We start from the raw sequence: 72,089 nt of genomic DNA, 5'->3' as shown, positions 1-72,089 counted from the left end.
TTGAGAAAATTCCAAGGGTTCTATTCTAGAAAATATGGGGAAGACCAAACACATTTTTTTTTGTTATCCAAGATTTTGCTTTAATTTTTTATAAAAGTCATAAGAACAAAATAATATACTCAGAACAAGTCAATGGATCTTAACTATAATCTCAATTTCAATCAGACTAAATGAAAGTTCAGTACGTGTTTTTGAACAGCATGTTAGAGTTAGCACATTAATAGGAAGGTAGCATTATAATTCATAAGGATGTCAATAACTTTTAACTTAGGAAATCCTCTTATACTGTGGTCTAATTGAGCATGGTCAAAAGAGTAAATTAATCTGATTCACTACAGCCCATTTTCATAACCCTCTGACCGTGAGGGAGTCACAAATAGCATTCTCATTATAGAATCGTGTTTGGAAGAAGAGAAACTTCAGCTTCTATAATCCCTGTCTCATCCTAAAATTTAATCATCCACATGATATTCAGAAAAACTTTTATATGCTGCCTTTTGACCCCAAATTTATCAATATTATTTGAATAGAGATAAATTACTTAAGTTCTAACTTAGTTTCTCATCTAAAATTGAAGAAAGAGATTGGCTTACATAATCTAAAATAAGTTTTCTATGTTACCTATTATTAAGTTTTTAAACATGAATATACACAAATAATTGTTGAGTATCTCTTTCTATCTTATAAGGAAATCACTAGACAGTGAAGATTTCTGACCTAGTTTTTAGGTCCATTCTCCTTTCTCCCTGCCTCTGCAAATCATGATATCACTGTACAAAAGATACTCAGTTAGTAGTTTTTAATTAGTAATTATAATAGTGAAAAAATTTAGGTTTAATTTGTCATATACCATAAGTACCTAAAATTGATAAATTATATTTATCCCATTGATTTGCAGTCATTCTATTATTTTATATGAGAATATTTCAAATCATAATAAATGTCAAGCCAGAAATTCAAACGCGGTACATTAGCTTTAAATATTTAATATGTTATTATCACTTGTATATACACGCAAGAAAAATCAAAATCACACATGAAAGGTTACTTTTAAGTTTAAGTTGTTATTATTCCAAATGTATACATAAAAAGGCTGAACAGCAATAGGTGGTAAATAAAATTATTTCTTTTCAATTTTGAAGGTAATGTTTGTCTTTCAGAATGTCAATCTTGAGGTTGAATGTATATGAGAAAATATGTATTACTTTCTGTTCTCCATGTGGCTTATCTGTTCATTTTATATATTGAAACTAGTAATATTTTTGAATTGCTACAATTCTTCTAAGGTAACAAATAAATGTAACCTCAAAAATAGCAATGGCATTTTGAGGACAATTTAGGGAAAATGATTTCACAATGTTCTATATTTCTTTCAGAGGTTATATACTACTCTAGCCTACACAGCTTGTCACTTGGAAACCACCCAACAAATTCATATTTCTCTGAGAGGACCAGTGGTCACAGCATGTTTCCCTCCAAGACACAGGCGTGAACAAGTAACAGGTCGACCAGAAAAAGCATACTCTCTCTTCATGATGGCAATTCACATAAGGGAGAGAAGGAGGGAGCATGATCCTGATTTTCTAACACTCCCCCCTACACCTGAAAAACAGGTAGATACTATCTTCTTTTCTCCACCCACCATGCACTTCTTCTTTTTTTCTTCTTTTTTTAGTCAGACAATGTAAGTCAGACTTGGAAAATTTACATCTCACAACCCTTTCAGATATTCTATATGAAGAACAAGAATATGAAATCCGTATGCAAAAAAAAAGAAAAGACTGAAATAAGATAAAGAAAATCAAATTCTCTAATGATAGTGTTGAGCACTTACATACAGCTTATCTGAAAATAGTTCAACAATCTTCAGAGTTATTAATAGGAACAAATACATTTTTTGGAGCCATAAGTACTGCTGTCATTGGATCTTAGTTTATAAGTACTAGTTATGACTAACAACCATTATGGAAGTACTGAAAATACCTGGAACAAAAGCCCCAGGACAGCCTTAGGTTATAGATTACCTAAGCAACATTTTGAACATTGTATGTACAGAAGTATGCTAAAATGACGATCATAGTATATTGTAACTGCTTGCTCTATTTCAGGCAATATTCAAAGCATTTTATATTTTTAGCACAATTCTCATGACAATTAGAGGAAAGTGGCATTATTATGTATTTTGATAACTAAGGAAATTAAGGAGAAGAGAGGCTACTTGCTCAATTAACACAGTTATCAAGGAAGAAAACGAGGAGTGGATGTTGGTATTTTTATAGCAATTTCAAGCTACTCATGTCAAAGTACCACGCCAGCAGAGACTTTGGGAAGTTTCTTTGGGCCTGAGAAAAGTTCCATCCTCTTAAAATGATACTAAATTCTGAATGTTTGCCTCACTGTTCTCTGAATAGCAAAGAAAATGTTTGTTTAAATGATTATGCTCATGCGAGGAAAGGACCTGATCTTTGGAGTAAAATCTGGTAAATATTTCTTACATTTTCTACAAGAAAATTATGAACATCAGAAACTAAATAGTTTAAAACAGTTTTTTGTAATGAAAAAAATTGGGCAATTTTCAAAGAGTAAGTAGTTAAATAAAATATCATTAAGGCTAATTTTTAAATTATGTTTTAAATTTATACATCATTATGTGTTTTGTTTTGTGCATATTTACATTCATTTTATTATGCTCCATTTTTCATAATCTTTTCATTAAGAAGCATTTAAAAATTAACTGTTAAAGCATAGAACACTCTGAAAAGCTTACTAATTTAGTTTTCAAACAAATGCATAAATATATAACACGGTTTAAAATTAGAAATAAAATTATAGAATGAAATAATCTTTAACAAGACTATAAAAGCTTCAAGTTCTATTTGCAGTCTAGTACATAAGGAGATTGGAGTTTATCATTTCTATCTTCACAGCAAATAAAACAATGAACAAGCTGAAAATCACCAAGTCTCCTACATCCATCAAAGGATTTGGGTTAGAGGGCAAACTTTATAACCCCAAATTTGAAGTCAGTTACAGAGAATTTACAGCTTACATGAGCAGAAGCACAAGAGCAGAAATTGATTCTGGATCCAGAATCAGGGCAAGAGAACTTAAAGTACAAATGATGAATCATTATCAGCTCAGTTTAGACAATTTTTAGAGTAAAATATGACAGAGGTTTCACAATTTCATGAGTTTGTACAGTTCTGAGATCTGCCAGATACACAGGGAATATTGGAGAAAACCCTTTCATGCTTTTAGCAAAAAAGGGAAGATATAGCTATTCTGAAATACATACAGAACATTCTATTAGTAAGAATTAAACAAAATGTTTACTATTTTGAAAGAACTTAACTGACCTACATGAAATGACTTAACTGATTTAAAATATTTTGTATTAGTAGAAGATTTTAAGTTCAGTAAGGTGGTGATATAATAGTTTATAACTCACATTTTAAAACAATAGAGCATACTGAGACACGGTGGTGCATGCCTGTAATACCAGTGACTGAGGAGACTGAGGCAGGAGGATAGCAAGTTCAAGACCAGCCTCAGCAACTTAGGAAGGCTCTAAGCAATGTAGAGAGGCCCTGTCTCAAAGTAAAAAGGCAAGGGCTGTGGATATGGCTCAGGAGTTAAGGACCCCTGGATTCAATTTCCAGTACCAACATAAATGAATAAATAAATAAAAGAGCATGCTGTATTGTACGGGTCCACAAAGGAAAGCATAGAGTCAGTAAGTTGATGGGAGAAATTCTGGGAAAGAGCCTTATTGTGGTTTATTTGAGAAGGAATCAGCAAGTTATGGTAGGCATGCTTAGAATTGTCTGCATTGAATATCTCTGCAGATTCTGGAGCATTTTATTTGGTATTAGTCTTAGGTGACTGGGGCAAGGAGGGTCTACTGTCTGGAAGTTTAATAAAAAAGGTGGTTGGTGTGGGATCTGGGTTGATGCATTTTTATTTGATAAGCCTTCTCATGGGCAGGATGTTTACTCTCCTAGGAATTGTCAGGCCCTGGGGAGGGTCAGCCCCTTTGATGTTGGCAGAGGCCCAAGTGTCAGAGCATTTAAATATAAAAAAAAATAAAGACATGGTTAATGCAGTACTCACTCCCTATCTACTTCTTAACTAATAACTATGGAAAGGTAGAAATAAGCCAAATGTTAAACACCTAATACAAAATAAACAAAATAAGGCATATTTTCTATTATTTGACAATTAAAAACATGAACTAATGGTCCATGCTACATGAGAAAACCTTAAAATTTATTACTAAGTGAAAGAAACTAGTCACACATGGCTATATAGTGATGATTGTACAAGTGTGTGAACATACTAACAACCACAGAATTCCATAAAAACAACTTTATCTGAATGAAACTATGAAAAGTAAAGTATATTAAATAAAACTTTAAAATAATGAACAAAATTCAAATTACTACTTTAAGAAAAATAAAAACATCAATAGCAATCTTATATTCTGGTAATAATACTCACCTAGAAATGGTGGTGGAAGTAGTGTGGCATTTACCATAAATTTCAAAAAATTGTTCTGAGATATTAACACCAGAATGAGAAATAATGATTCAGTGAGGAAAATTATGAAACTAAGGCCCATAAAACAATTTATGCTGAAAATTAAGACAAAATCTATTCCAATGATATTAAATAGTCCATATCATAAAAATACATTTTCCTTAAAGTAATGTATAAGTCTACTTCTATCAAAAATGTATTAATGGCTTTTGGAGGCATAAGTGTTAAAATTATTTTAAGTATCACATGAATAGCTTTATATTAAAGTCTAGAAAAAATTTTAACACTGTATTCTGGGATCTGAATATACTAATGAACATAATATATGTTTCAAATATAAAATATCTTGTTAAAATATTTATAATAATAATGAATTGCCCATATTTTGTGAGAAAACAGAAGTTTTAGTCAGTTTTCATCACTAAGCAAGAGAACTGACAAGAACAATTTCAAAGGAGGGAAAGTTTGTTTGGTGCTTATGGTTTTAGAGGTCTCAGTCCCTAGATGACTGGCTCTGTTGCTCTGGGTCCAAGATGAAACAAAGCATCAAATACAGAAGAATGTGAAGAAGGAAAGAACTCAGAACTAACAATCAGGAAGCAGAGAGAGGCTTCCACTCACCATGGATAAAATATAAACCCCATAGGCACATCGCCGCTGACATACATCTCCGGGCTACACACTCCCTGCCTACAGTCTGTTGCTCTGGGTCCAAGGTGAAACAATTAATTAATTAATTAATCCATGCAAGCGTATTTAATGCACTGATCAGGTTAAAGATCTTATTATTACCCAATCATTTTACTTCTAACCTTTCTTGAATTATCTTACACATTAGTTTTGGAAAGACAACTCATATTTAAACCATAGGAACAGAATTATTGAACAAATGATCTTGGGAAAGCTTACTAATAATTTTTAAAACACAAAAGACTATGTTAATATTCTATATCAATTCTATAAGAACTTAAGTCTTAAATAGAACATGGCAAATTTGAGAAATACTTGAAGTCATGATTTTATAGTCTGCATAAAGAATTTTTATTTTTAACTTTCAGTGAGTTATAACGTATATAAAAATAATGCACATATAATATATACATCTTGATGAGTTTGGACGTATGCCATATAGTCATGAAATCATCATTCCAATCAAAAACCTAAACCTACTCATCACCTCAAAAATTTTTCTTCTTTTCTTTCATGTGTTTGTGTAAGAATACTTCATGAATTCTGTCCTTGAAACATATTTTAAATTCTACAATACTATATAATTGAGTATAAGTAAAATACAGTATAGCCAGTCTCTAGAACTTGTACATCTTGAATAATTGAGGATTTAAACTCGTTTAGCAACAGTTTCCCATTCCACACAAACTCAGACTCTAGCAAACTCCATTTTGTTCTGTTTCTATTGGTTTGATAGTTTTGGACCCCTTATATAAATGAGTTATACACCAATTATTTTGTGACTGACTTATTTCACTTAGTATAATCTCCTCTAGGTCTGTTTGTGTTGTCATAAATGACAGGATATATTTATTTTTTAGTGCTGAATAATATTTCATTTTAAATATCTATCACATTTTCTTTAGTCATCTATCAATGTATATACAGTTTTTATTGTATCTTAAGTACTATGAATAATGCTGCAGATCAGTTATTATACTAGTCCTTGTTTGTTTGGGGCACTTTCCTCCCTTGTTTTTCTATGTTGTCTATATGTCTTCCTTTCTTGCAGTGTGGATCTGAGATATTATAATTTTTACCCTATATTCTTGTAGTACCCATGCAGATTATCTGTACCTCACCTTGATGTTGGGCTTCCAGACCCTGCTGGTTTCCCTCATTATATGCTACTGCTACTAAAGGTGGTGGTGGTAATAGCCAAGGTATCTCAAGATAATACTTGAGGTGCCCCAAGATGGATGCAATGACTTACAGAGATGGGGCTGAAAGGGTGGGCCTCACACTCTCTTTGGGATGCCTGGTCTAAGTAACAGCTGCTTCTAGGCTCTGTCTGTTGTCAAAAATGAAGGGGCTACTGCATGGAGAAAGCTGTGGCGATGACTGCAGTGTTCCAAGATGGAAGTGGGTTAGGCTTAGGCTCCCAGGTGGGGTACGGTCGAACTCAAGACCTACCCTGAACCTGAGTTCTGCCCAAGTCTGTGTGGGTGGATCTGGGCGGGGCCTGACCACCCTTGGTAGTCTGCTGATTGGAAGGGGTGGTTCTATGCTGGAGGCTGGGCTCTGGCAGGTGCCTGCCAGTGGAGAGATATATCTGGTCCTACTGTTCAACTAGGTCCTATGCAGCCCATGTGGGTGGATCTGTTGTTTTTATTCTTAATGACTGCCACTCTAGCTGATATGACATGAAATCTGAAGTAGTTTTGATTCATATTTCCCTAATTACTAGTGATGATGAACATGTTTTTATATATTTGTTATTTATTTATATTTCTAATTTTGAGAAGTGTCTGTTTTATTTATTTATTTATTTAAAGAGAGAGAGAATTTTTTTAATATTTATTTTTTAGTTTTCGGCAGACACAACATCTTTGTTTTTATGTGGGGCTGAGGATCGAACCCTGGCCTCACGCATGCCAGGCTAGCATGCTACCACTTGAGCCACATCCCCAGCCCCATGTCTTTGTTTTATTTATTTGCCCATTTATTAATTAATTTATTTGCCTTTTGGGTATTAAATTTTTGAGTTCTTTAAAAATATTTTGAATATTAATTCTATTGGAAGAGTAGCTAACAAAGATTTTCTCCCATTCTTTAGGCTCTTTCTTCACATTCTTAATTATTATTATTTTTTGTTGTGTAAAACCTTTTTAATATGATTCCATCCATTTATTAACACTTATCGTTATTTCCTGAGATTTAGCAACCCTATTGAGAAAATTATTGCTTGTGGCTATATGTTTGAGTATTGAATTGACATCTTCTTCTAGGAGATGCATAGTTTTGGGCCTAATTCCTAAGTATTTGACACACTTTGAGTTGAGTTTTGTGTAAGGTAAGACATAAGGGTCTATTATTATTCTTCTACATATGGGTAACTGGTTTTCCAGCACCCTGTTAAAAAGACTTTTTCTCTAATGTCTGTTTTTTGCACCTTTGTTGAGGATCAAATAATTGTAAATATGTGGGTTTGATTATATGTCTTCTATTCTGTACCATTTGTCTATGTGTCTGTTTTTATGTCAGAATCATGCAGTTCTTATTAATATATCTCTATATTATTATTTGAAATCAGATATTGTGATATCTCCAGCATTTCTTTTTTTTGGCTCTGAATATTTTGACTATTTATGGTTTTTATTCTTCCATATGAACTTTAGGACTGTTTTCTCTGGTTCTGTGAAGACTGTCATAGGTATTTTGATGAAGATTGTATTTATTTTGTACTTTGTTTTTAATAATATGGACATCTTAAAAATATTACTTATGTCTATCTAAGAACATGGGAGATATTTCCATCTTTTGATGTCTTATTCAATTTTTTTTTCTTTAATTTTCTGTACTTCAGTTTGTAGAAGTATTTCATCTTCTTGGTTAGATTTACTTTCAGTATTATTTTAGGCTATTTTGAATGGAATTATCTTCCTCATTTCTTTCTCAGCAGATCTATTATTTGTTTAGGAAAATCTACAGGAAATCGGTTGATTTTTCATGTGGAATTTTTTAAGCTGCTACTTTGCTGAATTTGTTTGTTTATTAGCTCTAGTAATCTTTTGGTGGAGATTTTGGGATCTTCTAAACATAATATCATCATTTGCAAACAGTGATAATTCAACTCTTCCTTTCCTCTTGTTAGCCCTTTTTTATTTCTTTCTCAAGATGGTTGCTAACTTGCTCTCAGCATCCAGTTTAAAAAAAAAAAACATTATTCAATCATCAGTTCACATAATTACCTCTGGATCAACTAAGTGTAGACTACTTTTGTGATCTTAGATTATTCTGTACAAAATTTATTCATGGTAATTTTCTGTGTGTTATCCCTCCCTTCTGTGGTGAACCAGTATCACTGCTGCTGCTGCAGCTGCATTAACTTGCTCCAGTATATTCTTTCTTCTTTGTTCAATGTTCCCATATTTCTGAGTCTCTGAGATCCTCTGACTCTTCAATATAGAATTTTAGTGAAAACATTTTATTTACCTACCTCATTGAAAACATTACTCCTTTTGCTTGAATCCTGAGCCATGGAACAACTAGAAATGCATCCTTTCTCTAATCCACCATCTCAAATCTTTTTAGTCACTTGATTCTTGATAAAGATGTCAGAAACATACATTGGGGAAGAGGCAGTTTCTTCAACAATGTTGCTGGAAGAATACAATACCCACATGTAGAATTAAACTTTAAAATCCCTATTTCACACTCCACACCAAAGTCAGCTCCAACTGAAATATCTGGTTATAAAATCAGAAAATTTACAACTGTTAAAGAAAAACAAGGAGACATACTTTAATATATAGACACAAGCAATGGCTTACTAAATAAAACTACTATTGCTCAGGAAACAGAAACAAAAACCAGTAATTTGAATTATATTATATTAAAAAAATTTCTGCACAGCAAAGAAAACAATTAGCAGCCTGAAGTCATAGCCTACAGAATGAGAGAGAATCTTTGTCATTTATGTGGAGTGGTGATTGAGCAATTATGTATGCTAGGCAAGTGTTCTACCACTGAAATACACGTGAACCATTTGGGAGACACTATTCCAAATCATAGCTGCGTATGACTACATGAAATTTTCCATTGTTGATGAGGTAATAAAAAATAGGTAATCTAACAGTGCAATGGAGAGCTGAGCATAATATTTCTGGAGGTACCTGGTAAATATGCATGTAATTAGATAAATTATGCATTAGAGAAGAAAAAAAAATTGACTTAGGCGATTGTCTCCCAAAGAAAGATATTTTAATGACCTCATACTTATGCAATGATAGTAATAGCAACATTTTTATATGGGCAGAACGGAAATTTTAAGACACTAATTATGAAATAAATATATTTATATTTATTAAATGGGAAATTGAAATAGATCAATTTGACCTGGAAATATTTACAAGAAAAACTTTATGTAAAAGTATTTCACATAGAAATATGGACAAGCAAATTTTACATAAATTTTTTTATATAATACAAATTAATCTTACTTTAAGTGTATAGGTATAAAAGTTGACTTCTATAAACATTTATGCATATTGCAAATACAACTAATTAGGAAAATACTGTGCATACTAGGTGGTATCAGAAATTATCTCTGCATGGTTATATAAAGATATATTTTAAAATTTTTATTTTTGTATATTCTTGAAATTTTTTAACAATTAAAAGGGTTTATTCTCATAATAAAACAATCACACAATTTTCACTTTGGAAGGTAAACTATCATGAGCAATGATTTCACTGATTCTGGAAAAACCAAGAATAGGAACATATCCTGAAACAATAATTATGAGAGTTTAAAATAATAAAAATATTTACTTTAAATAATAATCTCTTTTCTTCACCTGTGTGGACTGTTGCTTTTCTTTTGTGTCATTCCTTTCTTTTTTTAAATATGATAATTGTCTTTAACTTTTTTTAATTGCCATTAACATCCACTGTTCTTGCTTTTTTTTAGAATAATTTCCACTGCATTTCCTATAAATTGCTGATGCTCATTTCTAATTTTCATTCTGAATTATTACCAAAAGGACATTTTTTCATTTCCTTAAAAACATTATTTGATCCTGTCATTGTTATTCTTCTCATTTTGTTCAAATCAGTTTTATATAACCAGAAGATCTAGAAAGGCAAAAAGATGAATTTTTCTTTATTTTGCCCAAAATCAAAAGTAAAATTGAGGCAGGAGAATTACACTTTCAGGCTTACCTGTGCAACTTAGCAAGACTCTCAAAATAAAATAAATAAATAAATAAATAAATAGGCTGGAATGTATGTAGCGCACTCATAGAATGCCTTTAGATACAATACACAGTAAAAAACATAATTAATAATAATAATAAAAGTAGGATGGGTTTGCAGTTTTATGTCCCTGAGGGTATAAATATATAGTATTTATATATATATATATATATATATATATATATATATATATATATATATTACTGTATACTGTAACTGGTCAATTCTGAGACCTTTGCTTTATTTAAATTTAAAATTCAGGATTGAATTATTGAAAAATCACAAATCTGATGTAGTGTATTTGTATTATTAATTTCTCTTTAGAGTATAAAATTATGTCTTCCGTTTTGAACATAACACTCAGAAAATAAATCACAATTTAATTTAAACAAAGGCATGAACATTACATATTAAAAGAAACAAAGCACATAAGAATTCTCATTTCTTGTCACCCAACACAACAATAACAACAACAAAGGCTATATCATTCTAATAATGAATAGAACAGAGATTCAATTTATGGTACAATCTCACACTTAAGCTGTCTGGCCCAGGGTGTACAAATGCATCACAATATGTGGTCAAATAAAAAAAATGTATTTGTCCCAATTCCATTAGATATTAAATGGTATAAGTATTCTGTAGCAGTCTAAACATCTACAAGTTTGTTTTTACAATTAGAGAAAATGTTACTGTATTTCAGCTCATAGTGACTACGTCATGAACTCTCATAGGAATGTCCTCTCAGGGACACTTTCTTATGATAAATTAAACTGCTCCAAGTGAATTTCTTAAGGACTTCACTCAAAATGAAAATCCATAGATCTGGGTCTCATGTTATAGCACCCTCCACTTCTAGTCACATGTATATTTTATTCCAATTTAACTATCTTTTAAATTTAAAGCTTCTTTCATCATATACTAAGTCCATCTGTGCAGAAAAAGTTAATGATCTTATTACGGAAACTAAAATTTTAGCATCAAAAGTATATTTAACATGCACTTTAAAAATATCTTGCCTCTACTTCCTGGAAAGAAAAAAAAATGATGTGTTGATTCATTCATGATCCATTCCTCTTCTTCAAGACTACTTTGCAAAGCCCCTTTAATGTCTGTGGTCAAACAAGTAATGCACTAAAGAAAAAAACAAGCATAAACCATAATTTGAACATCTGGAATATAGCACAGTAATGAGTTGATAAACACAAAATTAAAAGTAAAGAATTACCAGGGAGGGGCTGGGGATGTGGCTCAAGCGGTATCGCACTGGCCTTGCATGCGTGCGGCCCAGGTTAGATCCTCAGCACCACATACAAACAAAGATGTTGTGTCCACTGAAAACTAAGAAATAAATATTAAAAAATTCTCTCTCTCTCTCTCTCTCTCTCTCTCTCTCTCTCTCTCTCTCTCTTAAAAAAAAAGAATTACCAGGGAAATAATCTAGAAACAATATAACCATAGCATGGACTGCAACATTATATATTTTACATGAAATTCATTGCTACTGTATATTGCATGTTTGAACTTTATTAGTCCAAAATAACCAAATATACAGTAAATTTATATCACATTCAGTATGCTGTTCACTATCAGTGGCTTTTGAATTATTAATGCAAATGGGGTCAGTCTTCCATATCTGTTTATACATTCAACCAGTGATAAATAGAAAAAAAAAGTTTTGTCTGAATTGAACATGTAGAGCGTTTTCCTTTTTCATTCTTCCCTAAATAATACAACATAGCAACTATTTATGTTGCATTTATATTGTATTTGGTATTGAATAATACTGAGAACTCTGTTGGCAATATATATAAATATATGCAATTCTTATTAATATATCTCAGTAGTATAATTTTAAATCAGATATTGGGATATCTCCAGCATTTCTTTTTTAGCTTAGGATTGTTTTGACTATTATGGGTCTTTTATTCTTCAAAATGAATTTTAGGACTGTTTTCTCTGGTTCTCTAAAGAATGTTATAGGTATTTTGATGAAAATGCATTTAATTTGTATATTGTTTTGGTAATAAGAATTTTTTTAAATACTAAAAATACTCCTTATGTCTATCTAAAAACATGGGAGATGTTTCCATCTTCTGTGAGAATACACAAGAATATAAAAAAAAAATTGTCATTTATGTATGAATCCTAGAAAAATCCTGTAAACACTTAGGCATGACTGAAAAGTGAGGAGTGTGATAAAGTGATTTTATATTTTATATGGTGCTTCTAGCTTTTACTATGTACTATATTGCAAATTATGGTACAATTAAAGAGAATAAAGAAGGTGTCCAAAAAAAATAAAGTAAATAAACAAACAAATAAATAAATTTCTTTCAGTGTTGGGAACAAAACCCAGCACTGTGCATACTAGGCAAGGGTTCTACCACTCTGCTACTTAACAGATATCAAACTTTCCATGGTTAAGAAAAAAGTGATTAATTAACCTAAGCATCCATACATTAATTTTCTCCTATCACAACAAAAATTTAAAGTTTCAATAATGATTACCATAGTATTATATTTATAAAAAGCTATTAAATCTTTATTTGTTTGTCAAACTATGTCCTGCTGAAGAGGTATTAGAAGTCATATAGAAAGGTGTTATCTGAATGTGTGCATTAATGATGTATTTTTGGAAATTCTTATTTAAGTAAAATAAAATTTACAAAAGTAAAAGTTTCATATTTATTTGGGAATCTTAGAAGCTTCGATATTTTAATTGGTCTTGTTACAAATCCATTTTTTTATGTAATAGGATTCAGAAATGCTTAATTACTGAGTTACATCCCTAGTATTTTTAACTTTTTTTTTTAACCTGGGATATGCTAAGTATCTGAGGTTCTTGTTAAGTTGCTGAGAATGGCACCAAACTTGAAATTCTCCTGCTTCAACCTCCAAAATTGCTATGATTATAGGCATGTGCCACTCTTCCCAGCCTTACTGGTATTACATTATCTAAAACAATATTTTATAGTTATGGAATTCACTCAATCAGATATCTTACCACAAGTCGCTGAAAATTTTTCTCTTATATTCCAGGAAATATAAGAATTCTATTCTTATAAGATTTTAATTTGCCTTCTGTCTCTTAAACAGATGCTGTACATTATAAATGACTTGGGTAATATCTTAAGATAAATTTACAATCTTAGATTTTTTTTCAAGATACACATTAATGAAAACTAATTGTAATTCAAAAATTCAATTTTAGGTAGTTGTCATTCAACTGGACATCATGTACTTAAAATCACAGCTATAAAATGTACATTTACCTTTATTTATTTATTTATTTTTGGTTTGTAGATGAAAAAACTAAAAAGCAAAAAGTTAAATTCTACTAAACATTTAAAATTTGATTATAAAGAGGAGAGAGTTAGATATCTGTCCCTTGATCAATTTTTTTAAACATCCTTTAAAAGTCTGTTATTTGATTAGACTATGTCTTGATGAAGTTTGTCTTAAAACTTTTGGAATTTTGAATGCTAAAAAGAAATTAAAATCAATTTTGTAAAATTTATCAAGCTTGAGTCCTTATTAGAATTAGTAATTATCTTTATCATTTGATTGAGAAGACATATGATTCTGAGCACAGTGAGGGGTATATAAAACCATTAACCATCTCTCCCTCCAGATAGAGCAAGTGATGTGTAGACACAAACTCAGCAGGGACCATCTTTATAACCATACCCTGAAGGGAAGTGTAACATGCTTGAATGAAATACTGTTAAATGAGCCTAATATGACCCTACTCTGTCTCCTCCTCCATGCACTTTTTCTCTGTAGGCTTTCATTTTCAAAATGCTAGCATCACCTCCTTCTCATTCATGCAACACATATCAAACGATAAATAAATAAATAAAGTAACAGTGGTAAATATTTAATAACAAACTATATCAACAATGTGACTCAGTTAACTTTTGGATTTCATAAAGAGCTCTGATATTGTGAAGAGTTATTTTGCAGCACAAAATATGATTTTAGTAGAAATACAGGTTTAGGCTACCCTAGAGAGCAATATGATTATTTGTTCAGTGGCTTCTCTCATAACATGCCCCTATATCAATCATCTCAGAGTTAGCAAGGAAGCTAAGTTGGCCCTCAACCCTAGGAGGTCTGCCTGTTAACATGAAATCATGAAAAAGATCCTGAACTACTCAGTGGAAGTTCTAAAACCTTGAGCAATTAATATTCTTTCATGCTAAAACATAAATCCTATTCCTGTTCTCACTTTATACCTCTACAGTTATAATGTGAGAAATCAAAAGGGACTTTTGAATTCTTTTTGTTCTCAAAAGGTAATTTTCGTTAGAAAAAAAAAAAACATCTTCTATATCTGTAACGATTCTAGGTAAAATTTTTTAGCTCTATTGATAGATTCAGCAGAAAGAAAAAAAAATAATAGTCAAGTAATAACAAATGATCACAACCTTGTGACAATGGCTATTTTGTGAAAACTATCCAGTGAATGTTTCTTTTCATTTCTGAGGTCAAAGAATAAAAACAAATGTTTGGCTCAGAAAATTATCTGGGAGAAAATCATTTCAAGCATAGGTTGTTCAGTAAGAAGTCCAGTGAAGCTGAAATAGAGTGTAGCAAATGTATTAGGTAACTAATAAAGGGCAGAATCTGACACCCATTATATGTCATATTAAAGATGTTAGATTTAGGCAATTATTTAGAATAAGATGAAAAGTAACAGGTTGGCATTTATTAGAGTGATAACATAATGTGACATACTTTGTACAAGGGCTCTATACGGAGAATTGTGAGTGAAAAATGAAAGTAGAAATACTAATAATAAGTCTTCTGTAATTGTCCAGATGAGATGTGATAACTGTTGGTATTTGGATCATACTGGTAGCACAATAAATAAGTAGTGGTTGATCCAAGCTGCTTATTGAATAGAAGGCACATTGCCTTCTGGAGAAGGGTTGGATACAGTATGTGAAAGAATGATGGTAAATGACGATGTCTGAGAGTGTGCATCTTAAGCAAGAGGTAGAAAGACAATGACAAAAAATAACATGGGGAAAATTCTGCAGTATACAAAAGTATTTTATTAAAAATATTGATATTGCTATTTATTTATTTATTTATTTATTTATTGCCTTGCTAAGGATTGAACTCCAGGTCTCCGCACACCAGGTTAGTGCCCTACCTCGAAGCTATATCAGCTGCTCTATTAAATTTTAAATGCCCTTTGGATGTTCAAAGGAATAATCAATTTAGGCAGTTAGCTGTACAAGTCAAATGTTTAAGCAAGCTATTAAATTAAAGATACAAATTAGGGGGCCATTAGCACTGAGACGATATTTAAAGGCATAGAACAAGATGAGATCCTTTAAGAAGACAATAATTAAACAGAGAAAAAAAATGTCAGAAATTGAGATCTGAGTAAGGGTGAACAAAGTGATCAGGAATATCATGAATGGGTGGCAAACATGCTAAGTAACTAGGGTGAATGGAAAGGTGGGACCCAGTGGATAATTGTAAGAAGATGAGAAAAATCCTCAGGATTCAATAGTGGGAACTGAAGATAATTAAACTGATTCTGGATTATGCTAAAAGAATTTTTTGTTAACTAAACTCTGAGAAAACAAACTTCTTTGCAATTGTGGTCACAGAAATTTCAACTAAAGTGAAGTCAATAAAAATTGAAGAAGAGAAATTTTAGAGACAGTGAATATAGACATTTTTTTCTATAAACAGGACCAAAATAATTGCATGTGGTTGTAGGTCAAGGAAGGATTTTTTATTTTAAAATACAAGAGCAGATGGTGAACATAAGTTGTTCTATATGACACAATTATTGACTAGAAATTGAAAGCATGCAATTTAGTTTCACTCATTAAAATAAGTCGGAGCAAATTTCTTTGATATTTTAAGAACCTGCATATGATTTGACCATGGCCTATATAAGTCTATATAAGCCTGAACACAGACAGCTGAAAGACCATTTTTAAAAAGATGTGATTATTCTTTTCTGGTATTAAAATGGCAGTTTTTCTCTGATAAAAATATAGGCTTTATAAATACTATTTACCCACTAATTATAAACTTTTGCCATGTATGCCAACAGTGAAAATTATGTTTCCATTCCACAATGTGGCTACGTTTCTTAAAATATAAATAAAATAAATGCTTAAGACATATATGTTAAAAAATCAAGAGAATAAAAAATATGATATGTAACAGGGACAGAGAAAGAGACAGTAGGAACCAAATTTCAATAAGTAGTATAATGAGTTCATAATCTATAATATAATTCTAATTCTAAGATTTTGCATTCTCAAATATAATTATCAAGTAGAACTATGTTTTCAAGAAACAGAGTTTATATTTTAAAACATAGTTTAGCCCTCACCAAGAGAACAAAATTTAATCAAGAAAAATCTAGTATTATTTATTAGGGCAGATTCACTTCAAAAACTCCAACACATTTGCAAAACCTGAACTAAAACCTGCTACATAGTTCTAAAGTTAACTATAAAATGGAAAAATATTTTATTGTTTTACATCTTGGTAGATATGTTTCTCTTTCTAAATTTAACAATTTACTTTGCACTGGATAATATATAAATTCTCATTATTTCTTTCATAGAGAAGTTTAAAGATCTTTAAAGCAAACTCAGAATTCTGTTTCAAAAGAGGAGCAAAGGTAATAGTATTTTCAATGAATTTATGAAGGATTTCTTGCCTTGAGAACTGTTATTACAGAGATGAAACTGCATTGAATGTAATCAATAAAATATTATTAAAAATATAATCAGGAAAAATGAACTGTCACCAGACAATCTGCCATAGCATTTTTCAATGAACAGGATTTAGTTAAACTAATTAAAATAATATGCTATTAAACTGATGGTGTAAAGCTGTTATACATAATCATGTGTTTAATGTACCACAATAAATATAATGCTTGCTTTATTCAAGTTTGAGAAGGAATTCCAAGTGTTTGTTTTGTTTTGTTTTCAAGTTCTCAAAGAAATGCTTTTATATGTTGAAAGTTTAAGTAGTAAAAAAGTATCCCATTGTATGGAAGTAAGTTGGAAGTTGATCTAGAGTAATTAGCTGAACCACTAATTTCCTTTAAAAAGATATGGAACTAGCTTGATAACAAAAAACAACAAGAATTCAACTGATACTCATTTTAGAATTCACATCAGGGGAAATGATAATATTTTCAGAAGAAAAAGGGGAAAATGAAGTATTTATATGGCATGAGAGAGCTATATTGCATCAGAGTAAATGCATAAAAAAAGAGATTATAAGATTAGGGCTGGGGTTGTGGCTCAGCAGTAGAGTGCTTGCCTAGCAAGTCTGAGGCCCTTCAATCTTCAGCACTGTATAAAAATAAATAAAATACATGTATTGTGTCCAACTACAACTAAAAATAAATATTAAAAAAATATTATAAGATTAAAATCCCATTCAATAGAATGTAAAAGTATTTAACCATTAACTATCTCAGTCACATTGAACTTGAGTAGTTGGTCAAAAAGTAAAATATATATTTAAACCGTTATTTTATAATTATTTATGATACTTCATTTATTAATGATTACATTTATCTAAATATCTATTTTAGCATATATGATCTCAAATTAGTTTCATTTTTTATACTATTTAGCTTTAAAATTAAACCCAAGTTACACATGATGTTGCATTTTTGTAGTCCCAGCTACTGGGAGGCTGAGACAGAAAAAATTACTTTAGTTCTCTTATTTAAGACTAGCATAGAAAAATATAGTGAGAAACTATCTTAAATAAGCAAACATATAAATAAAATCAGAAACTATATTAGTAGTAAATTTTAAGCTACTAAAATATATGTTTCTATAGTTCATCAAATTTTGTCTCTTCTGGGCCTTAATTTTTTTAATTTTTTATTTAGGTCCTAATGATTAGCTTATCTTACTCAGGACCCATTGGTCCTAATCTTGGTCTGTGCACAACTAAGGAATTCCATTTCAGTGGTCAGACTGCCCATGAGATAATTCCTTATATTCAGGCAGGCTTCGATGTATTTTTCTACTTAAAATTATAGGATATTTATCCAATTCCTCAAACATATGTCTTGCCCTATAATCTAATAGAATTGGCTAAATCTAAATTCTGTATTCTGTGCCTGACTTTCCCTCTAACAGTAGATTGCCAGTACCCTCTTTCATGTGAGCCCAGAAGCCTGTAATCCTGTGATATCATCTTGATGAACTGGAGTTATCCTAGTTGCTCTTTGCCCATTACCATAAAGCAGATTTCCATAATGTCAACCAAGTATCTACCTAGTTGTATAAGTTTGTAAATATATTTATGATTTATAAGCCCTATGAGTACCTCCTACATTTTTCTTTCTGGTTGTTGTTAAATTCTATGATACCTATTACTATCTGGGGCTACTGGCTATATTCCATTAGAGGTTTTGGTTATTTATACTTTAAATGCTGAGCTACTCTTTCCTACTTTCAGAAGTATCATCTACTTATACGTTCCTTACCCAATTCTCTATTTCATATAACTTGAAAAGTAACTTGTTACCAATTTGGAAGAGAGCTATGCAAGATGGTCCACTCCTAAAAGGATTAAATCAATGCCTTTGTGAATACAGTATTAATAGTTTATTTCAAAAGTTGCATTGCACTCATAATGTTTCAGATATTTTATCTTTATGCATATATTTTTATGTCTATTTATTCTTTTTAATAGAATCACTTCCCACCTTTGAGATTTTTAGGTCAGAATAAGAAAAAAAATTAAGTCCATTTTAATTAATAAGATGTGTGTTTTAATTGTAGTTTTGTTTTGTTTTGTTTTGTTTTCAGTACTGGGGATTGAACTCAGGGCCTCACACATGCTAAACAAGTGCTTTACCACTGAGCTATACCCTAGTCCAAATTAATTGTAGTTTTTAATACTTATTCTTCTCATATATACAAAATAAAATGCAAAACAGTTGCAAAAATGATACTGTCATTTGGTGTTAAATGACATTGACATAACAAAGATTAGGAAAAAATGTTTAGTAACATAAATAGACACATTAAGGTATAACATGAAGCAAATTCCTGAGTGGTGGCATATTAAATATTTAATGAAGATAATGATGATAACTATTGCAATGTTGCAGAGTAAGCCAAATAATGTCTGATTAAATTTCTAGCTAAATGTTTGTTTCTCCTGATTCTTTCAATAACATCCATATCTATTCATATATAACGTAGAAAAGCATGAGGTAATGATATAAATGCTTTCAGTAACTGAGCTATAATATGGTAATTTAATTACATATTGAGGTACAAACAAAAAAACCTCATTTTTTTATGGATGTATCTACACTTTCCATAGAATATTCATACCTTTTAACTACATCTCATATATATAGAATTTAAACACTGAAATGAATTGTTGCAGTCTGCATGTGAGGCATCACTCAAAAGCTCATGTGTGAGACAATGCAAGAAGGTTTAGAAGAGAAATGATTGAGTTACAAGAGCCTTAACCCAATCAGTGAATTAATCACCTGATGGGATTAATTGAGTGGCAGGTGGTGTGTGGCTAGAGGAGTTCGGACATTGGAGGCATCATTTTGAGGTAAGTATTTTTATTTGGAAAGTGAAATGTCTCTCTGTTGCCTGATCACCATGTGAGCTGATTTCCTCTGCACACTATACTCCTGTGATGTTCAGTCTTAAGTCCAAAGGAATGAATCTGCTCTCTATGGTTGAGACCTCTAAAACTCTTAGCTCCCAAATAAACTAGTCCTCCTCTACAATTGTTCTTGTCAGGTCTTTCAGTCACAGTAGCAAAAAAGCTGACTAAAACATGAAATATGAATGAAATAATTTCTAAAATATTCAATTAGTAAAGATCTATGCATCTACAAAAACATTGTGAAAAAGACCCAAAAAAGCAAAATAATAGATATTTGCCACCAATATTATCTCAGTTTTATTATAATCAATGTTATACTCCAAGTCTCAGTTTTTGTCTGGCATTCCTAAAATAAAAAGGCCAAATTAAGCATACATATTACCCTTTAAGAAAGAAATAAAGTTCATCTTATGTTGATAATAAAAAGTATTTTTTAAAAAAAGGCCAAATAAAACTATAGAATTAAATAATTATAAATATCATTAAATTTATCATTCAGTACATGATCATCAGTGTATGCAAAAATATATATATGTGAAGAATTACTGTGTATTAGGTAGTTGCAAGCTGTCAAAATTAAAATTCATTGATTTATTTCTAATTACTGAACATGTTAAACATTTATAATAGAGAAATATGGTTTGTTATCATACAAAAATGAAGAACAAAACTAGCTTTATATATTTGGGGCCAATCTGATTTTTGGTGTCAAATGATGGATTAACATAAATTATATAGCATCCCCTATTTCATGGATGACACTGGCTATGTCTATTTATTCTTTTTAATAGAATCACTATTATTAGTTTGCCAAAAAATACTTAATCTGAAATCTATCAGGACTTTAGATCTAGTTGATAGTTTAGAGGAAATACAGAATTTAGGGGAAAGGTTAAATAAAATCATGAATAAACAATTAGGTAAATTTAGTATGAAGGTTATTCTATGTGAAAAAGACTATTGTCTTCAAATTATTTTTGAATAATTAAAAAAGTAAGCATTGAATATAGATTTTAAAGACTACATGGTTGAGAATAAGATAGTTTAAAAGATATATTGGCAAACAATTGGGGGATTTTAAATATGGACAGTGTATTAGATAACAGAAAAATACTTTTATAGGTAGAATTTCAGTATTGTAGTTATATAGTGGTATGCCTAGATTAGGAAATGCACACTAATTTATATATGGGTAAAATATTATTGATGTGTATCCATCAAAATGTTTAGAAAATAAATATATATGAATGACATAGTGTAAAATTTTGTACATGTTTTGAATTATATATACATTGTCAAATGAGTGAATCAAGCTAGTTAACATATGCACTATCTCACATACTTACTTTTTGAGTTGAGGCTACTTAGAATTTATTATCATTGATTTTCAAGAATATATTGTTAACTATAGTCATCACATTGTATAGTATTGAGTATTTTCAATCTGGTTAATATGACATGTTAGTTTGTTCTCTTTTTAATTTTTATGCATATTATAATAGTTAAAATAATGTCATTAAAATGAAAGATAACAGTATTTAGAATAAGCAAAGTATTAGACATGAATTATGCTTATTTTCTACATGATATATGTACTTTCTTTAATTTTAAAGTCACATATTAAAAAAAAATCTTTAAATCTTACCTTCAACCCAAAGCACAAATTCTGAAAGAAGGTCTAAGTGTATGAATGGAATATTACTTAACTACTTATTAGATTAGTTTGACCTCCTTGATTCCTTTAGCTTTTTCAACTTTGTATTACACTTTTATAATTTATAAAACTGCCAAGGCCAGTTTAATTCTGAGGTTTACAGATAAACTTTGATTCATCAAGTTCAATAAGGATTTTTTCCTGGGGCTTAAAGAAAATTTACTTCTGTTTTGCATTTACTTCTCTGTTGCCTAAAAAATCTCATTGAAAATCATCCTGTGGGCTGTTGATACAAACTTTGGTAGATAATAAATAAGTAAAAGATTTAAAAAATTAAACAAATGAAAATCATGAATTATTGAAGGTGCTTTTGTGCACAACAATAAGCACCTCATTGCTGTATGAAACCAAAGGACAACTCTTTGTATTAGTCACATCCATTTTGTATAGTATGTTGTGGCAATATATATGTTGAAAATAAAATATCTTTCACCAAAAATCAACAGGGTTTCTGAAAGCATTTACAGTTATTTAAAAATAACCACTTTATGCTTATGAAAAATTAATGGATTCATACTTCTTCAAATTTCTACTGATTTATATGACATTGGGAGTAAATATTGTGATGTGTATAACATGGAAAGAGGGGCTGGGAGTTAAGCTTACTGGTAGAGCTCTTGTAGCTTGTATGAGGCTTTGGGTTCAGTTCCCTACACAATAAAAAAAGATGGAAAAGATGTAGGGAAATGCCAAGTGACATGACCTCACATAGCCTTAAATATCTTATCACATAATGGTTCATTCAAATTCAGGAGAGAAAAGTTCTGAGGAAGCCATTTTGAGTGAAGTTATACCACCATTCCTGCTTTTTAAAGACCTGAATATTAGCATGCCAGTCAGAATTGCTAGATATAATGGAATAGGAGTATTGTAGGGACAGACTAGACAAGGCATCAAAGATACAGGAAACAGTTTTATTTGGCTGCAGCCAGATTTAGAGGGCACAGCTTTTGGTGTAATCAATCAATCCCCTGAACCCTGAGTTCAGATAGTTTCAGTATTTTATATCCAACATGTAAAGGGAGGGGCTCAGAAGTTCACAATCTGTAGAAGTTCACATAAAAGCAGTTTTTTTTTTTTTTTTCTTTTACTGTTCTGGGCACTTTAACCCTTCAAGGGCAACACCTGAGAAGGGAAGAGCTTCTTCTCCTCTTTCTTTCCTCACCCTGTTACCATGGAGCCCAATTGGTAAATTTTCTTATCTTAGAAATATAAGCCCTAGCTCAAGGCCAGAGACCTTGTTTGCACATTTCTACAAACAACTAGACTGGATACATGTTTGTGAAAAACTAGTAAGGGGGTGTCTAGCACCTGGAGTGCTGAGTTCTTCCCAGCCATGACCATGTAAAACAGGGTAACACAAAAATAGGAAGTTTATCTACATTGAACTCTTTGGTAGAGACTCTTTTGCTGACAGTCCTAAAATCGGCCATGGTGAAAATTTGGAGAAATCCAGTGAAGAATTTTCTGTGGAGAAACTGGGTACCACTTACAAGAGGGGGCTCTTGATTCAAAATATTCAGGTTCAGATTTTCTAATAAGTTAAATAAAGTTTCATAAACATAGAAGTATTAGCTTTTAGAGCTATTTATGGTTATAATGCATTAAATAGAAAACTGACCCAAATTATTATGATTCCAATAATTATGATTTATAAATTACACAAAAGCTAAACACAAAAATTAAAGGTATTATAGTCCTTCATTACATGAGTAAATTTATGTTTAGGTACATTACTACTAAACTTATCAAGTATATTGATGCTTATTAATAATCATTTGGATATTTTCTAATGTTATATAAAAAAGTAATCAATAATTTCTGTTATCTAGAAAAAGTAATTAATAAATGTTTCAAACTAATCTCAATTTTTTGGGTACAATTCAAATTTTCTAGAAAATTCACAGCAATTTAAGCTAGGAAATCAAACTTTTCATGATACCATAACTCTATTACAGATTTAATATGTCGCGGAATAATTTTTCTGAACTGCAAATGAAACTTTACAGTCATACAAAAATCAAAATTATCTTCTGTTTTTTATTTTTTTTTAAAGAGAGAGAGAGAGAGAGAGAGAGAGAGAGAGAGAGAGAGAGAGAGAGAGAGAATTTTTTAATACTTATTTTTTAGTTCTCGGCGGACACAACATCTTTGTTGGTATGTGGTGCTGAGGATCGAACCCGGGTCGCACACATGCCAGGCGAGCACGCTACCGCTTGAGCCACATCCCCAGCCCTTATCTTCTGTTTAAATGGTAATTTAGAGGGAAATATTGAACAAATTTGAAATGGATATCTACATTTCTGAGTGTCAAATGTCCTACTTATTTAGAACAAACACAAAAATAAAATTATAGGTAAGCTATTGGAGTCTGTTTCTAATGATTTCAATTAAAACATAAAAGCCTGACTGAAAATTGTATTTTGTACTCTCTTCCCAGTCCTCACAGACAGTAATCCAAATAAATCCCAAAGTGAAAAAGGCCTTTACCCTTACTCCACTATTTTCTCAGTAAGGTCTGTAACATATTATATTTAAATAATTAATTTTCACATATGGCTACCTGTGGAAAATATGATCTCTTTACATGATAAATCATGTCTTACTCATTTTTGATTGCCTAAACCTTAGAACAGGACCTGACACATACCTGATTTTCCATATATTTGTGCTGAAACCCATTTCAAAAACCAAAGAGAAAGGAAAAATTGTCTGCTTGGCTTTGTTTTTGGAGAGAAGCTGTTTTGAGAACTAGCTCACCTGCCTTACCAAATAAAATCTCTGCACATGAGAAGTTGATATTACCAGTTCTCAATTTTGTTATAATTAAGTTTTACATGCTATATTTAAACATTGAAACATTTGTTTATATTTAAATAACTTGGTATTGAAAATTATCAGTTTTGTTATATTGAAATCAATAAGATGGCTACTCATGGGCTGTCATGAGCATTGATCATGATGGAAGTAACAAGAGGTAGTGTTGACTGAGTACCATTACTGTGTGTCTATTAAGTAATATAACACACCTGGCACCAAGTTCTTTGTGCCTGAAAAAAAATCTTCTAGAAACATTACATACAGGATTTTATTTAATTCTCAATAACCCATGAATTACCTATTATTTTTTTCATAATTTTATAGATTAAGAATATGAAGAAACTGAAGTTAAATGATTTGCTCAAGATCAAGTAAAAAATGGATTGAGAAAAGAGCATTCCCCCCCGCCCCAGGGTCTCATAATATGTAAAGGGCCTGGGTATAATGCATGATCAATAAATTTAGATTAAGAAAAACAAGAGAAAAACATTTCAATTACAATTCATATTTCATGTGGTCCCTTTTCAGGGTACAAAAAAATGCCAAGCTTTCTTTGGTCTCTAATGAATGTGTCATTTTTATGAACGTATGAATATACTTAAGCCTTCAAAGGCTCTCACTTGGGCAAGCTGTTGAATGCTAAATGGATGTTAATAGCTACAGGGAAATATTCTGCATAATAGGAATGACTTCTCTATTAAAGGAAACCACGTGTAACTTAGGGTATGGTGTGGCACTTCTGGTATAAGATTTACAACAATAGATCTATTCCTTTAACTCCTCCCAGCATTTTCAAGCCAACATACACATGTTCTAACCTAATTTACCTTTGCCTTTTAGAGTACATTTGACATTAGAAAATATGAAATAACAAGTCTTATTTCCATTTAATTCCTCAAAAATTGGCTTCTCTCTAGACAGGCACCTGATTTGGAGGAAAGCGGAGGCTCTTGGCCAGCTGGAAAGAACAAGAAAGTAAAAGAGTCAAGGTTTCCAAATATATAGGTCTCTCCCTATTTAAACTGTTCCAAACCACACTCACTTAGAAACAGACCAAAAAAGTCTTGACTCTTTCTATATAGAACCTTTTTAATCAACTATGGCAGGCCAAGGGCTACAGCTTCAGACAGCCACATGGTCAGAATCTCTGTTCTCATATCTTTGGCTATAAGAAAAGTCTGTAAACCAATTTCCAGACTGTGTTAAAAGTATTTTAACTTTGAGAAGAAAAAAATTATAAAAAAATTATACCTTTGATGTTCAATATTTGAAATTAAACATTTGGTTTATATATATGCTTTTTCTGGGAATATTAAACCATAACCAGTCGCTTATATTGGAGTCCCATATTACTATAACTAACTTAAATGTATATCACTTTTCAGCTGCCTCCAGTATTAAACTCACAAGTGCCATTTGTAATTAAAGGGATTTAAAAAAGAAATTCACTTGGTTTATTTATATTGCTACATGGATTTTCTCTGTGGAGTTACCTACAGCTAAGGTAATGTAAATGGGTATATTTCTTTGAAACATTCTCTTTTATTTTTGTCACAAATATTTGTGGTTTAAAAAATAGTGAGTGACAAACTTGTTTCTACATTTTTTTCTGTCTATTAGCTGCTATATCATATAAGGAAGAACATAATTTTAAATGGTCTAATTGAAAGAGATTGCAAATTAGTTTTCTACAGCCTAGGAAATAAATACATTACAGTCATGTATGTTTCCTTCATCAATAACAGGGAGTTCCTGGGCTGGGGTTGTGGCTCAGTGGTAGAACACTTATCTAGCACATGCGAGGCACTGGGTTCTATCCTCAGCATCACATAAAAAATAAGTAAATAAAATTTAGTTGTAAAAATATTAAAATAATAATGATATGGAGTTTAAAAAACAAATTACAAAACATAGTGACAGGGTGACACATTTGAAGTCTCAGGTACTCAGGGGGCTGACGTAAGAGGATCCCAAGTTTGAGGGCAATCTGAGCAATTTTTCAAAACGCTGTCTGAAAAAATATTTTTTTTCCCAGTAAGGGCTGAAGTTACAGCTCAGTGGTAAAGCACATGTCTACCATGAGTGTGGTATTGTGTTCAATTCACAGTACCACATAAATAAATAAATATATAAGTATACACGAAAATATAAATTTTGGTATCTGGTTGAAACTAAGAATAGGTAACTTTGTATATCCTAACATAGCAGAAGTTCACAAAAACGGTTTTTTCTCTGCATTAAGAATCAAATTCTGAGGAACAGAAGTAAATATGGAAAAAGTCAATCCTACAACTATGGGACCATTTTTGCAGTATACTACTAAATGGCAACCATCAGGTTATTTGAAGGTAATTTTCCAGATCCACCAGCCAACCGTGCCCCAGGCCACTCCATATAAATAACTAATAGAAATATAATTAGTAGAATTTCTAAAAAAAAATACCTTTAAAATCACCCTTCCAAATATATTTGGTTTTCTTAAGACTCTTTTATTCTTAGCTTCATTGAAGTATAACTGACAAACAAAATTTAAATATATATTTTACTTAACAAATGTCCTCAAAATTTACTCATGTTATTGTAAATGGTATGGTACCCTTTCTTTTAATGGTTGAATTATACTCCATTGCATTTATTATGTCATCTGTCAATGAACACTTTGGCTTTTTCCATATCTTGGCTATTATGAAAAATGTTTCAGTGTACATAAAAGTGCAGAGATCTCTTTTGATGTTTTATTTAAATACTGTTGATATATATAATCAATGGACTTGCTGTATCATGAGGTAGCTTTATTCTTCATTTTTGAGGAAACTCCATGCTGTTTACCAAATTAGCACTTTAAATACATTATAGTATTTTAAAGACATGTATAGATCCCACAATCATAATATTTGAGTTAATATAGACTCGGCACAAAAAGTTAGATATTTTTTATTCTATTAAATTCTAACATAAATACTGTGGTAATTTGCTTGATTGAGGTAAACATTTTCAGTGATGGATGAACTTTTATAACTGTGAACCCAAATAAACTTTTCATCATCTAAGCTGTTCTGATGAGGTATTTTGATCACAGTGACAAAAATGATGAATAACACAAATAATGTCTGCCTATGTCCAAACTGAACAAAATGTATAAAGTAAAAATGCAAATTTTTTGTATATCATTTATACCTCATAAAAGTTTAAAAATACAATAACTTTTCTTGTGTAGTCTATCTAAAGTTGTTTTGTTAATTTTAACTTTGTTCAAATTTGAAAATAATCAACATTTAAGACTTTTATTATTATTATTATTATTATTATTATTATTTCATTTTTTGGCTGTACTAAGGAGTTGAATCCAGGTCTATAAGCATGCTTGGAAAGTAGGAATTACTCCATCCCTGAGCATCATCCAGTCTCCAAAATTTTATCTAATCTGGTTATGGTAATTCCTGTTTGCTTGTTTAAATAGGGATTGAACCCAGGGGTTCTTTACTGCTGAGCCACCTAAGTCTTTTTTATATTTCTTCTTTTGAGACAGTGGCTGTTCAGTTGTCTCAGCCTCCAAAGATGCTGAGATTATAGTTCTGAGACACCATGCCAACAACCTTTAGATTTACTATGTTTTTCTATTCTCTAATGTAGCTATTTTTATTTTTTTTTACTTATTTCTGTTTACAGTAGTTTAGTTTATTCTTATTTATGTGTTTATTTATAATATAGGCTTTAACAGGTATAAATTTTCATTTTAAGCACTGCTTTAGCTACATTACAAAAGTTTGAGTATATTCATCTAATTCATTCAGTTTTGCTATTCATTTTTTTTTCTACTTTTTCCCTTCCTCCTCCCACCCTTCTTCTTCTCCTTTCTTTACATATGCATCTTTTAGAAGTGTGTTTAATTTTCAGTATTTGGTGAATTTTTGTATTTTAAGGCTGTTATCAATGTATAATTTCCTTCCATTATGGCTGGAGAACTGCAAACATTGAAAAAAGTCTTTTTTTATAACTTGACACATGGATTAACCTATGGATATTTTCTTTTTATATTTTGTTTGTTTGTTTTTATTCATTTTACCTATTGCTCTTTGGAGTAATCTCAGTTGCCACATATCAAATCTTCTGATTCTTCAGCTTCTCAGTCTAGGTGTTGCACCCCTCTAGTGAAATATCATTTCAGTTCTTGAATTATTAAAGTATGGATTTTCTACATAGCTATTTTTAATTAATTTTCTTTTTTGAAATTGTGTATTCTGATGAGAATTTTTTTAATACTTTCTTATAGTTTTCCCCAGGGCTTTGAGTGAATTTAAATTAGTTGATACAGAGGCTATTTTGTTGTTGTTGTTGTTGTTGCTTTTGTGCTGTAATGAAGATTAAACCCAGGGGCACTCCATAACTGTGTATTTTGTTTTCTAATTTAGTTTTACTTATTTATTTATTTATTTTAAATTTTGAGACAGGATCTCATTAAGTGCCTTTGTTGACCTTAAACTTGCAATCCTGTTTCACCTTCCCAAGCAGCTGGGATTATAGGTGAGCACGACTGTGCCCAGTTGAAGTCTTTGTTGTTTAAGCCTTGTGTTAGTTTCTCCATGCACTGTTTCTGCTGATTGATTATGTTCTAATATTTTGGCTGTCTGGGTGTCCTGAAGAACACCTGTAACCCTTCCTACTTAGGAGGCTGAGGCTGGAAGATTGCAAGTTCAAAGTCAGTCTCCACATATTAGTGAGATGCTGTCTCAAAATAGCAATAAAAATGACCAGAGATGTACCCTGGGGGAAATATATAGAGAGACAGAGATCTACATTTATATTTATATCTAGATTTATAGATATCATATGTTCTACTTTATTGGTATATCTTCTAATTTCTGTTAAAAAGTAGATGTTTGAAATCGTATCATATAGCAACTGTGGCAATCAACTCTTCCTGCCTTTCCAGGTTTTGTTCCTGTTACTGCGGACTGCAATACTTGTTGGTGTCTGAATACTTTTTCTAAACTAATATTTTAAATTCTGTCTTCATTGTCACATGTGCCCACAGATGTGTCTGCTTAGTTTGTGCAGTGGCCAGTTAATGATTATCCTGACCTTTCCTTATATATCTTCAAACAAGGCGATATCTTCCAGCCTTTGTTGAAGGTTTTTGTGTTGCTCTGGAGTATGCCTTCAATGCCCAGGCAAACTTTATACCACTCTGTATCATCCTTCATTTCCTGCTACTACAGTATTACACCTTTGCCCCTGTTACTGCTAACTTTATTCTGCCCTTCCTCTCTCTTTCATATTATTTTCTGGCACATTAGTAATACATTTCAAACAAGTTGGTATTATCCCACAGTTTTTGTTTTAATTTTTTCCTTTTTATTTCAGTTTGAATAGCAATTGATTTGTCTTCAAATTTTCTGGTACTTCTAGACAAAGTTCTGGTTTCTTGTAAAGTGCAATTGGAAAATATGTGAAGTTATACCAACTGCAATTGGACAAAGCTATTTTGTGGGAGTAGCATTTAAACGGCAATCTCATCACCTGAAGAGGAGAAAATCTAGATAGAGTTAAAAGGAAGGAGAGACATCAATATATTTGTCTTTTAAAATTACCCTTAGAAACTTTTTTTTTTCATAAAAGACACTGCTTACATTCTGGATTTCCCAAACTATAGCAAGAAAATTTAATTTGTCTTCCTGTCAGATCTATTTGATTATGCTAGTTAGCTTTCTATTACTGTGGTAAAACACATGCAATAACCAACTTAAAATAAGAAAAGTTTATTTTGAATTGTAGATTCAGTTTTCAGGCCATGGTCACATGGCTATGTTGCCTTTGAACCTGTGCTAATATATTATATGATGGTGGGAGTGCATGGAGGAGAAGCTATTTACTTCATGGGAGTCAGGAAGCAAAGAGAGAGTAAGAGGAAGGGGCTAGGGTTCCAGTCTCCCTTTTAATGGGCCGACGACCAAACTTTCTTCTACCAGGCTATTATGTCATCACCACTTTCCAATAATACGAGATGCATGAATCCAAACCTTGAACGCACGGTCCTTTGGAAAACATTTCAAACTCATGCGATGGCACAGATCCTATCAAAGAGTTGCAATTAAGTCTTGTTTCCCTTGTAATTACTTTATGGGTAAGTTATTGAAATAAAGGAGATGGCACCACACCTCTACCTTTACCTGTGAGTATCTTTGGATACCTTGTCCACCTATACATCCCCCAAACCATTATTCAGTGATTCTATGAGGCAGAGAAATGGCATTCTGCTGATAATTTAGACACTTCATTCAAAACAAGAATTAGATCAATTATCAAACTTGGCCTTGAAAATTTAAAACTTATTAAATTTTTTTGAGGCCAAATTTGGAAGCACTTTCAATTTATTTTCCCTCTTAATGGATAGTAGGCCCACATGTAAGACTTCAAACTCATACACAAGAACTTCTTTCTATGGAAACTGTACATGAATCTGAAATTATTTTTGTTTTTGTTGTTGTTTTTAAATCTGGTAAAGATGAACGAATTTGACCCTCTATAAAAAAAAAAAAAAAGTGAGTTACAACACAGGGTTAGATATTGAGAACTTCAAATGTTTTATGAAACATTAAAAGTAGTCACTCAGCCCATGGAGGACTGTAAATATCTTTTCAAAATGAGGTTTTCTTGATTACTTGTGGATAACTTCTAGAGAGATAACTGATTCATCATTTATGTGCTGCTTGGAGGCAGTTATCTTTACAACATGAGTCAACAGATTAGAAACCAGGGTATAACATTTATCACTGTCTTTAACTGAAGTGATCAATTATACTACTTTGGCCCTCAAAGGCATTCAATTCTGCCTGAACCCACTGGTCATGGTTGTTATGGATGATTGCCGGATTTTTGCTCTTACAGGGCCATGTAGAGTCTGTACAACCACTAATGCATCTTGTTGTGTCTGAACTACTGTCGCAAGTCTAGTGGAAAATGTCAATAGTAAAAAACTTATATTGAAACCCACCAGACTTTCTGAGTTAAAACCTGATTTGTTTATTCAGCTGTGTCTGCTACTTTACAGGAATATTTTCAGTCCATACTTAAGGTTGTCATCATTTGGGTGCTGGTAAGCTTACTGAGAACAGTCTTAGTTAAATGTAGCATGAGGCAACTGAACAGATTTGATTATAAATTCTGTAGGTCAGATTAATTAGAGTGGCCAATAAAGTGGCACACTTAGGGGGAAATTCACCAGAATTTAAGACCTTGCAGAAAATGAATGGTTGATGTTGCTGGGAAACAATTCCCCAGAGATCTTCCATATTTGTGAATATATAGTGAGGGAGGCAATGATGGTCATTTTGTTTCAGAGTATATTTCATATATTATTTGTGTAGAGTAAGATAGAATATCTCCCTCAAGAGTGAAATACAGGGCTGGAGTTGTAACTCAGTGGTATAGAGCTTGCCTAGTATGTGAGGCACCGGGTTCGATTCTCAACATTTAAAAAACATATTTTTGGGGGCTGAGGATGTGGCTCAAGCAGTAGTGCACTCGCCTGGCATGTGTGCGGCCTGGGTTCCATCCTCAGCACCACGTACAAACAAAGATGTTGTGTCCGCCGAAAACTAAAAAATAAATATTAAAAAACTCTCTTCTCTCTCTCTCTCTCTCTCTCTCTCTCTCTTTAAAAAAAAACATATTTTTGAAAATTGCTCTAATCTACTACTACAAATGCTACCATCACCACTGCTACTCTACACACACATCTAAATAAAAAAAGAGGGAAGTGCAGACATGTTTTATGTTCACTCTATGGGTAGTGCCTCTTCTAAAATTGACAAATATAATTAGTGATCATGGTAAAAACTAAGGTTTCCTAAACTTAGGTATGTAATCCTATAATCTGTGACTGCATGTGACGTAGGTTATGAAATGTTACAAAATTCTGCAGGACAATTTAGCATATTTTTTTCAAAAGTATATGGACTGAAAAAACAAAGAAAGAATGATACCTTGGAGTAAAACCACATGCATGTTCGTGTGTGAACACATACATACACATTCACCCTCACACACACAGAACCAAGTGCAATTTATATATTTAAATTAATCTTAATTAACAAAAGTAAAAAATTAAAAGATGTATTTGAGACTGGGTGTGGTGGCACATGCCTGTAATCACAGCAGCTCAGGAGGCTAAGGCAGGAGGATCGTGAGTTTAAAGCCAGCCTCTGCAACTTAGCGAGGCCCTAAGCTAATAAGTGAGACCCTGTTTCTAAATAAGATATAAAATGTGCTGGGAATGTGACTCGGTGGCTAAGCATCTCTGGGTTCAATCCCTGGTGCCCCTCCCCCCCCAAAAAAAAAAGAAAGGAAAGAAAGAAAACAAAACAAAACAAAAAAACAAAGATGTATTTGAAACAGTGGCATCAGAATATCAATTATGTACTAGGTATTGTTAAGGATTTTTTTTTTTTTGAATAGCATTAATTGGAGTTACTAAATTAGGGTTATGTATGAAAAGAAAGTTTTATAAAGAATATATACTAGTACATAAAACATATTTTTAAAAATTGTCCTATTCTACTACAAATGCCACCACTATTACTCTACACACACACACACACACACACACACACACACACACACACACAAAGCTATTATGTAGTATAGGTTTTCTAGTTAAAATAACTGAAAAAAAATTCAGTTGTTGAAACTGGGTGAAGTACATGGGAATGCATTATGTTATTATCTGTTTCAACAAAACAAAATAAAATGGAGCCTGATTCAAATTTCAGTTCAATCCCTTCCTAACTGTGTGAACTTTGTAAATTTCCTTACTATTATTCCTTCAGTTGAAAGTAGGGGTATTATTAATACCTGCTTAATAGAATTTTATGAGCTTTGATAAATGAATATTTCTGGGCATCTAAATCAAAACATTGCTATCTATATCTCTTGGGTTCTAAAATATAAATATAGCTAATAACCATATTCATACAAACTTTTCCTTCATAATTATGTTTTAAAGGATTAATTAAATTTCATACCATAGAATAATGCATCTAGAACTCATCATATAAATGCTATACCTCTTTAAAAATTAATTTATCTAATTTACAGACATTGTTGTTTTCTTTTTTTTTAATGGGTATAGGAGTTTTTATAAGTAATTTCATTGTGTCTCAGGATCTCCCAGCATTTCCATGACTTCCACTGCATTCACTAAATATAGGAAATAGTTTTAAAATTTCCTTTCACTTACATCCAAGATGAAAACTCATTTTACTTCTCCTCCAGGTATGAATAAATATAGATTATTTTTCCACATATAGAAAAAAAGATATTTTCTTCACTAAAATATAGAATCACAATTGTAGCTCCCATGCCTGGCAGATGGACAGCATTCTGTTACTTAGCTATCAATCAACTAATTAATCAATATTTAAATGAATTAGTCAAAAGAATTCAAGTGTTTTCTAACTGTAGGTAAAAATTGGTAGAGCTGTCTGCTTCATAAAATTCTCCTGTGAATTCATACTAGAGAATAGGATTCACAGCAAGAAGATCATATTATCTAATCCCCCTCCTTTGATAAGTCCAAATAGTTCTTATATCTACTTCTTCCAGGTCACTGCATTTCCGACTCACCTTTGAATGCCCTGGCCTCAAATATACTTCACAGAGTGTTCATAATTTACATTTATCAATATAAAATATATGTTCAATGGCTTAGATAAGAGAAAAGTCTAATTTTCTTTTTTTATTTCAAATATTTCTCAGGCTAAATATTGTGGTAGTTTTGTAATTCAAGTGGTTGTAGTACTCTTTTTCACATTTTCACAATTAGGAAAATTAATTTTGAAACCAATGAGTGGTAGTTAAAGAGTTACTACAGAAAATTAAATGAAACAGAAAGAAATATAAGTAACTTTTTTAAAAAAATGAAACACAGGTATGAGTAATATAACAAACATCATAACATTTTGGAGAGAGATTTTTGTGTTACGTAACATTTCCATGGTTTTAATATTAATAACAAAAATACCTAAGTTTTAATTGTGGAATTTTATTCCATTTTTTGAGAGTCTATCTTTAATCCCATTTTCAACGAATGATTCAGTTCTTTTTTTTCAGGAAATTTTGTCTGCAAAAAAATTGAAGAATGATTATTTTACTAATTAGAATGGAAGCTTTTTGAAATATAAACAAAATAAAACTCAGAATATGATTGAAAGCTATGTAGCTCTGAAACCAACATAATTCTGATAAAACTTTTTTAAAAAAACATTCTATTAGTTAAGATTCTTCAAAGAAATAGAATCAATAAGAAGGGAAGACATAGAGATTGATTGATACATAATTATTATAGGTAATTCACTTTATGCAATGATATGAAATGGGCAAGCTTGCTCAGTCTTATGGGATCAACAAATGCATCAGAAAATTAGGAGTTAAAAAGTAGCCCAAATCATGGCAATAAAATTAAAATGAGACCTTAGGAGAAAAAAGGTTGGGAAGTCATCTCTGCCTTCGGAGACTAGGTGGTCTGCAAATTACCAAGAGGTCTGAGCCAGACAAGAGAAAGTCACTAAAATCCAATCCACTGAAATAGGACAAGAGTTTGCCTTGTTCTCAAAATAATATTAAGAACTTTCTAGATGATAAGGAGAAACTCTAGATGGGAAAATGTGTAGAGAATTCATTAAAATAACTTGAAATTATTTCGAACTTTTTAGTACGGTAAAACACACAAGCTGAGGAGGAAACTTAAGATAGTAATAAGAACTGATTGGCATGAGGAAGCATAATAAAGAGTGTAGGAACAATTAAAATACCATCACTACATGTTATGACATCAAGAGAACAGGATCATGCCTACTCTGTAGATGCTGTGAAAGCTGTACAACATTGCCTTTTACTTGAGCTGGCTGACACTTTTGGTTGGTGTGTTCTCCCTTCTGGCTTGAGGACAACACTACCCTCCTCCCCCTCTTAGTACAGAGAATTATTTCTGTTACACTTTTGCAAATGCATAATTCCTCTAGTAGAGAGCACAAGAACCCACTGAAGCATAACAGAAGAAACAGAAATGTCCCATGAGTTATCCTCTATAAGCTGATGGTCCAAGAAAGATGATGGTATACTTAGACTCTAAATATAAGAGTTGTCTTAAGACACCAGTGGTATAAATACTATTCTGAGTTCACAGAAACAAAATCCAACAAGAATGAAGTTCAAGGGCAGGAGAAAATGAATGTCCAGGCTCAAAAAGAGAGGATGAATGTCTCTTCCTTCATCACAGTGTTCATTTCTCAATGGATGGGGTGATGTTCACCCACGTTGGTAAACATGATTTCCTTTATCAGTCTTTTAAATTCAATTACAATGTCTACAGAACCACCCACCCAGTCATACACAGAAATAATATTTTGCAATAATTTTATCTTCCCTTTATCAGTCATACTGACATCTATAACTAATTATCACAATAACAGAAAACACAAAATTATAAATTAGCACATCTGAAAGTGTGGTTAGCACAACAGTCATTATTCTAGTTGCTATTTCTAAAATTTATAAATTCTTGATTTAACAGAGTTTTAGATTTCTATGCTGCAAAATCACATAATTAATTTTCATAATACTTTTCTAAAAAGAAGAGATAAATTGGGATTTGTAAAATTCACTTATGGAAAAGATGTCACTTAAAAAAATACTTAAAGGTCAAATAAACCATATGCTAAAAATGCCTCTTTAAGAAATTCTTCTTAACTAAGAAGAAAAGTACATATATATATATATATATATATATATATATATATAAAGCATGAAGAGATAAACTTCAAAAAACAGGAGAACATTACACAACATATAAAATGATATAACTAATCCCAACAACATTAACATTTACATTAATACTGACCAAGAAACTACCCTGACAGTGTCAGCTGGAAGAAAAAAAAAATAAGCAAATAGACCTAAGACACAACTCATTGTCCATGACGGATATCCGTGGTTATTCAACACAATTTGTTCATGTGATCTTTCTTATCATCATTGAATTAACACACCACATTGTCCACTTTGTTCTTCAGAGTTGTTTTTACTGTTTCAAATTATTAACCTTTACAAAAATGTTTTAAAATCAGCTTGTTGGTTAATTGCAGAAATAGAATATGAATTGTGAACACATCAATTTGGGAAGAGCTGCCTCTTTAAAAATACCAAGGCTTAAATTAATTAACAGCACTTCTCCCTTTATGTTTTCTTTAATTTCCTTTACAATTGTCTGTAGTCTTCTGCTCGTCATCATTTTTTTTTCTTATTTTCAATCTTTACCATGTAACCATTTTATACTCTAAAATGCTATACCTTTGTATTGAGTAATAAACTATTCATTTTCAGAGATCTTGAGACAAATATGCTATTGCAAATTGAATTGTACGTAAGGTAGATTTCTGAGAAGAAAGAACATCTGAAGTTGTCTTTTTTTTTTTTCCAGCTCTCTCTACTTCCCTCCTCCATCTTCCTCTTTTCCCTTTGAAATCTCGAGACTGAATTGAGAGAAAGATTACTTAGTTTGGACACTAGTAAGATTGCTTAGTGGCCTCCAGTGATATTCAGATAAAAGTGCAAGTGGATTGCAAGTTCTTGTAGCTCTTTTTGTGCTTCTGAACTCCAGCCCACTCTCTCTGTCTCCTGCATTCAGCTGCAGAAATGCTTCTCTATTCTTTGTTCTCCCAACAAACTTCTTTCTGCCTCAGGACTTGGCTCATGTTATTGTCATACCAAAATTTTCTCTCTCCTTCCCCTTTCTCATTATTTTTGCCTTAATAAACACTTATCTGTTTTACTGTAATTATTCAATCATATTAATTGTACATAGTAATGGGTTTCACTGTGACTTTTCCATAAATTCATTTATTGTGTTTTGATCATATTCACCCTCCCTACTACCTTCTTACCTTTCTCTCAAGCCTCTCCCCCACAATTCTCCTCCCCTTCTCTTAATAGTTCATTTTATACAGATCATCTTAGTTTTAAATAAAAATGTTTTTAGTTTCTACATATGAGAGAAAAAATAAAATAGTCTTCTTTCTGTGTCTGGCTAAATTTGCTTCATACAATGTCTTCTAAGTCTATTTTCCCTTAAATGACAGGATTTAATTCTTTATGGCTGAACAACACTTTATTGTTTCATGTATCAGTTATTTTTAGCCTAATAAAGTCATCTATTGACATGCTAATTCCATATTTTACTACTGTGAATTTTGACACAATAAACATGGCTACGTGGGTCTGACTTTTGTACACTGATTATATTGTGTACTGACTATATTTCATATATATATGGTTTATACCCTAAAGTGATATAAATGTTTCATATTGTAGATCTATTTCTAGTTTTAAAGTTTTTTTTAATTTACTGTCCTTCTATTTATTGAATCTTAGTATTATTTTCTGATCTATTGGATTTCATTTTAGGAAATGATTGCAGTGCCAATATATCAGTGTTCCCCCCAAATTTTCACCCTGTAAATTCAAAGTTTCAGTTCTTATGTTTGGTCATTGCTACATTTTGAGTTGACTTTTTACATTGTAAAAGAAAATAATCTTGTTTCAATGTTGCACATCCATGCTTGTTCAGTTTTTCTAGCACCATGTGTTGAAGAGGCTGACTTTTCTCCAAGGCAAGGTGTTGGCTCCTTTTGTTGAAAATCAGGCAGTTGTAGATATGTGACTTAAATTCTGGATCCTCTATTGTCTTCTACTGGCTTACATTTCTGTTTTTATATCATTATCTTGTGGTTTTTGTAACTGGTTCTTTAGTATATTTTGAAGTCAGTTTGTTTTTTTTTTTGACATTTGTGAAATTGTTTCTTTTGCTTCCTTAAGATAGTGTTGGCTATTTAGGGACTTTTCCACTTTCATATGAAATTTAAGATTATTTTTTCATATTGCTATATAGAAAGTCATTGGAATTTTGATGGGATTGCATTGAATCTGCAGATTGCTTTTGGTAGAATGACCATTTTAACCGTATTAAATCTCACAATGAATAAACATGGGAGGTCTTTCCATGTCCTAGTTCTTCCTTAATCTATTTAATCAGTACTTTATAATTTTCATTGTAGAAGCTTTCACCTAATTTTTTTTTAGGTTTATTCCTAGGTCATTTTTTAAAAAGAGTATTATGAGTGGAATTGTTTTATTAAAGACTTCATTATTCATATATAGAAAAAGCTACTGATTTTTGCATGTTGATTTTGTATCCTGCCCCTTTGATAAATTTTAAAATCAGTTTTAGGATGTTTTTGATTGATAGATTGTTTAGGTTCTGCTAAGCTAAGAATCATCTACAAACAAGGATAAATTATGTTCCTCTTTTCCTATATGTATTCCTTTTATGGTTATCTTTTGTTATTCCTCTGGTTAAAATTTCAAGTGCAGTATTGAATATGGGTGGCAAGAGTGAAAGCCTGTCTAATTCCTGATTTTGGAGGAAATGCTTTTTGTTTTTCTTTAGATAGTATGATGTTGGCTCTCTGTCACATATAGAATTTATAACGTTCTATCCTTAGCTTTATCTTGGCTTTTATTATGAGGGAACCTGAATGTCTTTTCTGAATCTATTGAGATAAGCATGTCATTTGTACCACTTATGCCTTGTATTACATTTTTTGATTTACATGTGTTGAACCATTCTTACATCCCTGGAATGAAAGCAGCTTGGTTATAGTATATGATTGTTTTTAATATGTTGTTGAGTTTTCCTTGCAAGTATTTTATTTAGGAATTTTGCATCTAAGCTCATTAGAGATATCTGCCTATAATTTTCCTTTGTTGCTGTGTGCTTATCTGGTTTTGGTAGCAGAGTGGTACTGCCTTTGTAGAACATGTGTGGAAGGATTGCTTCCTTTGTATCTTATGGAACAGTTGGAGAAGCATTGGTATTTGTTCTATAAAAGTCTGGTAAATATGTGTGGCCCTGGGCTTTTCTTTCTCAGGAGAGTTTTTATTACTGCTTCAATTTTATTGCTTGTTATTGCTCCATTTAGATTTTTTTAATATATCCTCTTGCTTCAATTTTGGAAGATCAAATGTGTCTATAAAATTGTCCATTTCTTCTGTATGTTTCATTTGAAAGGAATTTGGCCTCTCAAAAAAGTTCAAAATGATTATTTGGATTTCATTTTATCTGTTTTAATATGCTTTTGTCATGTATAATTTTGTTTATTTGGGTCTACTCTCTTTTTTGGCTAAGCCTTTAATATTTTATTTATCTTTTCAAAAAAACTAACTCTTTTTTTTTTGTTTATACTTTGTATTTTTCTTTTAGTTTCTATTTTATTCAATTAAGCTTGGGTCTCTATTATTTCTTTCCGTCTACTGGTTCTAGCATTGGTTTTTGTTTGTTTTTCTAAGAACTCAATAATTGTTAGTGGGTTATTTGAGATCTCCAAGTTTTTGTATTATAGGCCAGCATAAGCTATAAACTTTCCTGCTCAGTAATGATTTCACTAAATCCCCCAGATTCTAATATGTCATGTTTTTGTTTTCATTTGATTCTTGGAAATTTTTAATATCCCCTAATTTCTTCAACGACCCAATGTTTAGTAAAAAATGTATTGTTCAGTCTCCATGTTTCAATAGTCTCTGTTGTTTCTCTTGGTGTTGATTTTTAATTCCATTTCATCATGATAGGATAAGATGTAAGAAATAATTTAAATTTTTATTTTACTAATTGAGACTTGTTTATGGATTTAACTGATATATATTTTGGAAATAGTCCCACAAACTTCTGTAAAGAATATGTGTATTGCAGATGCTGAGAAAAATATTCTGAATATATCTGTTAAGTTTATTTAGGTTAATGTTTGTTGACTTTTTGCTTGGGTGATCTATCTGCTGGTGAGAGTTGGGTATTGCCATTACTCACTATTATTGTATTGGTGTGTGTCTCTCTTTTTATTCCCAGTAGTGTGTTTTATTTTAAAAAATTGGTGCTCTAATGTTCAGCACATACATATTTAATTTTTTTTTGTAATGCCTTTTTGATGAATTGTTTTTTTTATCCATATATGATAACTTTTTCTTCTTTCTCTTTAGATTGATTTTGTCTTGAAGTCTATGTTGTTGAATATAAGAAAAGGTACTTTTAGCTTGTGAATTCCTTTTACTTAGAACATCATTTTCCACCCTTTCTCTTTCATTCCATGTATCACTTTGCTGGTAAGATGAGAATTTCTTGCAAGCAACAGATTGTTGTGTCTTGTTTTTAAGTACAACCTGTCAGTCTGCTTTTTAATTAGATATTTAAATTCAGTTACATTCAATGTTACTATTGAATGTTATATGCTGAATCCTGTCAATTTTCTGATCTTGAATAATCTATGTTCTCTTTTATCTCCCTTATTTATCTAAGTGGTTTGATGTTTTACTGAAATAGTAATGTTTCATTCTTTCCTAGTTCTCATATGGGTAATTTTCTTTTCTTTTTTAAAATTTGCTTTAGTTGTAGATGGACACAAAAACTTTGTTTTATTTTTTTATGTGGTGCTAGCGAATAAACCCAGTGCCTCAAGCATGCTAGGCAAGAGCTCTGCCTCTGAGTCACAACCTGGGCCCTGTGCACTTTTCTTGCAGAGACTTTTCTTCTTCATATTTTGGTGATTGCTTCTATTTTGCCTATTTGGGTTCAGGATTGCTCTCAGTGTTTTCAGAAATGCTGATTCAGTGTTTATGAATTTCTTCAGTTTATGCTTACCTTGAAAAGTATTCCTTTTTACTTTGATTCTGAAAGATAACTTTGTAGGATTTAGTGATCTAGTTTGTTATTTTTTTTCAAGGCCTCAACAACATTCTGTGACCCTATGGCCTGTAGAGTTTCTGCTGAGTTTATGCTATTCTGATGATTTGCTTGTATAAGTAACTTAGTGCCTCTCCCTTGCAACTTTCAGTATTCTTTCCGTTTTATGTCTTTTGGCAATTTAACTGTACTATGATATAGAGAAGTACATTAAGGGTATATTGTTCAGCATTTTAGTGTATATTTTACCTGGATATTCATATCTTTCCCTAGATTTGAATTTTTTCTGTTCTTATTTCATTGAATGAATTTTGATGCATTAAGCCTATAATTTTGTTCCTTCATTCACATTTATGAATCACATAGTTCTATAGGTAAGGTTTTCAACTAAGGTTTTGTTGTTGTTGTTGTTGTTTTAATATATTGAGCTTTTCATTTCTGATATTCCCATTTCCTTTTTCTTCAGAATAGTTATCTCTTTATTGAATTGTTCTTTCAAGTTTTGTATTATTTTAAATTATTTGGCTCTTTATTTCTTTCTTGAGCTCTTGATATTTTTATATCATTTTTTTAAATTCTTTGTCCAGTGGATACTCAGTTACTAGAGAACTAGGAACTTCTGCTGGAGTCATATTGTTTTTTTTTTTGTTTATTTTTTCTTGTATTCTAGGTTGAGATTTGTGCATCTACTGGTATTTGATTGATATCTCTTGCATTTTTTTATGCAAGTGTCTTCTTAGGTAATAGTTTTCTTTTACTGATGTTCCCTGCAATATTGACTTGTTGTATAGTATTGAATTTAATTTCATATAAATTTGGTGTAGTTTCCCTGTGGCTTCTAAGACTCTGATTGTTCAGTTTCAACCCACTGTATTCTGTGCCAGAGAATGAGAGTCCCAATTCCTTTGTAATTCTCAAAAGAGATGGGTCTCCCTAGCTCTGTATTGTGGAAAGAGCATTATTTGGTGCACCCACTATTGTTAACTACTTCAGAATTGTGTAGTATGTACAAGGGCATGGGAGCAACCTTTGCTAAGGTCTCTTGTAGATGTAATGGCCTCAACAATTATGTTGTTTCTTTGTGGTATTGCTGTGGAGTTTAATGTCCAAGAGTTTAGTTCAGGACCTCCCAGTCCTGCTGTACATACTCCAGACCAGGTAATTGGGGGCTTTTATCTCACATATACCTTAAGTTAAAGGGTTAACATAATTTTGAGCAGGGATAGATCATGAATGGAGTAATATGCAATCTCTTTAAACTGGGAACATAGCTTAACAGCATAGCATCAATGCACTTCAAGTGTTGGGTTTTATCCTCCTCACTTTGCAGAAAGAAGAAAATAAGTAACAGTAGAAACAACAAATAAAAGCATACTGGATACAGAAACAAAGTAAAAATCAAGAAAAACTAGAACATCAACAACATCACCAAAGAATGGTGAGGGTAAAATGTTGAGAAATTATAAAAATAATATTAAGAGGGAAAATAAAAGTAAAATGAAATTAGAAAATTCAAAATCAGAAAAAAACAGCAAATAAAAAAGGAAGTCAGTAAAAATTTGTCTCTGCTGACATAGTCAGTTATATAGATAAAATTATATGTTTAAAATCTATGCTTATTATAAGTATTTCTTTCCTCATTTTTTTTCTGCTCTGTGCCCCTTTGAGAGAGCAAAGAGTGGGAGGTTATCACACCTTACTTCTCACTTTTGTGTTTCTTACAATATGACGAATAGAATGAAATGGGATTGGATCCAATTGGAATAGCTCTCAGCTGTACCTGCTTATCAATATGAGCTCATGTATAATATGATATTTTTGGGCAGAAATCTTATCTGGAGAGATTATCTCAACGCTTTTCCATGCGTGGGCTGACAAAGATCACTGCAGTGTATCTGGGTCACAAGCATGGTTTATGAACCCACTTGAAGAGTGTGGAACTATCAGCATGGTGATGGACCAACAGACTCTGTGCAATACAATAGCCATGACTCTGGCTTTCCAAGATTCAGCTCATGTGTTCATGCCTGCCTACTACCTTAATTTTTTTTTAGCTGTGTTCCTGATCTGCCATGCATAAAAGGAAAGTGAATTATGCTCTGATTGGTGTCACCAAATGTTTACACACCACTAAAATTTTCAGTGGGTTTGTTTCAGTAACACTCCTTCAGGGCCAAGTCTCAAGAGAGATGTCCACTAAGGAAATGTAATAGTATTTGATGTGGGTTCCCAGGGACAGAAAAACATAGGGCTTTTGTTTCTGTGAAGTGGAAAGATAGGGCATGATTTTCTCAAAATGACTCCTTATTATACCACTGCTTGTACTTGCTGGGAAGTGGAGACAACCTCTTCAGTAGTAGCTTGAAGAGAAGTTTAGTTTTAGATGTTCTGATACTGATGAGAGGAGAAACCGCTGAGTGTCCAGTGTGCTAAAAGTCTATCTATCCTTTCTGTAAACATTTTACTTACTATTTAATTTTGATTGTATTGCAACTAGTCCATTGTAGTATATTCAATGACAAATGGCAATTGCATATTAATCTTGTGCCCAGCAACCTTTATAAAATTACTTGGCAAAAAACTTTTTTACCTGGTAAATAGCTGTTCTAACACCATTTTTCTACATCTTTGGGTTTGCGTAAATAACATTAATGCAATAAAATAGTGCCAATACATACAGTTTTACTTTCATTGCATTTTTATATCATGTATTTATTTTACCCTTATTTCAATACACTATTGAATGAGATCGTAGTGAGCTACAGTGTTAAAATAATTACTATAAAAATTAGATTATAATGTAGACATATTATAAATTACCAAATACATAACCCACCTTATTAAATTGTGTATAAATATAGTTAGTTTAAGTTATTAATAAAAGTACAAAGAGCCCAATATAGTGACTAACAAACACATTTAAAAGGAACAAATACACATGGACAATAAGCATATGGAGAAGCACTCGATGACAATATCCATAAAAAATGTAAATTTACTAAAATGAAATATTTTAACATACCCATAAGAAAATCTGTAAGTAATACCACTAAAACCCTAAAGGTTGACAAGGATTTATAGCACACAAAATTCCCCTATCTTATCAGGTAAAAGTATAAAAATATATACCCCATCTGTAAAAATTACTTGACAGTTTCATAAAAAGACACATGCACTGAAGTAGTTGACAGTAGCACTCATGTATTTATCCAAGTGAAATAAAAATTGATTTAGAAACATGACCTCTAAATTCATATGTATGGGAGACTCTTCATGAAAACAAAAATGTAAATAGTCCATTATAGAAGAATTAAATAAATAGATTGTGAAACAGCCACTTAATGGGATAGTTTCATGTGGCCAAAGGAGTAAACAAACATCTCATACAACCGACAAAATTTAGACATGCTGCAGAGCATGTACCCTGAGATTTGATGAACATGAGCTTCAAGAACAGGCAAAAACACAACTAAGATAACAGAAAGTATAAGGGTGTTCGCCTGGTGCGGAGTGTAGTTATCAAGAGAAATGAGTAGACCTTGTGAGGTAAAGGCATCTCTATATATCTTTTTTTAAATGGTGCATATTATTTATTTATATTATCCATCTATGTTAATTATGAAGAATGGTAGGTTTCATTGTGGCATATTCATAAATGAACTTAATTCAATTTGGTTAATTTTATCCCAAAATACCTTGCCTTATCCTCTATACCTCCCTTCCTCTATTCTCTTGCTGAATCCTAATGTTCCTTCTGTTTCATGACATACCTTTCTCTTTCCCTCTAACTTCTGCATATGAGAGGAAGAATATAATAATTGTCTTTTGGAATCTGACTCATTTCACTGAACATAATGATCTCCAGGTCCATTCATTTTTTTATTTTTTGGCAAATGACAATTTAGTTCTTCTTTATGGCTGAAAAATCCATTGTGTATATATGCACCAAATTTTCTTATTCATTCTTCAGTGTACAGATGCCTAAGCTTAGTTCATAACTGGGATATTCTGAATTATGCTGCTATAAACATGAATATGCCTGTATCTTTAAAGTATGCTGACTTTAATTCTTTCAAGTAAATGCAAAGAAGTAGTATAGCTGAATCATATAGTAGTTTTATTTTTAGAAATTTGAAGAACCCTCACACAGATTTCTATAGTGACTGTACCAATTTATAATCCCTTCAACAGTATATAAAGGTTCTTTTCCCCCTGCATTCTCACCAGCATTTATTGTTTTTTGTATTCTTGATATTTTCCGTTCTGACTACAGTGAGATAGGTTGTCAATGTGGGCTTGATTTGCGTATTTCTGATGGCTAACAATGTTGAGTATTTTTTCATATAATTTAGCAATTTGTACTTCTTCTTTTGAGAAGTGACCATTCACTTCATCTGCATATTCTTTGAATGGAATATTCAAGTTTTTTATGTTGAATATTCAAGTTTTATATATATATATATATATATATATATATATATATATATATATATCAGATAGTAATTCTATATCAAAAGAGTAGCTGGCAAAGATTCTTTTTTCAAAGTTTGTAAATCAAACTTTCATACTGTTAATAATTTCTTTGCTGTGCAGAAGCTTATTAATTTCATTCTATCTATTTATTGATTCTTGCCACTATTTTCTGAATTGTACTAGTCATGTTCTTGAAGTTTCTCCCTGTCCCTACATATTGAATTGTGTCTCTTTTCTTCAGAAGTTACAAAATTTCCTGTCTAAATCCTAGGTCTTTGATCCACTTTGAGCTGAATTTTGTTTAGGGTGAGAAATAAGTATTTTGTTTCATTCTTCTAGATATTAAATCACTGACATGCCTCCTGAGAAGATATATCACCCAGCATTTGGGGATTTAATTTAAGGTGTGTGTGTGTGTGTGTGTGTGTGTGTGTGTGTAAATCTCTCTGAAATGAAATATTTGCTTTTTATGAAAACAAAGTTAATAGAAATTAGAACTCACTCAATTTTATAGCAAATATTATTAGAAATGAATGTTTTAAGTGGTATTCATTAAAATTTCAATTGTTAATAGGAGCTGGATTTTTTGCAAAGCAGTCAACCTTTGAGCAAGTCTCAATTGAAATCCTGGGTTGTATTCAAAGTCATGCATCTAATTTGTTGGACAATCTTGAACAAAGTCACTTATGTAGTAACTCAACCTAGGGGTTTTTCTTCCCAATATGTTAAAAAGAAATTAGTTAATGACACATACTTATTTGTGAAGTGCTTTGGTCTGCTCAGATTAAAAATGTCATAAATGCAAATATAGTTATTACTTTATTTATTAATTAGTGAGGATGGCTTTAGTGCACCTTTGATATTTAAAAAATCATGTTGTCAAAACATTATGTTTACATGAGCAATTATCAGAGATGGTTGGTGCAGAACTCAGAGAGGAGGAAGCTGCTGGAGGAGCTACTCATGAAGAGCAAGATAAGAGAGAGAAAGAAACTGCATGTAACAAACATGTGTACATACATACACATTTCTGTACTTATGATTAGAGAGGACTGTGGGGTCTATTTCCTTATTGTCATTCTCTTTCCTTCACCAACTAGGTCTATTAATTCTTTATACAGAGCTTGCTTTTGTGTGCAACACATTACTGTGATTTGTTTCTTAATAAATATTCACACCTTAAAATAGTTTGGCAAAATAGCATTTTGTGTTTCTAAGTCCAATAGAATTTGCTCAGTTTGTTACCAGAGAGAATAATGTTTCTTTTTCTTTTTCTTTTCTTTTTTTTTTTTACTGAAATTCTTGTGCATATGTTATTTTTTTACTATATCCATAGTAAACTGTTTTAACTGTTATTATCAACTTTCAACATGGCTTATGTGGGTTTTATGAATTTCCTGACTTCAGTAATTGTGATGGTACTTATGGAAACATGCAGAGCATACAAGAGAAAACCCTAAGGTGCAGGATGGAAGAGTAGCAGAGCAAAATTCAGGCACTTTCTTCTCCTGTGCCCCCTTCTTCACCACCCAGTTGAATTAAAACTCTTCTATAAAATTTCTTTTGTGAAAACAAAGTAAGGTTTTACATTCATTGAAGATATGATTAGGAATGCAAATGGATGTGACACAAAGTGGTACTTTATGATAACCTAAGTAACTAATGTTTAAAATGTATGTTGCTTTGTTTTATACGTCTTAGCTAACCAACGTAATATAACCAAGCCATTTATTTTTAACCTAATTTGGAGAGGGTTGATGAGTAAACACTATTTGTTTAGTGTCATATTATCATCTTTGGTCAGTGCAAAATCTTACTTCATTTTATCTATTCATTTTCATTCATGTACCCCATAACTTCCTTACTTGTCCTGTACCCTGCTAAAGACAATTATTTTATGCTATCATTTTGGTTGCTAATTTCATTGTTTCTATAAAAATATACTTTTGTATTATTTTAATAAATTTATTATGTTGTTTATTTTTGACTCAGTGAGCACTATGATTTTTTTTAAGATTTTAGATGAACCTTAAGTTAATGTTTCTTATAATTGTTTAAAGTAAATTTTTTGTTTTTAGAAGGTAGATAAGCTACTTGGAGATCAGTTAGTTACTTTTAAGTTAGAATTTTAAAGTTAAAATTGTTTAATGTGGAAAATTTGTATAAAAAGAATCTTATGATTAGGTATGACCTATTAAATAGCATAATTATTGAATTAATTCTTTCTAAGCTGGCAGATTGGAATTTGTTCATCTTGTAAATTTGCTGGATTTGGCGAGAGTTTGGTTTTGATTTCCCCAGTTGCTTTTCGTTTTCCTAAGTTTGTTCTTTATGAGGTATTGTTGATTTTTAGCCTAAGCATGCACGGTTTCCTATTTGCTCAAAAACTGAAGGTTATCCATATTTAAACTTCTGAGGTTGTTCCTTGCATAATTTATTACTCAACAGCAATCTGCTTCATAATTTCAGCTACTGAACTCCTTAAATTACATTTGCAATTTTCTTTTTATCATTGTCAGTAGTGTAGTACCTAAAAACACATTTATGTTTTATGTTATGGTAGAGAATATGACAGTAAGTAAAGAGTATTATTGACCAATCCCTCTACCATTTCTTCTAGTGTAACTGAAAGAAGAATTAAAAAAATAAGTTTGAATTGTATCTTTCCTGCTTTTTTAGCATTACTTGGTTATCAAATATTTTAACTTTTTATACATAAAAATTTCAAATTGGACTGATTTGGGTTTTTTTTTGGATCCCGAAAAATGCTAGGCAATAAAAATTATAATATAATATAATTTTTATTGCCTAGCATTTTTAACTTATTAAATATTTTTAACTTATTAAATATTTTTATCTAATATGAACTACATATATTGCATCAGTCCATCCTGGTGACTTGGTTTCAACAAAGAAATCTTGTTAGATTCCTAGCAGATTAATTAATCAAAAAAGTGGCTTTTTCAGAAAGAGTTGTATTGACTATAGTCTTAAAAAAATAAGTACATTAACAAATAGGTTAACAATATATCAGTAAGTTATAAATATATTACCTAATTATATAAGGCACAGAATTATGAACAGTTCTTATTCTTGGAACTTCATGGTCCAGTGCAGAAAGAAGCATCCTGGCAATATGTATATATCATGAAAATATTTGATAACACAAAATACAATATCAGAAATATCAAATGCATATATAAAATGCCATAATTTTAAGAGTATGTGAAAATTTTAATATTGATAATAAATATTTATAGGATAGTGGTTTTGATTTAGTCCTTGATTTTTCGAATGTTTTCTACAGATCTGAAAAAGAAAGAAGGAAATTGGTATTGGGAGAAGAGCTAAAGCAGAGAAAGCTACTATGAAGCAAAACATTTTGGTAATGAGGCACCCAAAGCATGACACAATGAGGTCTTATATTTTTCTTATCAAGAATCACAAAAAGGGGGGGGGCTAGGGTTGTGGCTCAGTGGTGGAGTGCTCGCCTCGAATGTAAGAGACCCTGGGTTCGATCCTCAGCACCACATAAAAATAAATCAACAAAATAAAGATATTGTGTCCATGTATAACTAAAAAAATGTTTAAAAAAAGAATCACAAAAGGGAAATGTAGAAACAAAAATGAATACTAACTTTAGAGTGTATTAGACTTAATACTGTGAACTTTATAGTGTGATTTAGGTTCAAGTTATTTTAAAAAAATATATACAAGACATATCAAATTTTGAAAATAAAATTTACTGTCTCAAATACTTTCTTAATCTATAAAAATTTCTACTAATACTTAATAACATTGTTTTTCACAAAATGAAATACTATAGGAGCAAATCTCCTGAAAATTGAAGCAGTTTGAGAAAATAAATACCATAATGAGAATTTTGATCTGTAATAACAAACTAGCAGTTGACACATACTGAATTATAATTATAGTAAATATAGTAAGAAGATATAGTAATATGATGAGATGTAATTGAAAGAGTTTCCAAATTAAAGAATAAACATGAAATAAGTTTATTTAGAAAAGAAACAAAAATAGACTTTTCCATGGTTTGGAAACAGCTTAGAAGAGCCAGCTTGGTCTGTTGTAACTTAAATGGATTCTAGGAATTTTAATCAGCCAGTAAAAGAAAATTTAATTATAAATATACTAAAATTCTTAGTATATGGGTCAAATTCTCAAATTTAGAACAGGAACCATCACCCAGGATGGACACATTTTCTTCTTCCTATATTATTTTACATAATATTAGCACAGTTTTGTTATTCTAAGCAGTGTATTAAAAAATACTGATGCAACTTATTTAAATATTTTTACTTTTTCTTAAGAGTAAGGAATGTCAGGAATAAAATTGAAGCATCTGGAGAGTACTAAGTGGCAAAAAAAACAGAGGTAGTTTAAAAAAATAGATTTTGTAATCTTTATAATACAAACTAGGACAGATCTTATATATCAATATTTTTTTTAAATTGGTATCTTAGAGAAATCATCTGCTTTATGAGGGTGTTTTAAAGAATATATTTTTAGTCACTATGCTTTTTACCATCTTCTACAACAGATTTTTTATTATAATAACTACAGAATTTTATATATATACAAGGTAAAGGACGTGAGGGAAAAATCAGATTAACTCTGGACAAAAGCAATTGGTAGCACTTCTGCACTTATAAACACCTGCCATTTATTATTTCTTCTCCTTATTGTCATTGTTTCTGAATTTATTTTCATCTTTTCTTCCATTCCTACTTTACCCAAATTGAAGACATAGTCAAGCTAGCCAAAATTATGACTACATTAATAGTCCTTTTAGACAGTTTATATGTGCTTGAATTCCTCTTCTAAATATGACCTTAACCTACAAATCAATTAAAGAAATGGAAAAATAATGTGAGAAAGAAGTTTATAATAGACATTGTTAAATAAGTGAAGATACCCAGCAAGGATAGATATCCAGAACCATAAAGAATTATGGAAATGCACATCAAGTCAACAACATGATAATATTATTATATTATTATTATTATTATTACTATATGCATGATAGAATGGTTGAAATCATAGAACATCATCATATAATAAAGACCTAAAATAAAATATAAAACACTACTTATCACAAAATTAGAACAATAACAAACTGAACTTCAAGTTATTACAAGAAAGGTAGAAATGAAGAGCAGAACACAGCAGATATAAATCAAAATGAGAGAATATTTTTTATTTCTGTCCTGATTTCTACTATGATCTGTTCCTCATTCCAAAATCATTACTATTTTTTATAAAAATATACCTACTCAAACTTTTGAATAACGTGTATAATTAAGATCCATATAGGAATGCATTTGTGTAATGTTTCTTTTTCATATATTTTTTATATTTCATATCTTATTTATTTATCTTGAAAATAAATGTGCTTATGTTGAAAATGCTTGTAGCTCTATCTTCATTTTATATTTTCTCTAATTATCTCAAGGCATTTTTTACAGAAGAGTTGAGAATACTTACACAAAGTAATTATAAGTATGACTGATTATTGGGACTATTGCTGGAATAAAAATGGAAGTGTAAATATTTTTTAAAAAATACTTTTTAGTGTTGATGGACCTTTGTTTTATTCATTTATTTATATGCGGTGCTGAGAATTAAACCCAGTGACTCACACATGTGAGGCAAGCACTCTACTTGTGCATATTCAGTAGTGTGATTGCTGAATCATATAGTATTTCTACTTTTAGTTTTTGTGGGAAATTTCCTATTCTTTTCTGTAAGTAATATATTAATTTATTTTCCCACTAGCTATGCTATTTTCCTCCACATTCTCAAAAAATGGCATTAGTTCTTCTTCAAAGATCTGATAGATCTTGACTGAGAATGCATCTGGTCCTGGGCTTTTCTTTGTTGAAAAGAAAAGCCCAGGACCAGATGCATAATTGCTGCTTCAATTTTATTGCCTGATCTTCATCTGTTTAGTTTTTCCATATCTTCATCATTCAAGTTGGGTAGGTCATATGTGTCTAGAAATTTGTCAGTATCTTCTAGATTTTCCATTTATTGGAGTATAAATTTTCAAAATAGTTTCTGATGATCCTCTGGATTTCAGAAGTATCATGTTGATATCTCTTGTGTCTCTGATATTGTTGCTTTTTTCTCCTCTCTCTTTTGGTTAGTTTTGTTAGATTGAGGAGTGGCATAAGTGAATGAAATGTTGTTTCCATTCCAAGTATTTTAAGGAATCTCCATACTGTTTTTCATAGTCATTTCCATGGATCAAAGACCTAGGCATTAGACCAGAGAACGTGTGTCTTCCTAGAAAAAAAAAAATTAGGCTCAACTCTCCATCTTGCAGGCTCAGGAACCAACTTCCTCAATAACACTCCTAAAGCAGAAGAAGTAAAACCAAGAAACAAGAAATGGGTTGATATCAAACTAAAAAGTTTTTTTACAGCAAAGGAAGCAATCAAGAACATGAAGAGAGAATTTACAGAGTGGAAGAAAGTCTTTACTACCTGCACCTCAGATACAGTATTAATCTCCAGGATATAAAAAGAAATAAAAAACCTTAATACCAAAAAACAAATAACCCAACCAATAAATGGGAAAAGCATCTTAACAAGCACTTCATAGAAAATGAAATACAAATGGTCAACAAGTATCTGAAAAAAATGTTTAATATATCTAGAAATTAGAGAAATGCAAATTAAAACTACAATGAGATTGCATCTCACTCCAGTAAGAATAGCAATCATCAAGAATAAAAGTAACAATAAATATTGCGAGGCAGTGGGAGGAAAGGTAACCTCATATGCTGCTGGTGGGACTGCAAATTGATGCAATCACTCTGGAATGGAGAAAAGTTAGCATTTTAAATAAATGTTGCTGAGAAACCTCTATATCCTTATATAGAGAATGAATCTGGATCCCTAATTTTTACCCAGCACAAAAGTCGACTCAAAGTGGATCAAAGGCTTAGGAATTAAGCTCGTAACTTTCTAACTGCTAGAAGAAAACACACGCTCGACTCTTCAACATACTGATGCAGAAATTCACTTTTTTTTTTTTTTAACAAGATTCCTAAAGCTCAAGAAATAAAACCAAAAGCCACTAAGAAGGACAGAATAAAGTTAAACACCTTCTGCACAGTAAATAAACAAAAGCATGAAGAGAGAGCCTACAGAATGGGAGAACATCTTTGCCAGCTCTACTTCTGACAGGAGATTAATAGCTGAAATACATAAATAATTCCCAAAGCTTAAATCCACTCACACACACACACACACACACACACACACAAGTAAAACAACAAAAAATCCAATTAATAGAAAAAAAAAACCCACAACAAACAGCTATTTCTCAAATGAAGAAACACAGATAGCCTATATATATATATATATATATATATATATATATATATATATATATATTTTAACATTCCTAGCAATCAGGGAAATGGAAATATAAATTATATTCTTATTTAACCTAACTACAGTTGGAATGAAGATAATCAAGAATATAAATAATAATAATAAGTTTTGAGAAGAATGTGGGGGAAAAGGTACACTCATACATTATGGGACTATAAATTTGTACAACTTTGGAACTCAGCATGGACATTTCTCTAAAGAAGATGAATGGAACAACCATAAGACCCAGATATACTGTTTCTTGGTGTTCATCCAAAAGAACTAAAATCAGCATAATATAGTAACACAGGGACATTAATGTTGATTTTAGTGCAAATCACAATAGCCAAGCAATGGAATCAGCTCAGATGCCTATCAAGAGATAAACTGGTAAAATAAATGTGGTAGCATACACAATCGAGTTTTATTCAGCCATAAAGAAAATGAAACCATGGCATTTGCTGACAAATAGATGGAACTGAAGAACATTATGCTAAGTGAAATAAGCCAGACTCAGGAAGTTAAGGGTCAATATTTTGTCTCATATGTGAAAGACAGAGCAAAATAAGAAAGAAGAAGAAGAAGAAGAAGAAGAAGAAGAAGAAGAAGAAGAAGAAGAAGGAGAAGAAGAAGCACAAGAACAACAACAACAACAACAACAACAACTGTGATGGGGGCAGAGGAGGTTGCTGTGGGAACTCATTAAAATAGAATGGATATTTGTAGAATAGAAGGAGGAGACAGGTGGAGAAGGACTGCTTGATGCAATTGAGCAAATTATATATATATATATATATATATATATATATATATATATATATATATATATCACAGTAAAGTTGGGCTTTATGTATATCCATAATGCACCAATTAAAAGAAGAATAAATAAATAGAAGGAAAACCATAAAGTAGAGGAAGGACCATCAAAGCAGAGGAAGGAGAAAAGATAATACATTCAGAATAAGTTACTGAACCAAGAATATGAAACATTCCTCAAATTTATATATAATAGAAGCAATGATTCACCATATACAAAGGAAAACTGAAAGACTTGACAAAAGAAATAAAGGAAACAGACTATTATTATTCAAAATGTCAATATTTTTCTTTCATAAATATTTGAAAATTGTCAGGAGCCAATCAGGATAAAGATCAGCAGGGTGAGGAGCATTCACGTGTATACTCATCCTACAGGCAGTAATGGGTGACACTAGCTGTCCACGAGGGTGGAAGGGTTCTGAGCCTATCCTAGAGGTGATCCGATTTCTCGTCAGCAAGTTAGGTTTCAGCAAGTTAGCAGCCAGCAAGTTAGGTTTCCTGTTTTCTGATGCAACATACCCCACATGTTACATCATGCCCTGCAGGCTCATAAAAGTAAAACTTTAAATTTAAAAGTATTGATACACATTGAATATATACTCTATCCACAGAAATATTATATTAGAAATTAACATTTTCTAGAAAATCACCAATTCATTTGAAATAAATAACTTTAAAGTAAATGGATCCATGAAAAATAAAAATTACAATGTCAATTATAAAATATTTTGAATAGGGCATCTAGGTTGGTTCCACATTTTAGCTATTGTGAATTGTGCTTCTAAAAACATCGATGTGGCTGTGTACCTGTAGTATGCTGATTTTAAATTCTTTGGATATAGACCAAGGAGAGGTCAAATGGTGGTTCCATTCCCAGTTTTCAAAGAATCTCCATACTGCTTTCCATATTGACTGCACCAATTTGCAGTCCCACCAGCAATGTACTTTTTTCCACACATCCTCACCAGCACTTATTGTTGTTTGTCTTCATAATAGCTGCCATTCTGACTGGAGTGAGATGATATCATAATTTGCTCAATTGCGTTTTGTAGATGAAACCTAGATACCCTTCAGTAGATGAATGGATTAAAAAATGTGGTATATAGACAAAATGGAATATTATTCAGCAATAAAAGAGAATAAAATCATGGCATTTGCAGGTAAATGGATTGCGTTGGAGAAGATAATGCTAAGTAGAGTTAGCCAATCCAAAAAACAAACAAACAAACAACAACAACAAAAAAACAACAACAAATGCTGAATGTTTTCTCTTATATAAGGAGACTGATTCATAGCGGGGTAGGGAGAGGGAGCATGGGAGGAATAGACAAACTCTAGGTAGGGCAAAGGGGTGCGGGGTAAGAGAGGGTGCAGGGGCTTAGCAAGGATGATGGAATGTGATGGACATCATTATCTATAGTACATGTATGAAGACACAAATTGGTGTGAACATAGTTTATATTCAACCAGAGATATGAAAAATTATGGTCTATATGTGTAATAAGAACTGTAATGAATTCCGCTGTCATTTATTTTAAAAAAATAGATTAAAAATTTTAAAAATAAAATATTTTGAATATAGACACTAATATAAAACATTGAGATAGAAGATTCTGTAAAATAAGCGATTTTAAGAAATATTCAATATAAAATAAACAATTTTACTGAGATAATATGAATAATGCTAAACCTATTACAAATAGAAAATTATTATAAAACTTCTTTCCATAAGTAGAGTCAAGACTCCCATGGCTTGAATGTTGAATTTTGTCAAAATTTTAAGAAAAAGATAACATCAACTTTACATTAATGTTTCTTTTAGAATATATAAGAGGAAAAACAATTTTTCAATTGGTTTTTTAATGAAAAAATCTAGAAAATGATATAATAAATAAGGTGAACACCAAACAAAAAATTAAACAATGTACCTTATGAATGCAGAAAAAATTAACAAAATATTACTAAATCAATATATATATATTATATATATCATAATATATAAAAGTAATAATATTATTATGAAATAATCATTTTTATTTCACACAGAGAAAGTCACTTTAACACGTGACTGTCATCCAGTGAAATTCGCTAACTTAATAAAACAGCTGAGTAAAGAAAGATAAGATTAAAAATGTAAAAATTACATTTGGTCAAATTTAATACTTATTATTATAAAATCTTTTCATGAACCAAAAAAAGAAAAAAAAATTCAACACAAAACACACTAAAAAAATACAGCATTCTTAACATTGAAAGACTTAAATCATGCCACCTAAGATCAAAACATGAATATCCATTTCACCATTTTCATTTAATATTTTACTGTCTATTCAGTGAATAAAACATACACATATATAAATAAAATAAAATCTTCAGACTGGAAAAGAAAAGCAATTAAGCTTTTTATTTATATAAGAAAAGCCTTTTACTTACAGGTAGAATTGAAGGAAGCTATAAATAATTTTAACTAATGAATCAATGTATCAAAATTGCCAGACATTATGTAAATATAGAAACCAATTATGTACAATGTATTAGCAATAAATAATTGAAAAATGAAATTTAAAATCAATATCATTTATAATAATATTAAAGAGAATACATACCCAAATCCACAAGCTTGAACTTTGAAGTATGTAGAAGAAAGAAAAATAGAGATCTTTGTAAACTTGGGTTGGGTAATTTTTTTTTTTTTTTTTTTTTTTTTTGGTAAGCCACAAAAGTTCATTAACTAAGAAATAAAAACAAACTGGTATGGCATTTGTATGGAGTTAGAGAATATCATTCTAAGTAAAGTAAGCCAATGCCAAAAAAACAATGCCAAATGTTTTCTCAGATAAGTGGATAGTAATTCATAATGGGGCAAGAGGCATGGGATGAGTGGAGGAAATTTGGATGGGACAAAGCGGAGGGAGTGACGGGGAGTGGGGGTAGAAAAGATGGTATAATGAGATGGACACCATTACCTTAGGTACATGTATGATTGCAGGAATGGTGTTATCCCACTTTGGGTACAAACAGAGAAGTCAAAAATTATGATCCATTTGTGTACAATGAATCAAAGAGCATTCTGCTGTCATGTATAACTGATTAGAATAAATAAAAAAGCAAGTTGTATTTTAATAAATTTAAAACAAAAAATTTTCTTCGTAGAACTTTGCTATAAAAAAACAATGGAGGAGGGGCGGAACCGGCCCCTCCCCCAGTGCCTGCAAGCTAGGCTAACCTGCAACCCACAGGCGGGCGGGTCAGGCCCAGCAACCAGCCAAGTGACAGAGTAGCTACACGCGCCTGCGGGGAACGCGGACCGGACCCACTAGGACAGGTCCGGCTGCCGGCTGAGGGCCAGGCCCGTCCCCTCCCCCAGTGTCTGCAAGGTAGGCGGGACTGTGAACACCAGCAGATCGGGCCCAAAGCCTGCTGAGGGACGGAACCGGCCCCTCCCCCAGTGCCTGCAAGCTAGGCGAACCTGCAACCCATCGGGAGGTTAGGCCCAGCAACCTACGGAGTGACACAGGTGCCCCTGGCGCCTGCTGGGTAGGCGGACCTTTGACCAACCAGCAGAGCAGACCTAGGGCCTGCTAGTGTGGTAGACGGATCACACTAATTGGAGGAGGATCACAGCCACTACCTGCCCTGCAAGGGTGATTTTTCAACTATACAGGAGCAATATAAATAAATAGAGGGAAAATATCAAAGACACAACAATTTCACCAAGCAGAAAGGAACGCCAGCAGTATGAAACGACAAGGAAAGAAAGGACCACAGGCAATGCAGGTCAACTCAACTTTAGAAGAGGTAATAGCTGCAACAGATGGAATGTCAGATAGAGAGCTCAGGACATACATGCTTCAGATGATCTGGAGTCTCAAGGAAGACATGAGACAGTAAAATAAGACAATGAAAGATCACATTGACAAACAAATCCAGGAAGTAAAAGATCAATTTCACAGGGAGATAGAGGTAATAAAAAACAAACAAATAGAAATCCTAGAAATGCAGGAAACAATAAACCTACTTAAAAACTCAATTGAGAATACTACCAGCAGAGTGGATCACTTAGAAGAGAGAACATCAGACAATGAAGACAGAGTATTTCAACTTGAAAAGAACATAGACAGCTCAGCAAGTCTACTAAGAAACCATGAGCAGAACATTCAAGAACTATGGGATAATATCAAAAGACCAAACTTAAGAGTCATTGGGATACAGGAAGGCACAGAGCTCCAAACCAAAGGATTAAGCAATCTATTCAGTGAAATAATACAAGAAAATTTCCCAGACTTGAAGAATGAGACAGAATCCCAAATCCTAGAAGCCTACAGGACGCCGAATGTGCAAAATCATAAGAGATCCACACCTAGACACATTATAATGAAGATGTCCAACATACAGAATAAGGAGAGAATTTTAAAAGCTACAAAAGAAAGGAAGCAGATTACATTTAGGGGTAAACCAATCAGGATAACAGCTGATCTCTCAACACAGACTCTAAAAGCTAGAAGATCCTGGAATAACATTTCAAACGCTAAAAGAAAATGGGTTCCAACCAAGAATCGTGTATCCCGCGAAATTAAGCTTCAGGATGGAAGATGAAATTAAAACATTCCACGACAAACAAAAGTTAAAAGAATTTGCAGCTAGAAAACCATCTCTTCAAAAAATCCTTGGCAAAACACTACAGGAAGAGGAAATGGAAAACAACAATGAAAACCAACAGTGGGAGGTAGGACAGTAAAGGGGGGAAAATAATCAAAGAGGAAAACAAATCAGGTTTAATAGCATTAATAAACAAACTATGGCTGGAAGAACAAACCATATCTCAATAATAACCCTAAATGTTAATGGCTTAAACTCACCAATTAAGAGACACAGGCTAGTTGAATGGATCACAAAACAAGACCCAACAATATGCTGCCTGCAGGAGACGCATTTGATAGGAAAAGATATACATAGACTGAAGGTGAAAGGTTGGGAAAATTCATATCATTCATATGGACTGCGGAAACAAGCAGGAGTGTCCATACTCATATCAAATAAAATAGATTTCAAGCCAAAGTTAATCAAAAGGGATAAAGAGGGACACGACATACTGCTCAAGGGAACCATACACCAACAAGACATAACAATCATAAATATATATGCCCCAAACAACGGGGCTGCTATGTTCATCAAGCAAACTCTTCTCAAGTTCAAGAGTCTAATAGACCACCATACAATAATCATGGGAGACTTTAACACACCTCTCTCACCACTGGACAGATCTTCCAAACAAAAGTTGAATAAGGAAACTATAGAACTCAATAATACAATTAACAACCTAGACTTAATTGACATATATAGAATATACCACCCAACATCAAGCAGCTACACTTTTTTTCTCAGCAGCACATGGATCCTTCTCAAAATAGATCATATATTATGTCACAGGGAAACTCTTAGTCAATATAAAGGAGTAGAGATAATACCATGCATCTTATCTGATCACAATGGAATGAAACTGAAAATCAACGAAAAAGAAGGAAGGAAAAATCATGCATCACTTGGAGAATAAACAATAGGTTACTGAATGATCAATGGGTTTTAGAAGACATCAAGGAGGAAATTAAAAAATTCTTAGAGTTAAATGAAAACACAGACACAACATATGGGACACATTGAAAGCAGTTCTAAGAGGAAAATTCATTGCTTGGAGTGCATTCCTTAAAAAAAAGAAAAAAACAACAAATAAATGATCTCATACTTCATCTCAAAATCCTAGAAAAAGAAGAGCAAAACAACAGCAAAAGAAGTAGAAGGCAAGAAAAAATTAAAATCAGAGCTGAAATTAATGAAATCGAAACAAAAGAAACAATTGAAAAAATTGACAAAACTAAAAGTTGGTTCTTTGAAAAAATAAATAAAATTGACAGACCCTTAGCCATGCTAATGAAGAGAAGAAGAGAGAGAACTCAAATTACCAGCATACGGGATGAAAGAGGCAATATCACAACAGACACTTCAGAAATACAGAAGATAATCAGAAATTATTTTGAATCCTTATACTCCAATAAAATAGAAGATAGTGAAGGCATAGATAAGTTTCTTAAGTCATATAATCTGCCCAGATTGAGTCAGGAGGATATAGACAACCTAAACAGACCAATATCAATTGAGGAAATAGAAGAAACCATCAAAAGATTACCATCTAAGAAAAGCCCAGGACCGGACAGGTATACAGCAGAGTTTTACAAAACCTTTAAAGAGGAACTAATACCAATATTTTTCAAGCTACTTCAGGAAATAGAAAAAGAGGGAGAACTACCAAATTCATTCTACGAGGCTAACACCACCCTGATTCCGAAACCAGACAAAGACACTTCAAAGAAAGAAAACTACAGACCAATATCTCTAATGAACCTAGATGCAAAAATCCTCAATAAAATTCTGGCGAATCGGATACAAAAACATGTCAAAAAAATTGTGCACCATGATCAAGTAGGATTCATCCCTGGTATGCAAGGTTGGTTCAATATACGGAAATCAACAAGTGTTATTCACCACATCAATAGACTTAAAAATAAGAACCATATGATCATCTCAATAGATGCGGAAAAAGCATTCGACAAAGTACAGCATCCCTTTATGTTCAAAACTCTTGAAAAACTAGGGATAACAGGAACATACCTCAACATTGTAAAAGCAATTTATGCTAAGCCTCAGGCTAGCATCATTCTGAATGGAGAAAAATTGAAGGCATTCCCTCTAAGATCTGGAACAAGACAGGGATGCCCTCTTTCACCACTTCTGTTCAACATAGTTCTCGAAACACTGGCCAGAGCAATTAGACAGACGAAAGAAATTAAAGGCATAAAAATAGGAAAAGAAGAACTTAAATTATCACTTTTTGCAGATGACATGATTCTATACCTAGCAGACCCAAAAGGATCTACAAAGAAACTATTAGAGACAATAAATGAATTCAGCAAAGTGGCAGGTTATAAAATCAACACGCATAAATCAAAGGCATTCCTGTATATCAGCGACAAATCCTCTGAAATGGAAAGGAGGACAACCACGCTGTTCACAATATCCTCAAAAAGAATAAAATACTTGGGAATCAAATTAACAAAAGAGGTGAAAGACTTATACAATGAAAACTACAGAACCCTAAAAAGAGAAATTGAAGAAGACCTTAGAAGATGGAAAAACATACCCTGTTCATGGATAGGCAGAACTAACATCATCAAAATGGCGATATTACCAAAAGTTCTCTATGGGTTTAATGCAATGCCAATCAAAATCCCAATGGCATTTCTTGTAGAAATAGAGAAAGCAATCATGAAATTCATATGGAAGAATAAAAGACCCAGAATAGCAAAAACAATACTAAGCAGGAAGTGTGAATCAGGTGGTATAGCGATTCCAGATCTCAAACTATACTACAGAGCAATAGTAACAAAAACAGCATGGTACTGGTACCAAAACAGGTGGGTGGACCAATGGTACAGAATAGAGGACACAGAAACCAACCCACAAAACTACAAGTTTCTTATATTTGATAAAGGGGCTAAAAGCATGCAATGGAGGAAGGATAGCATCTTCAACAAATGGTGCTGGGAAAACTGGAAATCCATATGCAACAAAATGAATCTGAATCCCTTTCTCTCGCCAAGCACAAAAGTTAACTCAAAATGGATCAAGGAGCTTGATATCAAATCAGAGACACGGCATCTGATAGAAGAAAAAGTTGGCTACGACCTACATGCTGTGGGGTCGGGCTCCAAATTCCTCAATAGGACACCCATAGCACAAGAGTTAACAACTAGAATCAACAAATGGGACTTACCCAAACTAAAAAGTTTTTTCTCAGCAAAAGAAACAATAAGAGAGGTAAATAGGGAGCCTATATCATGGGAACAAATCTTTACTCCTCACACTTCAGATAGAGCCCTAATATCCAGAATATATAAAGAACTCAGAAAATTAGACAATAAGATAACAAATAACCCAATCAACAAATGGGCCAAGGACTTGAATAGACACTTCTCAGAGGAGGACATACACTCAATCAATAAGTACATGAAAAAATGCTCACCATCTCTAGCAGTCAGAGAAATGCAAATCAAAACCACCCTAAGATACCATCTCACTCCAGTAAGATTGGCAGCCATTATGAAGTCAAACAACAATAAGTGCTGGCAAGGTTGTGGGGAAAAGGGTACACTTGTACATTGTTGGTGGGACTGCAAATCGGTGCAGCCAATTTGGAAAGCGGTATGGAGATTTCTTGGAAAGCTGGGAATGGAACCACCATTTTACCCAGCCATTCCCCTTCTCGGTCTATTCCCTAAAGACCTAAAAAGAGCATGCTACAGGGACACTGCTACATCGATGTTCATAGCAGCACAATTCACAATAGCAAGACTGTGGAATCAACCTAGATGCCCTTCAATAGACGAATGGATAAAAAAAATGTGGCATTTATACACAATGGAGTATTACTCTGCAGTAAAAAATGACAAAATCATAGAATTTGGTGGGAAATGGATGGCATTAGAGCAGATTATGCTAAGCGAAGGTAGCCAAGCCCTAAAAAACAAATGCCAAATGTCTTCTTTGATATAAGGAGAGTAACTAAGAACAGACTAGGGAAGAAGAGCACGAGAAGAAGACCAACATTAAACAAGGATGAGAGGTGGGAGGGAAAGGGAGAGAGAAGGGAAATTGCATGGAAATGGAAGGAGACCCTCAGGGTTATACAAAATTACATACAAGAGGAAGTGAGGGGAAAGGGAAAAACAGTACAAGGGGGAGGAATGAATTACAGTAGTGGGGGTAGAGAGAGAAGAGGGGAGGGGAGGGGAGGGGAGGGGGGATAGTAGAGGATAGGAAAGGCAGCAGAATACAACAGACATGAGTATATCAATATGTAAAGCAATGAAGTGTAACTGATGTGATTCTGCAAGCTGTATACGGGGTAAAATGGGAGTTCATAACCCGCTTGAATCAAAATGTGAAATATGATATATCAAGAACTATGTAATGTTTTGAACAACCAACATTAAAAAAAATAAATAAAAAAAATAAAATAAAATACAACTCTTTAAAAAAAAACAATGGAAATCATGGACTGGGCAAAAATATGCACAGTACACAGAACTATGATCCAGACAGGATATGTAAAGATGAAGATTTATAGTCTAGAAATGTCTTGCTATGGTTTGCTATAACAATGTGCCATAGGTTGAGGAACTCAAACAAGTGTCATTGCTGACAGTACAGGAAACTGAAGTTTGTGATCCATGTACCAGCAGATTCAATTCTTGGTGAAGACTCCTCTTGGCCCTATATGTCAATTTGAATTCTTATTTATATAACATAAATTGTGAAAGAATTTATCTCATTCTCCTTCTTTGAGAAAATGAGTAAAAGTAAAGTGATATGAAGCAATATTTTATGGTGTTAGAAATATTCCATTCTTTAATCATTGTGATAGTGATTACATGTGAATATGTACTTGTTAAAAATCATCAAATTGTATATTTAAATATATGAATTTTATTTACTGCAAATGATACCGCAAATGAAATAGATGGAATGTGAACTGTGATGTTCATGCTACTATAGATTGCCGAAGAAAATTATTTCATGATTTCTTACAGAAAAATAGTATGTATATTCATTATTTACTATGTACAAAAGTATGTACATGCATCTTCATGTGTTTGAAAATTACATTTTTTGTTATAAAATATTTATTAAATTATAAAGAATGTGTATATTTTGTTAATGTGTTAAAATAAGTTGGTCCTATTTTTAATTTTTTACATTTATTTATAATAAAAATATGAAAATTATTACCATTTGCTTGAACATTTTATTGGAAATGAATAGAATGCAAATAAATATTTAAACTTAAGCTATGTAACATGTTTTAGAAAGGCTTATTTATGTGTCCATGACAAAATTAATGCACTATTATACTCTGAGAATTTCTTTAAAACAATAAACATCTTGTACTCAGAAAAATAGTATAATTAATTGGTAAACTTTAAACTCACAAGATGAAACCATCCTAATAGCAATCTGGGATTTCTGAACCAGAACTATATAATAGGGGATTATATAATTTAACTATGTTATGATAAAATTTCAAAAACTCATTGATGGTATCACTTTATATTGTATCATATTGATAGAAAAATTTCTAAAAAATATTGTAAAAAGATATTGGAGAATGTTAACCCTCTACAGAATGTTTTATTTGAAAATAAGTGAAATAATCATATTTTGGTGCTAAATTGAAGCAATGTTATTGATTTAGTGAAATTATGCCAAACAATTTTGTGGCTCACTATCAAAGTGTATTTTATCTTTCTTTAGCAATGTAATCATAGAATGAAGGGATGGAGATGCTAATTTCATGAAGTTAGAATTAAGTTTTTAGTTTTATTGAACAGTTTTCTTTGTATCTATTATTTCAACCTACATAACCTTTATCAAATGACCAGAAGTGGCATGCTCCACAGATGGTTAGACCTCATCCCACCTACAGCTATGTATATCTGGTGTGTCAGTTTGTTCTTGTTAGTTTGCCAGATTCCATGTTTTTGCAAGGGTGGTTGTAGGTGGGTGGTAACAAACAGATGTTTTACTAAAACAGAAAGAATACCCCACTAACTATGAATAAATGCACTTCAACACTAAGGATAAGAATACAAACAACAGGGATTAAAAAATATTGTTTCATGGTACAAACTTTTCAAAATAGCTAAAAGAACATTAAAATGATTTTTAGTCAAACAATGTGATTCACACATCAGGAAATTTTCCTGTTTTGGAGAAGTGAATTGTGATTTTCTTTAGTTTGCATCTAAATTTTACATCTAAATTTCATGATGAGTGGCCAAATTCAATTCCCACTTTTTCTGTTGCAGAGTTTTTAAAAGATAAGTTCCATCAATTGAAATATTTTAGAAGATTTTGTACCTAAGATAAGTTAAATTAAAATCAATATTATTATTTTCTTACTAATAAAAAATAATATGATATTTAATTCTAATACTAACAAATGTGGCCAATGATGTCATGCATATTTATAAAGTGATAGCACTTCAAAGTAAAATAAAATAGTGCACTGTTAATGATGGTGTAGTTTGGACATGTGCAGATTTCTTCATTCTGTCCAGAAAATCCTTACTTTAAACTTCCTATTCAATGGACTGAAATGGTGGTTGTATATTGCTGCAAAAATCAACTAAAAACAAATCACTGGGTTCTATATTCTAACCAAAAGCTATAGGTTGGAGGGATAAAATATATAGGAAAGTGTACAAAATTCGTGTATGGTCATTCAGTCCTTTTCCCTGAGCCACTGAATCAGAGTACAACTTTTTAAAAGATGTTATTTATTTTTTTCTGTTTAGTAGAACACTATTCTGTTTATAAAAGTATATACTTATTATTTAAAATTTTGTAAAATGCAGAAAAATGCAAGTAAAATAACTGATAATATAACCACATAATAGAAATGATAGTTTTAATGTAATATTTTATATTTTTTATACAAAAGTAAAAAATAAAGTACTTATGGTTTTTATATCTATTGTACCAAAATCAAGTGCCTGAAATTGTGGGTTTATGATAAATCAAAATCTGAATTGAATATTTACTGCAGAATCATAAGAAAATAACTGTCCATTTAAAATTCTTGTTAATTTGCAATAAATGTTTATATACTGTACATGAAATTAAAAATCTGTTTTATAATACTTTTTGACTTAATCAGAAAATCTGTATTTTCTTTTTGTATATTTTGTGTGGCATTTTTACTTATCTAAGCATGATTAAGATTTTATTTCCAAGAATGACTATGTTTAAATGCAATTATCTTTTCTTTATTTTTAATATCAAATGCCTATAAATAAAAGCATTTATTATGTTGGTCATGTTTTCATATTATAAAAGTATTTCAATAATTTCCGCCTTCCTATTATACATTCTTTGCATAAATGTACATATGAAAAATCAACATAAATTATTATTTATATGTATGAACATACACATTTAATATTGGAAATTATACACACACACACACATACACACACGCACACACACAAGTACATGTTTACTAATTCAAAAGCTTAGTTAAAACACCAGATACACTAAAATGGAATCATCATTTAGAAAAAAAGGGGAAATATTGGAATGAAATATCTGTAATCAAAGGCAAAAGGAGATTTTTTTTTAAAGTGACAACTTTCAAAAAATACCTAATGAATAAAGTTGAAAGAATTAAGACAACAATGAAGTCCATGATATTTCTCTATCCTTGTATTGTGATAATTTTAGTGTTCTAAATTAGGACCTTTGGTGATGATTCTGAGCATAACTCATCATTAATATCCATAAAATGTTCTTATATTACTGTAAAAAGATTCCCTTTGTATATAATTCTGATCAATATTATACTTCTAACTTTTCTGTAGTGTAGCAGGATAACACAATCAGTTTTGTAAGGTCACAAAGTTCAGAAAATAAAGATGAATTTTGTAACATGTGCTAGGTACTTTTTATGTTCTTTGAAAGACAATCTATTAGGTGATGGGATTGTGATACAAGTAAGAAATAAAATATAAAGAAAACATGTACTCTTTTTTTCTCATTGCTCTGAAAATTTATCAGACTAATCCATCTTAGATATTGTCTTGATCTGTTTATGCTCTACAACAAAAATCCCACAGACTGAATAATTTATAGATATTAAAAGCTCATGATTCAATTCTGAGATCTGGAAAGTTCAAGACCAAGACTGAGATGCCAGCAGGACCAGTGTCTGGTGAAGATCTAGTGTGTAATTGCACGATAGCCCTTTCCTGCTGCATCCTCTCTAAGAGAGGATAGTCATGTTCACACATGGCAAATGAGTTGGAGGAAGCAAACTTGCCTCCTCAAGACTTTATCTAAGGCACTAATTCAATTTATAAGGCTTGGATCTTAAAGGTATTACCTCCTAATGTTTTTGCCTTGAGGACTAAGTTTCCACATGAATTTTGGAGAGGTCACAGATATGCAAACCATAGAAGGTGTTGTGTAACTACACCATAAAAAGAACTAATTGTTTTTTCAGGAATACTTGGATTTGTTCATATCTAATATTCTCCTGAAAATAATTTGATTATTCCTGAATATAAACAAATACATTTTTTTTAATTTTTGCTTAAAGACTAATGTTACAGTGCAGATTGACAATTTAGTATCTGCACCCATCTTGGTGTTTATTCTAGTATTTGCAGTGCTAGGGATAGACCTGGAGAGGACTTAGTATATGTGAGGCAAGAACTCTACCATTGAGCTACCCTTCCAGCTTACTGATATTTTATTTTAAAGCACCGACATTTAACCTACTGTGGAGATAAGGTTGCAAATCTAGAGTAAATTCATCACAAATATCAATTTTTTATTTAATTTATTTCAGATTTTCTCAAGTATTATTAAAGTATATAATCATACTGTCAAGTAGTTATGAATTCACAGAGAAATACAGAACCAGGTATAATTGAAGAAAGTTATATTCCATCTCTGTAAACAAATATTAGATTACACATTAGAGCAAATACATACTGAAACCAGAACTAATGCTTCCTCATATTTTCCTATATTGTAAACCAAATATTTTGTCATTAAAAATTTAAATCAAGGGCTTCTATTCCTTCCTTTTTAAGTTTTGGATCCTAATTACATTTTAAAATATCAAAGACTTAAGATTAAAATAAAACCAAATATGGCTTTTTTTCCTCCTGTCGTTTCATATTTAACAACATTCAAGTGAAAAATTCAGATATAACAAGTGAAACTAAGAATTTACTTTTTTAATGTAAACTATATTTATGACTTTTCTCACTGAATCAAAACACATAGTTCTAGACATTATTTGTATGTAATCCAAAAGATAATTTTCTCCTTAACCTCTTAAAGTATATATAAGTCACGTTATATTCATGCCCATACTTAGCCTGTAATTGGATTTTAACTCATTACCCACATACTAGCTAACCTACTGAAGTGATATTTTATACTTTGAAAAAAAATTAAAACAGGCAAAATAAAGTTTTTATGCCAAGAAGACAAATAGAGTTATATTTTGTAACAGATGAAAACTTAAAAGATGAATGCAATGTAAACATATTTGTACTTTTTTGTTTATTTGTTTTGCTTATTTTATTTTCTTTATACAGTACCGAGGATTGAACACAGAGGTACTCTACAACTGAACCATGTCCCCAGTCCATTCTATTTTTTATTTTTAAAAATGATCTAAATTACCCAGGCTGGACTGAAACTTGTGATTCCCCTGCACCTGTATCTCAAGTAGCTGGGATTGCAGGAGTGCACAACTGTCCCACACCTGAATTATTATTCTCGTAGTTCATTTTGTGCTGAGCATCAGAAAATCTGAAATTGGGCAATTTATAGTAAGCAAAAATGTGTTGGTTCATGGTTCTGGAAGCTAGAAAGTCCAAGTTTGTATCTGGAAACACCCTTCTTGCTATGTCTTCCCATAGTAGAAGGGCAAAGAGAGAAATATATATATATATATATATATATATATATATATATATATATATATATATATATATGCACACACACACACACACACATACACACAGTATATATTCATAAACATAAACATATGTATATGTATATATACTCACATATATATGTACATGTGTGTATACACACACATAGATGCACATGCTCACACACATACATACACACACAGAATGTGGTGCATGGCTAAGGTTCTCCTTTGGTTAAGAACCCATTGTTGTTAAATGAGTCCATGTCCAAATTAACAGCATTATCTATTCATGAGAGCAGAGCCTTCTGAACTCTGTTCATTGAAAAGTTGAAGACTAACCTTCCAACTACGATTTGGGGGAGACACACTTAAAACGTAGCAGTTAATACACTTTACCTGCAAGTATGACAGTACTTTGATTATTTAAAAAAAAACATAATCTAGCTATATATTCAGGCAAAAAGTGAACAAAAACAACTACCTCTAGCTAATTTGCTATATAGCTTTGCGTACCTAGACCTGGTACAGCAACATTTTCAGGTTAAATTTATTTGTAATATTTATTTTTACTCAGTAAATAAATAAGTGTATCTTTAGTATACAAGACCGAGTGCTTCACAAGATACAACATTCCAGGAGAAATTACTTTCAGAAGATTCCAGACTTCACTAACTTCAATACTGAAGAAAAAAGAAATACTACAAAGAGGCACAAGTGAGGTATGAAAGTAGTTAAAAGGAAATATGATTCACTCTACAAGAAGGATTAAGAACTTCTGGGAAGATATGCCAATTAAGAGAAGTATTTCATAAGTCAAGGTTGGCAGAGAAAGTCAACAATTAAAGGGAGTAAACAACATGGGATAGTAGACTACCAGAAGTGAAACGTGGTTATGGACTTTACAAACACTGTCATTTAACCCCTACAGAAATTATTTGACATAAATAGCAAGATTTTCATTAAGGGGATGAGTTTACATCACTATAGCTAAATTTGAATCATATCAAACCTATTTCTCTAAAATAATCTATTTCTCCACAATAATCTATCTTAATGAAAAGGAGAGAAGAGGGCAATGTTTCTGGATCTTGTGATAGAATAACTTTGGGGATTATTTCAGAGCCAACCAGTCTTTTTCTCAAGCTAGTTTTGCAATCATACATGTAAACACTTTCTATTGTATTTGCATTTTATCTGGATATTTGATATCATATTTGTAACTTTTGTAAAATTTATAATCAATTTATGATCTTAGGTGTGCTTTTTACACTAGAAGAGAAAAAATAAATAAATCTGAGTACAAACTAAATTCAATGTAATGGACTATTTCACAATCACAATCTCACTTGTGCTATTAAGAATGTTTTAAAACATATTTAAGTTATATTAGATTTTAATTTAAAAGAGTAAACATGGACATTCCTTTATAATAAACACTAAAATAAATCTATAAAAAGATAATTACAGACTTAAGGTTAATCCTTCATGTTGAGAAGAAATAGTTCATGAGTCTCCAGTTCCCATTTGCCTTAAAGGGTCTCTATTTTAGCAATACTATAGAATAGTGATGGTCTTTTCATTGGGAATTAACAGAAACTGTGTTAAATGTTCCTTTTCATTCAATGTCAGTTTGTGACACAATTTAAAATATATTTTAATGATTTTTTTAAAAAAGCAGAAGTGGATGAAAAATTTAAAGCATATGGTGGGATGAGAATATTCTAATTTTATCCTAACTGGTATAAATATTACATTTCCTTGAGGCTGTGCATAAAGAACTCTGTTTCAACTCCAGTGATTTTTTGAAGGTAACCAAATCAGCTTGTAACTAGATAGATGACCTTGGGAAAATCACTAGAACTCTCAGACATCCAGTTCTTTCATATGTAAAGTCCTACTATTGAAATATATGTTCCTTAAGGCCCAATCAACTTTAATATTCTGCTGGAAGTAGATGTTTTCATGACTTACTACTCTAACTACTATAAGCATGAAAGGAAGGATGCAGTTATGGCATAGACCTATTAGAGGATGACTAGATTAGCAGGAGCACATAAAACAGGAAATCAAATGTAAATACATTGCTTCAGGTTTATAAAAATTGAAGAACACATGCTGTTTTCCATTAATGAACAAAAATCTGTAGAGTCATTAATACACGTTTCCAAACAGCAAATAAAACACGTTTCTTAGTGTAGTCATATATTTTGACACTTAATATGATGAAAATAATAGAGTAGTCTCAAAGTCTCAAGCTGTATTTCTTAATATAAACCACCTAATAGCAACATGTATATTTATATATTCTCCCTCACATTAAAATGATTCATGCTTATTCTCTGAGACACATACATATTTGTAGCTGTTTTTTTGTTGCCAGGTCTTGCATTCATTCCTTTGTATTTGTATTTCACTCCATTTTTTTGGTTAACAAAAAGGTATTTTAAAAATTAAATATTTTATTCAATGCCATCTATTAAATAGCAAGGAGTCAACAGTTACTAATAAACTTCTTTCTTTAAAATTATGTTAGGTCTTTTTGTTCTTATGTAAAGTAGTACAATACTGTACATTTTCTGAACAAAATGCAGCCTGCTGGATGCCAAGATTCATCAATATGCTTGCAAGTTAGAAGGTTCCATATGGGAATGCTGCCTTGAGACAGTGATTGCAGATCACCCTCAGTCTCAAACCTCTTTGCTGTCCTGCTTTTCCACATGGCTCTATGTCATCTGTCAAAACTCACCACTGTAAACATGCTATAGGCATCCCAGCTCTATCGTCTCTTGACCATTCAACTTGATGGTCAATGATTTCTTGCCATTTCTAATCATGTGCCCTTCTATGCTCATTACAGCCCAAAACCCATGATTGTCACACACACATAGACACACAGACATACATACACACACAGAGAGAGACACACACAAAAAACAAAACAAAAGCTATTGTATCTTATTAATTTAATGTCTTTGGACGCAAAACAAAATAAAATTTACCATAGTATTCTTTCAAGGTATCTAACAGTTTTAGTTTACCTTTAAGTTTAACTAACTGAAAAAAATCTCTAAAATATAACATTATTTTTTCCTCTCATGGTTTTGTTCATATTTAAGGACAATAGTACTTACTCTATTTCTAAGTAGTTTAATTTTGTTTTTAATTGTTGATATGACTTTTTTTATTTATATGTAGTGTTGAGAGATGGACCCAGTTCCTCACATATGCTAGGCAAGCACTCTACCACTGAGCTACAACACTAGCCCTTCTAAGATGTTCTATAGCAACTACAAATAAGTATTATGTATATTGACAGTCACATTTCTGTATGAATATGTGAATAAATTATTGAGTAAACCTTTTCACTCTACCCTCTATTTCTAGAATTCCTTTTTTTAT

This window comes from Urocitellus parryii, chromosome 8 (assembly GCF_045843805.1).
Source record: "Urocitellus parryii isolate mUroPar1 chromosome 8, mUroPar1.hap1, whole genome shotgun sequence".
NCBI lineage: Eukaryota > Metazoa > Chordata > Mammalia > Rodentia > Sciuridae > Urocitellus > Urocitellus parryii.
The sequence above is the reverse complement of the archived record's forward strand: the minus strand, read 5'-3'. Positions refer to the sequence as shown.